At 39.6% G+C, this 72,089-nt stretch overlaps 3 protein-coding genes and 1 non-coding gene across 5 annotated transcripts in view; all 4 read right to left on the bottom strand.

Annotated features, from left to right (window-relative positions):
- The window catches only part of SAXO1 (stabilizer of axonemal microtubules 1), a 19,352-nt gene extending 4,811 nt beyond the window's left edge, over positions 1-14,541 (bottom strand). The window contains exons 1-3 of the mRNA XM_042877316.1: positions 14,354-14,541; positions 4,128-4,307; positions 342-544 (exon numbers count right to left, since the gene is read on the bottom strand). Of these exons, the coding sequence (XP_042733250.1) occupies positions 342-544; positions 4,128-4,307; positions 14,354-14,541 (571 nt within the window). The remainder of the gene's footprint in view (positions 1-341; positions 545-4,127; positions 4,308-14,353) is intronic.
- Positions 14,542-22,635: 8,094 nt separating this feature from the next.
- Positions 22,636-42,054, bottom strand: HAUS6 (HAUS augmin like complex subunit 6). The gene is made up of 17 exons (XM_042877550.1): positions 41,836-42,054; positions 41,511-41,606; positions 40,778-40,856; positions 39,558-39,690; positions 38,863-39,010; positions 36,204-36,269; positions 36,027-36,078; positions 35,608-35,781; positions 34,736-34,920; positions 34,094-34,211; positions 33,428-33,512; positions 32,797-32,878; positions 31,425-31,488; positions 30,571-30,756; positions 29,564-29,726; positions 28,056-29,060; positions 22,636-24,497 (listed from the first exon to the last, which is right to left on the bottom strand). The coding sequence occupies exons 1-16, from the start codon at positions 41,970-41,972 to the stop codon at positions 28,087-28,089; spliced, it is 2,742 nt and encodes a 913-aa protein (XP_042733484.1). The 5' UTR covers positions 41,973-42,054; the 3' UTR covers positions 22,636-24,497; positions 28,056-28,086.
- Positions 31,575-31,704, bottom strand: LOC122183551. Its single transcript, XR_006180280.1, has one exon.
- Positions 42,055-42,463: 409 nt separating the features above from the next.
- On the bottom strand, positions 42,464-55,827 carry PLIN2 (perilipin 2). Of its 2 annotated transcripts, XM_042877455.1 has the most exons (9): positions 55,727-55,827; positions 53,489-53,545; positions 53,198-53,393; positions 52,481-52,563; positions 51,782-52,067; positions 51,301-51,485; positions 50,478-50,612; positions 49,512-49,802; positions 42,464-43,592 (listed from the first exon to the last, which is right to left on the bottom strand). In XM_042877455.1, exons 2-9 carry the CDS (start codon positions 53,516-53,518, stop codon positions 43,458-43,460), a joined length of 1,341 nt encoding a protein of 446 aa, XP_042733389.1. In that variant the 5' UTR covers positions 53,519-53,545; positions 55,727-55,827; the 3' UTR covers positions 42,464-43,457. The 2 variants fall into 2 exon arrangements, with proteins under 2 accessions (XP_042733389.1, XP_042733390.1); XM_042877456.1 differs by lacking the exon at positions 42,464-43,592 and having other exon boundaries at positions 48,897-49,802.
- Positions 55,828-72,089: the final 16,262 nt, after the last annotated feature.

Consider the following 72,089-nt stretch of genomic DNA (forward strand, 5'->3'; position numbering starts at 1 on the left):
ACATCTAAAGTGTTTAATCCACTGGCAAAACAACATTATGTTCAATATATCCTAAAAGCAACACTGATTTATCCACATTCTGGAGTTCAGGGGGCCTGTTTCTACTCAGATGCCTGCAGGCCTGCCAGACATGGAAAAGTGGTGAACTCACACATACCCAATGTTGTCACTAACATGAGGCTGACAGCCCCACCTTGTATCTCTACGTGAAATTTTTGTGAGTCTGCAGCACATCCAATCTGTTGGTGCACCTGCACAGAACTGCACACTGTTTTTCAACCTGCCTTCTTCAAAAATGAAACTGCTTGTGAAGTCCTGAGAGAAGTTGCAAGAATACATACCTTTATAAGTGGATTTTGTGTTCATCTTGGCAGTGGAGATTTCTCTTGTCTCACAGGGGAGGCAAGGAGGTACTTGACAGATAGGGTAGGAGTTATAGTCTTGTTTATAAACAGAGGTCAAATCCATGCTCTCATCACTCTTGACATGCTTTTCAGGTTCTTTAAGTTTCTGTGGCAACACTTCATGAGCTACATAATCTCTCCTGTGAATAATAACATCATTAAGTCTTGGTTTAAGGACAGAATTATGCTCTTCTCCTGGATACATACAGAAATTAATACTTCCCCTTGTCACCACAGACTAATAACATCTGGATAACATACAAGCTGTAAAGAAAAAAAAGCAAGCTCTTCAGTTTTGGAAATCTGGACTGTGAAAAAGGAACTTAAGCAGCTTTGGACAGTCCAAAGCAGGCCAGATCTGTCAGATTCCCTCCTCTCTCCACCCAGTGAGGTTAACAGTCTCATACAAATCTCTCTCTGTTCTACACTGGAGTAATAGAAGAAGACATAAGCTCTTTTAAAAAACCCAGTAATTACTGCAGGCTACCTGGTATGCTTGGCAGAGGGAAAAATAGCCTTCTTAGGCAATGTACTGTACAGCAATTCAGCTGAGGATGGGGAGGTAGTAACAAGTTTAACAGCAAGACAGTTGCCGTTGTTGAGGAGTTGTAGGAGATAAGTATCAACACAGCCAGGCAGTCAGCTTTTTTTCATGTATCATATAAAAGAACTATTCTAAGATGTTGAGGTATTGTGTTCAAGGGTTCTCTAGCAGTGGGAGAAATTTTCCACTCTGAGTATTGCAGTACAACAGAAATTGCAGTGGAGATAACAGAGGACAGATTGACATGCTGATAACTCAGCATTCCTACAACCAAGGCACCATAATGAATGGTACTGGCTGCAACTCCTGCGCTTTAATCAGGGAGGCTTGTTGCTTCTATGTGACACCTATCAGCAAAGGCAAGAGTGAGATAGTTCATGAGTGTGTCCATGAGGACAAAGAAGGTGACCAATAAGATCAGGCAGAAGCTTTTGTTAGGGGAAAGTGAAGCTGTCAGGTTCATGTTAAAGGGTTGGGTTCCTTCTTGATGCGTTTTTTAATTTGGGCCAGATCTTAGCAGATCACCCTATTAGAAGCAAGGAAGGGCCTTGAAAGTTCATTCCTTCAGGGAAATGGGCATAGTGCAAGTGCAGGGATTTCTGCTGAACAATACAGTGCAGCAGTGTAGCTGAGAAGCATAAACAGACCAGCACTCACAGCATCACAGAATCACAGAATGGCCAGGATTGAAAGGGACTTCAAGTATCATGCATCTCCAACCCCCCTGCCACATGCAGGGCCACCAACCTCCCCATTTAATACTAGACCAGGCTGCTGTGGGCCCCATCCAGTCTGGCCTTGAACACCTTAACATGAGCCAGCAATGTGTTCTTGCAGCTCGGAAGGCAAAAGGATGGGGCAGCCTGTTCCAGCACCTCACCACTCTCTCTGTAAAGAATTTCCCCCTGACATCCAACCTAAATCTTCCCTGCCTCAACTTAAAACCATTTCCCCTTGTCCTGCAGTTGTCAACCCTTCCAAAGAGTTGATTCCCCTCTTGTTTGTAGGCTCCCTTTATGTACTGAAAGGCTGCAATGAGGTCACCCTGCAGCCTTCTCTTCTCAAGGCTGAACAAGCCCAGCAACCTCAGCCTGTCTTCATAAGGGAGGTGCTCCAGACCCTTGATCATCTTTGTGGCCCTCCTCTGGACCCTCTCCAGCAGCTCCCTGTCTTTCTTGTACTGGGGGCTCCAGACCTGGACACAGTTCTCCAGATGGGGCCTCACAAGAGCAGAGGACAGGGGGACAATCACCTCCCTGTCCCTCCTGGCCACCCCTCTTCAGATGGAGCCCAGGATACCATTTGCTTTCTGAGCTGCAAGAGCACATTGCTGTCTCATGTTAAGCTTTTCATCCATCAAGACCCCCAGGTCCTTCTCTGCAGGGCTGCTCTCAAGGACCGCTCCTTCCAGTCTGTATGGATGCCTGGGATTCCTCCGGCCCAAGTGCAAAACCTTGCACTTTGCTGTGTTGAACCTCATCAGGTCCACCTGGACCCACCTTTCAAGCCTGCTGAGATCCCTCTGAATGGCATTCCTTTCTTCCACTGTGTCAACCGCACCACTCAGCTTGGTGTCCTCAGCAAACTTGCTGAGGTGCTCTCAATTGCATCATCGATGTCATTGATAGTCCCTCTCTACTCGGCTCTTGTGAGGCCCCATCTGGAGTACTGTGTCCAGGTGTGGAGCCCTCAGTACAAGAAAGACATTGAGATTTTGGAAAGGGTCCAGAGGAGGGCGACTAAGATGATCAGGGGGCTGGAGCACCTCCCCTATGAGGACAGGCTGAGGGAGTTGGGCTTGTTCAGCCTGGAGAAGAGAAGGCTGCGGGGTGACCTCATTGCAGCCTATCAATACCTGAAGGGAACCTACACCCAGGAGGGGAGTAAACTGTTCAGAAGGGCTGATAACAGCAGGACTAGGGGAAATGGTTTTAAGTTGAAGGAGGGAAGATTTAGGTTGGATGTTAGGGGGAAGTTCTTTACTAGGAGAGTGGTTAGGCCCTGGAACGGGCTGCCCAGGGAGGTTGTGGATGCCCCGTCCTTGGACGTGTTTAAGACCAGGTTGGACGGGGTCCTGGGCAACCTGATCTGAATGTGTATGTTTGGTGGCCCTGCTAGGCAGGGGGGTTGGAACTACATGATCCTTGGGGTCCCTTCCAACCCGGGTGATTCTGTGATTCTGTGATTCTGTGTGATAAAGATGTTAAAGAGCACCGGTCCCAGGACAGACTCCTGGGGGATGCTGCTCATTACCAGCCTCTACCTGGACACAGAGCCATTGATGACCACCCTCTGTCTGCAGCCTTTCAACCAGTTTCTTATCCATCGAGTGGTCCACCCATCAAATCCACATCCCTCCAATTTGGAGATAAGGATGTGGTGGGGGGCCATGTCAAAGGCCTTGCTCAAGTCCAGGTAAATGACATCAGTCGCCTTTCCCTTGTCCACTGATGCCGTCATTCCATCATAGAAGGCCATCAGATTGGTCAAGCATGACCTTCCCATGGTGAAGCTGTGCTGGTGGTCTCGGATCACATGCTCATGTGATCAAGCACGTCATCCAGGAGGATCTGTTTTATGATCTTCCCAGGCACAGAGGTGAGACTCACCGGCCTCCTAGTTTCCTCCTTACTAGCCACCAGCCCCTAGATTCCGGGGTCCTCTTTGCTCCCTTTCTTGTAAATGGGAGTGATGTGACCCTTCCTCCAGTCATCCTCCACTCCAGAGAGCCAACCTTGAAGTACACACCATAGCCCCTTTCCAATCATCAGGCTTTACCATGTTCATGCCCTGTTGAAAACTACTCATTCAGGTCACACATGCAAAGTCTCATACATAACACAGAACAAAAGAAAAATGCTCCTCTAGTATGATCCATGGTTTCCAAGGCAATATTCATGTTTGTTTTCCAAAATACAATGTGGACAAACTCCAAGATCATGACTCTACCACTGTGCTCCATGTATTCTCCAGTCAGATCACATCTCAATCTTGGGAAAGTGCAAGAAAAATGACTGCTTGCCTCCACTAGCACAGCTAATTACAGGTGTTTGTACAACACCAGCATGTAAGTCTTCACCTTTTCCTGGAGACAATCATTTTTGTTTTCTCAATTACCCATCTCTCACACACATATGCTCCAATGCACAATCCTTACTCTTATTCACTACTTCTCATACTTTGTCACTGAAGTGCCTTCCATGGGTGTCTTTGCCGTCTTGTATTCTGCTTTTGGTTTGAAAGAGTCTCTGGGAAGAGTGCTGGGATAAAGAGGGTATTTCTCCATGTACTCTGACAGTGCACATGGCTTCTCACTCTTCTCAAAGGGCTTGGTGAGTAGATGTGGACAACGGTGACATCTGCAAGGGAAAAAGTAGAATAGAATTTAGTGTCTTACTTTTTTTTTTTATGACAGCAAAAATAATGGATTGTTTCTGCTTTCTCCTGTAGCCTGCAGCCACGAAAGACAGTGAAGCCAATAAAAACAACCTAAGAAAAACAAGTTCACCTAGATGAAGAAAAAAGAGCACATTAATCTGAGATAAGCAAAGTACCTCATTTTGTGCTGGACTGGAAATTATATTTAACATTTCTTTTGTTCCATTTCTCATTAGTTTATTCTACTTTGCACTCATATTGAGCTTAGTTGAGTAGATAAGTGATAAAAAAGGGTTACATGTTGGGAATATCTATTCACTCACGTTTGGGCACGACTGCTCTGACAGGCACAAGTGCAGAAAAATAGACATATGAATTATAATGATCTGAATATGCTCCCACTATAACGAGGTATATTTGTCCCAGGATCAGCCAGAGTATCATAAAGGTATCTCCTGTGGAATTCTCTCCAAGGTTTGTACTTTGATATGCATGCACTAAGCAGTCTTCTGAACACCTATGGAATTGCTCTGAAGACTAAAATAATGATATGAACAATTCCATCATCTTCTTGCTTTTTACTGTTCTCTCAGTACTTTAGAAAATCTTTTCTTAAAAAAAGCCTGTAGTGAGCAACAGCGAAAGTACTTCCATCAGCTTCAGTAGATCAACATCATAATGCACCAGGACAGTCCTTGCTTCTGGTGAGAGGTCACTTCTAACAGAAGAAGCTGTGGTGCAGCACATATAACACCATAAGGTGTTAGGGTAGGAGAACAAGACTTCTATGTGAATAAGAGAGTCAACAGAAGGGTGAAGAGAAGAATATAATCATTTGCTCTCATGAAATCATTTGCACCTAGAATGCTTCTTTCCATCCTTGTGACCCTTCTGAAAAGCATTTGGTGACAAAAACCTTCCTAACACAATTTGCACTGTCTCTTTCTGGCCATATTTTTGGTCTTTCAGAACTCCTAGGAATTATTCTTCAGCCTCCAAGGGAAAATGATCTGCCTGCACTTTCTTCTTCAGGTCTACTGGTTTCACCCGCTTCCCATAAGTGCATTTTCCTACGCCTACTCTCTTAAAGTCTGTGACACAATATACTAGTCTTAAGCTTGACTTTGCAGAGTGCCCTTATGTCTGCTTTTTATGATGGAATTCACTCAAGCACCTCATTCACCACCTTCCTAGCGCTGTATATGCAGACAGACAGTGTATATGGCCAGTGGTAGCATTTTGCAAATCAAGATTTAATGACACTTCATTAATATCATCAGATAGTATCCAATTATGGCTCACCCACATACACAGGGCTTGGAAGGGCTCTTGCAACACCAGGTTTCCAAATATTTTGGAGCAGAGGCTTTGTGCAGCTCCCTGCCTATGGTAAGCAGGCTGTGCTGTAAGCACTGAATCCTGTGCCCTGAGGGACTGATCCTGCCCCCTGTTGGTACTGGCAAGACAAAGGATCCTGCAGATCAGCATGATGAGGGTAGGTAACCCAGGTGCCCCTTCAGAAGACCTCTCAGCAGTAGAAAGGGAACAGATTTGCTGAACCAGCATTTATCCACTTGCAAACACCGCTGGCAATGCAAATGCTGGGGTTCTCCTGAAAAGCCCTGGATGGAATAAATGCCAGGATCTCCAGCAGACACCACAGCTGCCAATCAATTTGTCTTCAGTGGGGACCAGCATAATCTTGCAATACAAATGGCTTTATACCTCAGTCGTCCATGCACTTTTTAAATATGTTTCTGCTTTCCCTGCTGAACTTCAAGCATGAAACAGCATCAAAATGAGATGTTACAGAGTTATTTATTAGGAAAAGCAATTTTCCCAGAAATGAATCCTTCATAACATGGCAGAAAAGCAAATCTGAATCTTTTGTCTGCCATTATTTTGTATTAAATTGTGACGCATGCCCACAGATATTAGAGTAACACTAACAGAATACAAGCAGAATATGATAATCTTTGATAACTCACTACCACTATATGATATACATAATGAAAGCTTAAATTATACATTCAGAAATATATTCTTGGAAATATTTTACCAGAGATTGATGTAAATAGCAGAGACTCTTAAGAACAATGAGTGGAAGAATTCTAGACCTTGGAGTTTGCTAAGCTTTTCTAATCCTGCTGGCATAATAAGTATATATTAAAGAACTACACAGTTCTCCAGTACTGAAGTCACTGTTATGTGGCTGAATAAAAGGGACATTGTCTTACAGTTGCTGGTGTTTCGCTTTTGTCAAGCTGCACCCTGTCTTTTAAATGCCATTGAGACCGACATTTTAATACTTCTAGTCTTGAGTGTTAAGATTTTTTTTCTTCTTTGGCTTTTCTTCTTCTCTGAAGGATCCTGTTGAAATCATTCTTTATTATGGTCTAACATATTGAACTGCACAATATTTGTAATCAAACATGATAAGGAAAGGCATAGGTTTTGTAGGCTGACTAAGAGTTATGGAAGAAATCTGCTTGTTATGTGTGAGGCCTCAACCATGTGAAAGAGCATGGCTTGAGGAATTGTGTTTTTTTTCCCAAGTCAATGATCAGTGCCCACTTCCCTGTATCTAAGAGAGCTCCATTGCTGCAATACATTTTTAGGTACTGTTTTCCTAAGCAAAAACTAACATCAACGTAAGTTCTGTGTTCTCAAGAAAAAATAGCAAACCAAGACTTGAAAGTACATTAATGTAATGATCACTTATGACCTGTGGTAGGCGTGTTGGTTCTCCTACCAATTCTGAAGATCTATCTCAGATTTATCTAGATTTCAAAGGTATTTAACAAAATATATGCAAGCCTGGAGGAAGGATTAAATAAAGACCAAAAAGACAGAAACTGCACTTTAAAAAGCTTAATAAAGAGAAATAAATTAAACATAATTGGTTACATCACACACTGAGCTGTGCGCTGAGCTGGCTGAAAAAGGTCTGGAAGGCAAAACATTCGGAACTAAGAAGTTATTTCCACAGGACATAGTGTAACTTGTTGCCACAGGCTAGCACATGTTTCTGTCCCACAGACAGGATATTTGTAGCTTTCCGGTGTAGCTGTTTCCTCCACGTTTAAGGATGTTGGATTTGGTGGACAGCAGATCATATGTTGATTAGCAATTCATATTTCTCTACAGATTCTTGCAGTGCATAAAAACAGCATCCACTCTTGGCTCACAAAGCAGAAATCTTCTGCCCATCCTGCTTGTTTCCATTTCATAAAATGCAGCCAAGCAGTTAACAGTGCGTCGTATCTGCATGGCTCAGAGTACCTCTGATAGTCAAAGCAAAATGGAAATCAGATAAAAATACATTTTGAAGCCTTCAAGAGCTACAAAACTTAACTCCCAAATAGGAAAATGAACTTTGTACTCCCATGTTTTCAAAGGAGTTGTGTTCATTTAATCAGAAGCTGAGATTCAATACATAAAGAATTTATCAGCTCATGTTAAAATCTTGTTTGTGCTAAGAATGGTTAATAGTTAACCTGAAGCCCAGGACCAGAACCAAAGTATTTGATTTCAGTTTCACCGGGGTCTCCCCAATCAGCACCGTTCTTTCTCAGCTGTAGGTGAAATACGGCATTCTGCAGAGATGGAGGAGGAAAACTGTGGAATACATGAATTTCTCAAGATTAACTTCTTAGAAACATCTGATTTTTAAATGTCTGTGGTTACCACGGAGGACTGAAAGTACAGGTGGAATGGTGATTTCTATTATTGACATCATAATTTTATCAGTTATGGGGATTACTACTGCCACAGAGGTCATGAATGCCATGGTATTACTAGTTAAGAGGAAAACACAGAACTCATAAATGGCTGAACTGTCGTTCAGGACAATATGATTTTCCTTTGCAATCAAATCTGGTGATCAGATCAGCATGTAAGTAGTACATATTATAGCACTCCCTTGTTCACATAATCTGCTTCTTGCACCTTCTCTGGCTTCCACAAGTGATCAGATTGAATCAATATCATAGAAATCTCCTGTCTGTGGGGAACTGTAATACTGTCCAAAGAAAAACAGGAATATCAAAATACACCAAAGAAATGGGATATGTTCTGTAGCAAGAACTGATGGCCAACAACAAAGAAAATCACTGAACACGAGTCTTTATTTGTGCAGATCTCTTCCAAGCAATGGAGATGAAATCAGAGGCCTGACTGCATTACAGATGGATGGACAGTAAATAGATGTCTATGAAGGGGAGTATCCATTTGCAAAGTATGAAAGCATCACATTTAAGTATTGCATATGGTAGTAGTGTCAGAAAAAAATGAAATCATATTGTGGCCAAGGTATATGGAATACACAAGGTTCTGCTTTTAGACAATGAGCTGTTCCAAAACAAAAAGTAAATGACAGTAAGTACTAGAGATCTTGTGATCATAACAAAACCAAAACTTCATCCTGACACCTTTGGGAGGTTAACTGAATTCCCAAACAGCTCACAAGCTTTTTCCTTTCCGTCATAATAGAATGTTGAACTCTCAATCCCAGACTTCACTTGTTTCTCTGCACATACATTTACCCATCCTATGTTAATCTGTTAGGATAGATGGATCAGTGATAACCTACAAATGAATGTAAGTGGAGGAAGAGAGGTTTGACACATTTGCATGTACATTAGTCTTCGATGTGAGTTCAGGTAAAAACTTTAAAAGAAGAGACACACCCATACGTAGATGTTCAGCACTTAACAGTAGGAAAATAATGAAAGATGAGAACTCAGGGTCCACCAAATTCACCTGCATCAGAATGCCACCACTGGAAACTGTCAGTGATGTCAGTAAGCAGGCCAATATGGTGGAAGAGGTCAAAACTTTACTGTTAGCTATTATATGTTGATGGTTGTGTCCCTTTCAAAATCCACATGCACTAACTGTGGTCATCCTTTTTAATCATAGAATCATAAAATCACTCAAGTTGGAAAAGACCTTAAAGATCATTGTGTCCAACCATGACCTAACGATACTACCCTAACAACCCTTCACTAAATCATGTCCCTGAGCACCACATCCAAATGGATTTTAAGCACATCCAAGGATGGTGACTCAACCACCTCCATGGGGAGCCTATTCCAGTGCTTAACCAGCCTTTTTGTAAAGAAGTGTTTCCTAACCTAAACTTACCCTGGTGCAACCTGAGGCAATTTCTCCTCATCCTGTTACCTGTCATCAGTTAGAAGAGACCGATCCCGCTCTCACTGTAAGCACCTTTCCGATATTGGAAGACAGCAATAAGGTCTCCCCTCAGCCTCCTTTTCCCCAGACTGAACATCCCAGTTCCTTCAGTCTCTCCTCATAGAGCACATTCTCGAAGCCCTTCGCCTGCCTTGTAGCCCTTCTTTGGACCTGCTCCAGCACCTCAATGTCCTTTCTGTACTGAGGTGCCCAAAACTGAACACAGTACTTGAGGTGAGGCCTCACCAATGCCGAGTACAGGGGCAGGATGACTTCCCTAGTCCTGCTGACCACACCATTCCTGATACAAGCCAGGATGCCATTGGCTTTCTTGACCACCTGGGCACATTGCTGGCTCATATTCAGCCGACTCTCCATTGGTACACCAGGTCAGGGAAACCTTCTGTACTGAACTCACTATAATCCTCATGGCGACTCCTGCCCTTATTCACATTGTTATCTTACTTTCTGCATCTGATACCAAGAAAAAAGCTTTGATACAATCTTCCTGACAATCTCATCTCAAATGTCCTTGATGAGCAAATGCTTTACTGTTTCTTTAAAAGTAATCAATATGATTTTAGTAATAATGAATACAATTTAGAGGGCTTTGTTGATTTACTCATACTTTAGTATTTGAACATTCGTAGGAGATAATTTGTTAAATATATTTCTACCTCTTTCATATATGTGTAGCATATATTGTTAAGCATATTGTCATATTTAGAGTAGAAAGGAAGTTTTAAAGATCTTGACTGTCACTATCTGTATGAATCCTTCTTTGTTTTTTGTTGTTTTTTGAGGGTTTTTTTGGCTCAAAACTTGCTCTCTGAGGTATTTTTTGTGATAAGACTCTAGGAGATGAGAGATGGGTGTCATGTGGCAATCAACATCACTGTGTGGACAATTTTACTTTTGCAAGCATTTCTTTAGAGCTGCTTGCCTTTGGAAGAGATTGCTCAGGAATGTTTACTGGCAGAATATCTAGCCTGTGACCAAATAACTCCTGTTTGCTATGGGAGACTGGGGGATACCACTGTATCCTGTGAAGGCAAGATACAAGCTGATGGCCTCGCTGCTCCCTTTTATCTGCTGGCAAGGCCCAGAACAAAGGAGTTTCAGCTCCCAGATCCAGAAGCTGCTACTCCAAGGAGAGCTGACTCGACCACTTTGGACTTATAAATAAGTTGGTATTACCACTGAGAAGTTGCCACCATTGCCATGGTCACCATCATCTTCAATGGAACAACAACAGTTGATGACCCACCACTACTGAAGTCTGAACTATGAACCACGCTGGATCCATGTGGTGACTATCTCCCTCTTGCTTCCCACAAAGACTCCTTGCTTCTTTCCTATCTTTTCTATCACCCTCCTTCCCTTTCCCATTACCCTAATTCATAATAGTGTCCATCCTCCCCTTCCCCATCTCCCTGATTAAGATCTGTGATAAACTTGTCGGACCAACATTTGAACTATTGTTTCTTAATCTCACCCTGGGTATATGGGTATCAAAGAACCTCCTCTCCCTCCTATAAATTGGAGTGAGAAACTATCTCAAACAAAATCTGTGCAAATGCAGGAAATATTGTAGACTACATAATTATTTTTTTGTCAGAATTCATTCATCCTATCTTGGAGGAAAGAACAGAGAAACCGATGCCAAAATTCAGTTACAAGAGTTCCTGGAGCTGTCATTGTGAGAGCACATACTAAACATTTGTGGCTGCATTACTTTTGGCAGCTGACCCAAGGCATTAGCAAAAGAAAGATCCAACCAGACAAATAATTATTATAAATTATTTGTGGAAACAGTATTCTTTAAAACTGGAATACTCTCTTGATAGTAAACAGGTTGATAGCTGTGTCCAGGGGTGCTATATTTGGATGGTAATGGGTTTAACTCTCATAGAACGAATACAATGATCTCAGTGTTCTCCAACTGGGAACTAAGCTTCTTACCCCTCTCAACCAAGACAGCAGACATAGTGTAATTATATCTGTCATAAAGTACTAAAATATCATCCTTACTTCATGCCTGAAAGCTCTCAAATTTCAGGACATTAACACAATCACTGCATATCACACTTTACACAAATTCATCATGACAAGTTTTGTAAGTTTCTACAGTGTGATCTACTGAAGTCCTTCCCTGTGTTTGCACACCCACTGCACCTAATCAGCAGTGATGGAGCACATATCTCATTCACATCTTAGATTGTATAGTACTACCACACATCAAGTAGAGGCATGCACTTGATATTCGTCTGAGACGAGACAGAGAGCAAGAAAGGTATTTCATATAAACTAAAAAATAAGCGATTTACATATTGGCCCTCACAGAATTAATCTGTAGCCACAAAGATGAACTAGGTTGAGTAGGCAATGTTAATGCCCCAGATAAAGCAAGCTGCTTGGATGTTTAAAGTCAATACTATTACCACAGATAGTTGCCAACCAGCTGTGTAGGTGTTTAGGATGCAGACCAGCCGAGTGAACTCTAACTAGGGTGGCAGAGACAGAGACAAAAGAAGGACAACTTACCCACTCAGTACCACACTGCACAACTGCATTTCAGGGCTATCACGGACCACAAAACAGAAGCTTTAAAAGTGTGATAAGCAAGTATCAGATGAAGGCAACTTCCCTTCTAGATTGATGTTAAGAGCCAATTGTACAGATGTAATATTTTATGTTGTCTTCTTGCGTGTTCACACTACAGAGGAACGAAATTCATGCATATAACTATTCTAGCAGTTTGGACTTCATAATTTACAAGGGCTGCTTCAAAAGTAATGTTTCCTATTCTACCACAGTGGCTCATGATGCCAGAGGCAGACACTGGAGATATGGCAGCAGTATTCCCACCAATATTCCATTACATTTTGTTGTTATGTGACAGATGGCAGAAGAGGGGTGGTAGGACAAAATGGTGTCTGACATGGAGGTACATACAAAGCAAAAAGATGTGGGTCACATACACTGGTGCAGATTTTTACACGCACAGCATGCAGGATCTTGTTCATCTTGTTCATCCTAAACCCAGTAACTCCTTTCCAATTTGGTAAACTAACCATAATTCATGACTGCAGTGGTAATAAGCACTGATGTGGCAGACAGAGGGGGAAAAGCAAGAGAGGAGATCACAGAGAAACAGACACTACACATGAATTCATGAATTAATATTACTAACAGAAATGAATTATCCTACTGTGAGGGTTGGAGTTTGATTGCCTTTCAGGTCCCGCCCAACCAAGCCATTTTGTGATTACATGACATTATTGTATCTCTGCTCATAGCTTCTTTGTCAGTAAATCTCACTTCACCTCTCAGCCCCACCCCAAAATGAGTTACCACTGTCTTATTTTTACAAGCAGAGGCAGAAAAAGACCAAGTCACACTGCAAAAGCTGCCAAAGACAACTGTATCCAAACCAATGCCTGCTGAATTCTGGTCCCATCATTCTGTTCCATGCCCTTCGTGTTGCTTTTCTTTCCCAAACACTACACCAAAAGAGTACCTCAACGCTAACTTTTTGACAGTAACAAAATACAGTCAGAACAAGCCTAAGGGAGCCAATTTCAGTACTCTTTGTTCAGTCTGCCCTGGACACTCAGATGTGAAGATCAGCAAGCTGTGTTGTCATAGCCTCTGCAGCCACTCTGCCTAAGAAATGCTGCACTCTCCTGCAAGCCAGGAGTCAGAGTCCAGTCACAAAGGCGGTATGACCATTGCTACGTGGGATGGATGCACAGCTCTAAACCAGAACACATCTAACTACACTTAATGGTAGGGATCTCCCTATGCAAAGCTTCAGAAATACTACTTTTCGAAAAAATAATTCCACTGGTCCATTTCTTTTTTATAAAATGGAGAAATAACTTCTTTTGATCTTGAGAAAATACAGCAATTTTAATGGAGAGGCATCTGGAGAGGTCTTTAAAAACTGTTGTAGACATAGAGGAACTGAAGTTATACCTTTTACAGGTAACTCCCTTTTACATTATTGAAATAAGGAGCTATTCCTCTGCAGTTAGTAGATTTAAACCGGTGTACAAGAGGACTTACTTAAGAGAAAAATAACTTCCTGTGCTCTTTTAACAGGACCTGAGCTTAGTGCCATGGTAAAAATGAATGCTTCTGCAAAACATATTCTAAAAGCATGATTTCACCAACAGATCCAGCACTCAGGAAGCATAAGGAGTGCTGATAAAACCAGATCTCCAACATCTGTTTGCTCTGATCCATGTCATTAGACTAATTCAGTTGGAAGCAACTTACACAGGTCATCTACCCCAACTGCCTAGGCTCTTCAGAGAGAGAGAGTGAAGTTAAAGAAAATTAATTAAGGCATTATTTAAATGCCACTTGCACGCTGATGCATGAGGCATCAACCACCTCTCCAGGAAGTCTGTTCCAGTGTTTGACCATCCCCATGGTTTAAAAAAAAAAAAAAAAAAAAAAAAAAATTCCAAATGTCCAGTCTAAAGCTCCCCTGTGGCAATACTTTGCCAGTCCTGTGCATCATGTCATTCGTAACCAAAAGCCAAGCCCAGCACCTTTTTCTGCTTTCTCTCCTCAGGGGGCTGCAGAGAGATATGAGATTACTTCTCAGCCTCCTCTGGACTGAGCAACTCTAGTGCCCTCAGCTCCCCTCACTGGACAAGCTTTCCTGCCCTGGTGCCTTCCTCTGGATGCTTTCAAGGACACTGACATCATTTTTATACCGCGGAGCACAGAACTACAAATTGTATTCAAGGTGAGGTTGCACCAACTCTAGACAGAGCAGGAGAATCCCCTATTTTGTCTAGCTGTGCTGTACTGCACGCACCCCAAAATTCGACTTGCCTTCTTGGCTGCAAGGGCATGCTGCTGGCTCTTGCTGAGCCTGATGTCACTGACACCCAGATCCTTCTCTGCTGAGCTGTTCTGAAGCCACTCATCTTCCAGTCTGTGCCTGTGTCTGGCACTGCTCCACCCCAGGTGCAGAACCTGATATTTTCCTTCATTGAACTTCATGCTATTTTTCATTGCTCAGTGCTCCAATCTATCGAGACCCCTCTCCAAGGCTTTGTCACACCAGGGAGTTTTCTAATGTCTAAAGGCAAGCCAAGAATGAAAGGGGTAATGAGAGGAGAAGAAGATTTACAACTCACTCACTCCTGCATTAAATTTGTTTCTCACTCTGAGAAGGCAGTTTTCCACCATCTCTACTCTTGCATTAAATTTACAATCTGAAGTAAGGAAAAGCCTGGTTAGTAATACAGCAATAAGTCTGGCAAAACAAATTGTAGAGAATGAAGAAATAGAAGTGCAGGCAAATTTTGGATGTTGAAAGAAACAAACAGTCATCTGCCTTACCAGGACAGAAGCTATAAGATATTTTGATGGAGGCAAAAAAAAAAAAAACAAAAAAAAAAACAAAAAAAAAAAAACCAGAGTAAACTAAGCCTAGGAAATTTTAAGGCTTCTCTCTGAATGAAAAAATTCCAGCCATAAGGAAGCTGTTGGAAATCCTGAAATTCTTAACATGTTTCCATTTCTGGAACTAACAGCCATTTTTTTGCTGTTGGTGGATGAAGAGTTTTCATAGTTTCAAAGAATCAGCCATTTTGGGGAGAGAATAATTTCCTAGTCAATTGTTCCCTTTAATAACATTTATTTGACATTTGCTTTTGCATTCTGATCTGTTTGATTACACCACTGGAGTTTCACTAGTTTCAAATTAAAACTAAGTCCATAATTACTGAGAGCCTTTCTTTGTCAATGTTCTTTTATCCTAAGAAAAGAGACAAACAAGAAAATATCATGTACATGCCACAAAGAGGGTTTTTTTTTTTACTTCAACTCAGAAAAGGCCTACATTTCAGGTGGAAACTCCAAGCAGTCTCACTTTCTGCCAACAGGTACAAGCACTTGACATCAAAGTGGACCTATTCGTTGTGGGTTCATCACAGGGCCCTCTAAGCAACAGTTGAACAGTGGTACCTACCATATCTTGTGTATTTATATACATTTGTTACAAGTACAGGAATGGTAAGTGAAAAAATGAGCGATAATGGACCTCATGTAGGAAAATTTGATTTGGTTTCTGCCATGATGATATCGGGTAACTATATTATTATTGCATGTGGCTATCTGTGCTCTAGTTCTGAAAATACAGATAACAGTTGATAGTCTCTTTATCATGGACGCATATGGACTAACAAGGTTAGGTCCCCGAGAGAGAACTATAGCATCGAAGAGTTCTTGGAGAGTTACAAGTTCTCTTTGCATCTGTGCCATCAGTAGTACTTTCTAACAACTTCTACCAGGCTGCAGCACAACAGAGTATTCAGTCATGAGGCAGTTGTTTGAACATTTAAACAAAGAGCAGTAAGAATTATGGAAGGATTGGAATTTGCATGAAATACTTGCTTGTATACCTTAAATTTTGCTGAAGGATATATGGCTCTCTAAAGACCAGCCTAACTTCTCTGTATACTTGTTAATTATACATCTGAATAATCATTGATTATACAATGGACATCCACACAGTTAAAAGATTATGGCTTTGCCTTTGTCTAGCTCTATCAGGGCATACTAAGAGGGCTAATTTTTGCTAATGTATGTGCTAAAATTTATCACCTTAATTTCCTAAAAGCTTTAGAGAAACATAAGATACTTACAGATCAAACCTGAGATGCTCGTAATAACGGTAAACTTGCACAGCGTGAATTCCACATCCTTTTCAACAGCCTTCTGTAAGAATTTGAGTAGTAGAATCCCTTTACCAGAAAAGCTCTTCTCGGATTGTAAACAGGATTTGTAAGACTGGACAAATTCACCTCTGACAATCTTTAGGCTGGTTTAAAAATATGTTCTTTTTTAATAATAACCAAATCAAATAAGAGTCACTGTTATGATTCAACAGGGGAAAAATACATTCTTTTAACTAAAGCTGCCACAGTATTTTCTGGGTTCCCCCACCTGAAAACTGCAGCTTGTATATTTCATTGAAGATTTTAGCTTTTAAAACCTTTTCCTTATGAAAACGTATACTCTCAAGCACAACATACCTAACACAGAAGCCAAAGTATTCCAGGCTTCCCAAAAATATGGCAAGAAGTGCAGTGCCCAGCACCACATTTGGTTTTTTGGCCAGAACAGAGAACAAACCAAAAACATGAGTACAGGGGAATTACATATGCCTTCAGGCCATGCTCCTGTTCCCTAGGACATACAGCCACCCTTGGGAGCTCAGATCCAGAGCAAAAAAAGAGCAAGGGTGGGCACCACCAGTGCTAGGTCACATCACATTACTTTCCCTTTGGATCAAGGCTTCAGCAGCACCATGGGTCTCTCTGGACTTCTCTCCTGAAAATGTCTCTGAGTGGTGGACCTAGATCATACGATACTTACAATACTGAGGACAGTAAGAACCTCTTAATCTGTGTTTGAACAAGACACGATGGGTCTGAACAGGTTTTGTGTGGCATCAACAGTGCATGGATATGGACTGCAGTTTCCCGATTGGCTGTACAGAGGAAAAGGAAAAACAAAAAGAGACTACCACAAGTCTACCAGAAGCAACAGATGCCCACATACCCTCACCTTACTCAGATAAGGAAATTAAATTAGCAGCATTAGGCAGTGGTACTTTATGCCTGTTAGACCTGCAAACAAAGACTCAGTGTTGATTCAAAGATGCATAGGAGATGCAAGAAGGGAAAATGACCTCTTGTTCTTTTTCTTTTGCTTTGCCAGATCATTGTCAAAGAAAGAATCAGCACTGGAAATATTGCACCTTCCCAGCTCAAAGATCTAGTCAAGCTGCAAAACATTTCAAATCCTGACTGCAAGTTTGCACTGCTTCCTTGTGGTGGTGTGAAATAGGCCTTGAAGCTCTTTGTGACAGGACAGATCATCCCATACAGCAGTTCCTGCCCCACTGACAGGCCTGGACCAGAAAAGGTAGAGGCCAAACACTCTGAGGAGGAAGATAAATATTTTCCCTTCATTCTTCATGTTCAGCCCTGTGCAAGATCTGTAGGACAATCCTGTTGTCTCTTTTTCCTGAATAGTCATTAGAGCAAGTGTCTGAAAGTGAAAGTTTCCCTCTCTTCTATTGAAAGAGATGGAGTGCAGAGTTGGCAGCTGTAAATGTGGAATGAGTTCTATTTGAGTTTGAAGTAAAATAATGGTTAACAGGTTGTTCACATCAAATCCAGGTCACTTTTCTCTTCAAAAATGATTAGCTATTACTAAAAATGGAAGTCTAGAAACCTTAGATCATCACAAGTCATTTCATAGACAATAGGTTCACAGCTGTCACAAGGAAAATTAAGCTCACCCAGAGGCACTCTTTGTAACTCTCTTGACTACATCTAATGGCACTACAGTTAACTAAACAGAGTTGTCACACTAACCTCATACACGTGTTACAAGTAAGAGACAAGAAAGGGACAAGCTGGAACATTTGGCAAATATGCCTTGTTCACTGAAGTTGAAAACATGGTTCTGCAGATTTCCCATCAAAAAGACTTTGCAACAGACAAATAAGAGGAGGGAAAGAAGCTACAAGCTGAAAGCAGATGCTCTCAGATGCACCAAGAGATTGAGAAACATGCTGGGAGCAGAAACAGCAGAGGAGTTATTAAAATCCAGTGGACTTTTATGATGGAGTGACCATGTCAGAGGACAAGAGAAAAAAGGAATTGATATCACCTACCTCAACTTCTGTAAGTTTCTGACATAATTCCACAGAACATCCTTGTCTTTAAATTGGAAATAGATGGGTTTGAAGGTTGGACTATTCAGTAGATTAGGAATTGGCTGGATGGCTTTATCACAGGATTCTTGGTGAATGGCTCAACTTCCAAGTGGAGCAATATCCCTTCAGGATCCACCAGTGCTGTTTAACATCTTTATCAACAATCTAGACAGATCAAAGTTCATCCTCAGCAAATTTGTGGATGACACCAAGCTGAGTACTGCAGTTGAAAGGATAGAAGGAAGGTTGCCATTCAAACGGACCTGGACAGGCTTGAGAAGTGGACCCACATGAACTTCATGAAGTTCAACAAAGCCAAGGGCAAGATGCTGCACCTGGGTCAGGGTAATCTCAATCAGTACCAGTTGGGTGATGAATGGGTTGAAAGCAGCACTGCAGAGAAGTTGAGGTTGTTCAGGCTGAGGAAGAGAAGGCTCTAGAGATACCTTTTTGCAGCCTTTCAACACATCAAGGGGGCTTATAAGAAAACTAGAGAGAGACATTTTACAAGGACATGTAGGGCAAGCAGTAATGGTTTTAAACTGAAAAAAGGGAGATTTATGTTAGATATAAGAAAGAAGTTTTTTACTCAAAGGGTGATGAGACTCTGAAAAAGGTTGCTATGAAAAAGCTGTGGATGCCCTGCCCTTGGATGTGTTCAAGGCCAGGTTGGATGCCCTGTGATCTAGTGAGAGATGTCTACCGATGGCAGCAGGATTGGATTGCATGATTGTTAAAGGTCCTTTCCAACCCAAACTATTATATATCTATGAATATTTACTACAATAACAATTCATTTATTGCTACAAGGGGAAAAATAACAACAACAAAAAACTCACACCTTTGTTTTTCTGGCCACCACAGCTTACTTTCCACAGAATATCTGCCAGGGCTACTGAACTCCGTATTTTTCAGTCAATATTTACTTAGCCTTCTCATTGAAAACAAAAATTCTTTCTGAACCATACAATAGGAGAAGTGGAGAAAGAACTGGAACTGATGCCTATTGCCACGGAAAATGTCACCCATATTTAACTGAAGTATATTGCCAAGTAAATTAATTCTAGGAAAAGAATGAAACATTTTCCTGAACTAAAAGGCAGTATACAATAAATGCAAACTAATTTAAGCATCAGCTCTACCTGCTTTGATTTTTCTTCCAAAATAAATGCTCTTGAAAGGCCACCAAGTGAAACCCTAACACTGAGGTTTAGAAATAAATGCCAACATTTACAGAGGACTGGCAGACCAGGCGCAGCCTGACCTACAAAGCCACAAAACTACTTGACATGCAGAACTTTGAAATGTCGGTTTTCATGCTGCGGCCTATGGTAAACTAGTTGGTTCCAAATATTTAGCAAAGTATCTCTGTATTTATCCAACAGTAAGCAGTCAAAATATTTGTGACTAACATTAACCTGCTGCCATCTTCTGGTGAAAAATTCAGAATAATAAGAAACAAGGGGCAAAAACAATCAGTTCTTGCGAGCTGCTGTTATCTTGGGCTTTTACTTTATGGTAAGCAGATGGGTCACGACTCATGCAGTAGAATTACTTTGAGAGAAGCAAGCTGTTTAGAATAGTCTCCTATGAGATCACAAAAAGGTGATCTCACAGAATAAGGATCCTTTTCACAAATCCCCTTTTCACCGTGCCAGACCTAGAATAATCTGAACAGTCTGTCAGAGAAACAAAGTGTCTTCAGCAGTAAGTGGTAGCTATTATTCTACCTGTAAAAACAAACCAATCCAGCAACAATAAGATAGGCTGCAAAAGACACCTGTTTACATTCTCTGTAAGTTGAAGACAAAAAAAAATAGAAATAAAAAATAAAAAAATCAGGAATTCAATACTAAACAGTCAAAAGAAGGTTATGTTAACCAAGCCAAGAATATAAATGGGTGCACTCTACTCACTTCTCCTAGTCGTGAATCTTGGCAGTTCCTTGCGTTAAATGTATGCAGCACAGAAATGCTCCTGACAGTATGACACATCCTAGGATATGAGAAAGCACTGCGTCGTGACTCCAAGGGGAAGTCTAGGATTCACAGCCCCAAGTCATTTCTTTCCACATACGCAATAAGGAGCAGTAAGCACCTCATCACACTATGTCTAAACTGAGAGAGGGGAGATAGGTGGACAGCTGTATCAGACAGAAAGACATCAACAATTTGCAAATCTTTGGACCATTTAAATCCAACCAATCTATCGTAACTAGATCACAGAGAACACAAGCACATCAAACTATAACTTAGAGAGCCACTATTTCAAATATTTACAACAACACGGTTGCAGAAAATATTACTCGTAAGACACTACTGTCACAATTCAGCTGAGTATCAAATATTGCCAGGGGTACAAAACTCAGGTCTGAAAACTACACTGGCAAACCACGTAACAAAAAGGCAAACACATAATTTGCAGGTGGCTACCAAGTTTCACAAAAAAAATACAGTACTCATATGCAGTGCAGTCATTTTCCTTAAGGGAATACAGACTTCCTGGTGCACTCACAAACATGCTTTGCCATAGCCCTTTCAGGCAAAGAACGAATTCTAGAAAGGAAATTGAAAATTGATTAAAGACCACAAGCTCCTAGCTGACTTAAGAAAGCCAACATACGTACAGTACCTGTCTTCAAAACCCTGCCAAGAGCAGTTATCTGTGCTGTTGTAAACTGAACTTATTTTTAGTTTGTACTGAGTCTTTCTAGACTCAGTCAGTCTGATTGGAGGATTAAGAGGAGAATGACCAACTTCTCTCATTAGAAGGTACAGTTGTTCAATGGTCCATGAATTTATTTTTAAGCAACTTAATGATGCTACTTTTCTTTGATATTTGTTCTATCCTCAAAGTTTCCTTCTTCAGACGCTTAGGGCTTTAATACTTTATTCCATTTTCCAGAACACTATGCTTCTACATTGCCATGTTCTGAAACTATCGGAACGTCTAACACCACAAAAACTCTTCTTGATCCATTTGCTTTACCATTCAGTAAACAGAAATTTTGAAATAACAGATTAATTTTGTTCTCGTATCTACCCACAAAAAGGAAGAAAATTTTGCCAAAATGATAAGCTGTAAATTGATGAAGTGAGGTTTGCTGACAATTAGCAATCCCCATTATTTGAGAAACAATGCTTATAGACATATATTGAGTAAAACTCCTCTTGGTCTTTACTGATAAAACCTTGGTATTTTTAAAAGCCGTGGTCTTTACTGGTAAGACCAGACTTCAGCAGTTCCACTCGCCTGCAAGCAAACAGTGAAAAATTCCTAAGATGCAAGGCAATTTTATTTTTGCTATTTTATATAGAATCACCAAGGTTGGAAAAGACCTCCAAGATCATCCAGTCCAACTGTCCACCTATCACCATTTCCCATTAACCCACATCCCTCAGTACAACATCTAATTGTTTCTTGAACACCTGCAGGAATGGTGACTCCACCACTTTCCAGGCAGGCGTGTTCCAGCATCTGACCACTCTTTCAGACTATTATTTCCTAACATCCAGCCTGAATCTCCCCTGGTGCAACTTGAGGCCATTCCCTTTAATCCTATTGCTAGTTACGTGGGAGAAGAGGCCGACCCTTACCTCATCACAAACTCTCTTCAGGTTGTTCAAGGGAGAGAAAGGTCACCCCTGAGCCTCCTCCAGTCTGAACAATCCCAGTTCCCTCATCTCTTGAGATTTGTGTTCCAGACCACTCACCAGCTTCATTGCCTTTCTCTGGACACACTCCAAGATCTCAATGTCTTTCTTGTACTGAAGGGCCCAAAACTGAACACAGTACTCAAGGTGTGGCCTCATCAGTGCTAAGTACTGAGATACTGGAAATTGTTTAATTTCTGTGATGATCTGATTCTATGCGCCATATTCTTAGCCATTACTACTTAATTCAGAACTGCCAATGTGGCAGCAACCCACATTACGGTTGGATTTCTCGTAAGACAGGCCACATATTATCTACATCCTATTTAGCTGCTCTTGCAAAATATCTATCCTAGCAGCTTGTGTAGCTTCTGAAAGATTAAGTGCCTCAAAAGCAAACATATACGTTATTTGGATAAAGGATCCTTTTCAATCCAGATCCAAAAGCTTTAAGTTTAAGGCCTTCATACCAAAACCAATACCAAAACAGAATAATCAAATCACTGTTGCCTTTCTTCAACACAGGTCTCAAAGTCAAATACAAAAGCTTATCAAATAAAGGAATAATGCATACAGAATGAAGAACGGAAGGAGCAGAAGCACTTGCATCTTACAAATAAGACAAATAAAAATACTTTAAAAATGCAGCTTGGTAACAAAAAATACTTCTCTTTCTGGAGTACATTTATTTATTATTTATTTGTTATTCATCATGTGTAATACATTCCAATCTGACATGAACTCTGTATCAGCATCTTATACATTCCCTCTTTATAATTTTACAGCTTTAAAACAAGTTTTGAGTCAATATTTTTCCCCACTTCATCTTTTTTTTTTTTTTTTTAACTTGCAAACATGAGAAAATGGGTCTTATGTTAGAGGGCATAAAACTAATTATTGCATTGAATGTCTGCATTTGCAGGCATTCAAAAGACACAAGTACTAACAAATCTTGCTGCTTTCAGTAGTCTCATCTATTTGCAGAGTTCTCATCTTTTTCATAATTTGCGCATTTACAGAGGAAGGATAACTTTCACTAATTTAAAGCACTCAAAGTTAGTAGTATGTATTTGAAACCACACTTGTGGCCAAAAAGTTAAATGCTCTCCTCTTAGAGAGGCAATCCATGTAAAAAGAAAAATGGGAAGTCTCCTTGCCATTTGTATACCTCTATGCTATGAAAAACAAAAAAGAAAACCAAGAATTACATCATTCAGTACATCCCATATGGAAAAAAGTATTTATAATTTTCCACTTGTAACTTAAGAGCAGCGAGTAACATCTGTAGCACTGATGAGTAGTGCATCTTGCTAGCAGGGAACTCCCGTTCCAAGTTCCTTTCCCCATATTCTTACATACCCACAGGAGCACAGCTGACAAACGCACGTCTTCAAGGATGGCACCGAGTGCAAAGGCACAGGCGACACTGGATGCATGTTTGGTAAGAAAAAGTTACAGATCAGGTCTTTCCCAGCAGATGCTCTACAGCAGAAAACCTCTTCAGCAGCAATCTCTTGAAACAATTATGTCAAAAAAAATCTGGGAACTTCGAGAAGCAGATCATACTGTCAGAGCACATCTGAACTGATCAGCTCCTTCCCTGGCTTGCGTGACCAAGCTCCTTTGCTAGCATCCTGACCAGTGCACTGTGGTTCCTGCTTTCAAGCATTTTCTGACCAGGGCACAAGTACTCAGTCAGTTTCCTAGGAAGCCTTTGTAAAGTCACCACCACCAAGCTCTAGAACTCAGGTCTGCAAGCAACACAGCTGCGCCTATTTCAGACAGCTGATAGCTGTAGTCTCGGGCTGTTCAACAACTAGATCAACATGGAAATGCACTGTCATAATGTTATTGTCAATTACATTGCAGTGTCATAAACATAAATGTATACATTACACACAGTGTACAGATTTATATAAGTCTACTACGGAATATCTACAATCTGAAAATAAAATAGCATTAACTCTACCAGAAATCATAGTTTGAAACTTCAATTTGAAATTTTAGTACAAAGCCTGAAGGAATTGTACCAAAAATTCCACTTCAATGGGAGAAATTTATTAAAGAAAAAGGTCTTTATCAACACTGAAAACTGATGGTAATGCTTGACCATACGTTTCAAGAGGAGAGAATCCAGCATAGGCAGTGCACCAAAACATTTTCCATTTTAAAGGGGCAGGATAGAGACACCAAATATTTTGTGATTTCTCCTTTGAGACGTTACGTAATTTTAGAATGGAAAAACAACATGCTCAACATCTATTTTCAAAGCTGTGTTTACAAAGGAATATATAATTTTGTACATAAGTTTTGAGTTGTTCACAGAAAATTAGTATGGATGACTTGAGACACAAGGGATCAAAGCAAGCAACTGACACTGACAAGAAGTCTGGCACACAGGCCTGGCAAGAAATAGGAGTGCAACTTATCATCTAGACAGTGCTTGGAGAAATTACGAAGTACTCAAGTACACCATAATTTTAATACTACCATTGTTCGTATGTTTTACAAGTTTTTCAATAATGATGGTGGTTCCTTTGTGCTCAGCTTCTCATTCAGCTTTTCTTTATCTGGAGGAAAAAAAAAAAAATGTATTGGTTAACATTGCGTAATGTTCAATTAACTAACAGAAATACTGTCCCTAAAGTATCTGCATGTATTAAAAAAGTAATAAAATGTTATTTCCAATTTTGATGGCTGTGAAATGTTCAATTAACTGACAGGAAATACTGTTCCAACAACATTTAGCACACAGTAAAAAAATAGGTATAAAAGAGCACTTCAAGTTTAAGTCTGATAAAATCATCTGTTATCAGTACAGTCACAATTTCATGTTACTAAGTTATTTATATAGGAGAATTAAGTGGAAAATATACAGCATGAGCATTTATGCTCAATTTTAAGAGAAAATTTGGAAGCCTAGTTAAGAAAGTTTGGAAGAAGCAAAGCATTAAGGGTTGCTGCCCTGGACTTCAGGAGAGCTGACTTCAGCCTCTTCAAAGAATTACTTGGACGCATCCTTTGGGCTACAGCATTAGAAGGTAAGGGGCCCATTAAAGCTGGTTGACACTTAAACACCACTTTGTCCAATTTTAAGATCAGTGCGTCACCTAGTTTCTTACTGAAGTGCAGAGTAAGAAACTGGGGAAAGGTGGCAAGAGGCCTGTGTGAATGAACAATGAACTCATGGATAAACTAAAAGGAATGAAGGCCCATGAAATATGAAAAAACAGTCTGTCCATCTAGGAAGAACATAAAAATGTTGCCAGTGCCTGTAGGAATGAAACAAGGAGGGCTAATGTCTGCTCGGAATTAAACCTTGCAAAAGAGGTAAAGGATAACAAGAAAGGTTTTTGTTTTTTAAACATATCAACAGTGTTTAAAAAACTAGGGAAAATGTGGGTCCCCTACAAAATGAGGTAGGTGCCTGTTAACAGGGAACACTAAGAAGATGGAGATTTTCAATGCTTTCTTTGCTTCAGCCCTTACAAAGACTGCCCCTCAGGAAATCCCAAACCCCGGAGTTAAGATAGACAGTCCAGGTAAAGAAAGATTCCCTGTTGGTCAAGGATCTGGACAGAGAACATTTAGCCAAAATCAGTGCACACAAATCCATGGGGCACGATGGGATGCACCCATGTGTGCTGAGGGAGCTGGCAGAGGAGGCTGCCGAAGCACTCCCTTATTGATAATCTTTGAAAGCTCTTGGCAAATGGGAGAGGTGCCTGAAGACTGGAGGATAGCCATTGTTGCTCCAGTCTTCAAAAAGGGCAAGAAAGAGAATCCAGGAAACTACAAGCCTCACCTCCAACCCTGGAAAGGTGATGGAACTTGTTCTGGATAGCCTCTCCAAGCAATTGGAAGAGAAGAAAGTTACTGAGATTAGTCAACATGGATTCACTAAGGGGAAATCATGCTTGACGAACCTGGTAGCCTTCTGCGATGTCATCACTGGCTGAGTAGATGTGGAGAGAGCAGTGGATGTAGTCTACCTTGACTTTAGCAAAGTGTTAAACAGCATCTCCCACAACATCCTTCATATGACACCTAGAAAGCGTGAGATAGATGAGTTGACTGTGAGGCAGACTGAGGACTGGCAGAGGTAAGAGGATTGTCATCAATGACACAGAGTCTGGTTGGAGGCCTGTAACTAGCATAAACCCCCATGAATAGGTGCTGGGTCTGGTCTTGTTCAACGTCTTCATCAATGATCAGAATTAAAGGATAGAAACCCATCTCAGCAAGTTTGCTGATGATACAAAGCTGTGAGGAGTGGCTGACACACCAGAAGAAGGTGTTGCCATTCAACAAGACCTGAACAAACTAGAGAGTAGGGAGGGAGGAACCTAATGAGGTTCAATAAGAGTAATAACAGCCTTGCACGTGGGGAGTAATAACTGCAGACATCAGTACACGGACTGGGGCATGACCTGCCAGAGAGAACATCTGCGGAGAAGGACCTGGGTGTTCTTGTGGACAATAGGCTGGCCATGAGCCAGCAGTGTGCCCTTGTGGCAAAGCAGGCCAACAGTACACCAAAGAGCATTAAAGAGCATGGCCAGCAGGTCGAGGGAGGTAATCCTCCTCCTTTACTCTTCCCTGGTGAAGCCACATTTCAAATATTGTACCCAGTTCTGGGCTCCCCAGTATAAAAACGACAGGAATCTTGTAGAGGGCCACAAAGATGATGAAGGACCAGGAACATCTCCCGTAGGAACAAAGACTGAGTAACCTGAGTCTGTTCAACCTGGGGAAAAGATAACTGAGGGGAGATCTAATTCATGTTAATATATACATATATCTGACCAGATGAGACCAGGCTCTTCCTAGTGTTGCGCAGCAATAGGACAAGGAGTAATGGCCTAAAACTTGAACATAGGAAGTTCCATACAATCATGAAGATGTGATGATGGTGATGAAGCTATGGCACAGGTCACCAAGAGAGGCTGTAGAATCTCCTTGTATGGAGACATTCAAGACCTATCTGGATGCCTACCTGTACAACCTATTGTACGATGCCCGCTTAAGCAGGGAGTTGGACTCGATCTCTTGAGGTCCCTTCCAATCCAGGAATTCTGTGATTCTGTATCAAGTTGCCTTTTACACTAGCAGTAGATTAGACCAAAGTATCATCTACTCAATGCTTTGATATGGAAAAAAGCAAATGGCACTGTCACTGTCACACACTTACAAGATCTCTTCATAAAACACTATGTCAAAACAATACCAAAGTACAAGTCATACAGTACAAAGTGGGTATCAAAGGAAAGATTTTGTCTTCAGAAGTTAGACTAAGATATCCTTCTGAAAAATATCTTACAGAGCAGTATCCAGCAGATGCACTGCAGCAGAGTTTTGTTTCTCTTACTAAAAGTGAGGTAAACTAAGCAATATAACCTAAGCCACTGACGTTTACAAACAATGCAAGTCCCTGCATATAGTAAGTTTTCCTTGTCAAGCATTACTTGAAAAAGCATCACTACCTTTTGTCTGGTTATTTAAAGTGGCAATCCTTCACAAAAAGCATAAATCTCACTGCTCCTGAGACTTCTAGTATGTCACTAAAAGCATACGTTTTAGTAGTGTATTGCCATTACTAGCCCATCTTTATTTACATACATAAAAGTTAACTTTGCGTTTCTTAAACCAGTGCACTAGTGGTTAAACAAAAGAGGACACATAGACTACAAACACGTAACCGAGAACTCCACCAGTTTATATTGCCTACTATATATTTCTAAAGAGTTACACATACTCAGGGTAAACGTATTATTTCAAATCAACTTTGTGAATTCTCAAGATATAACTTCAGATGACTCTGCTGCTAATGCACATACAGTGGTTTTTTTGTTTGTTTTTGTTGTTGCTGTTGTTTTTTTTAAATAGCTGTAGGTTTCTTTAGAAAATCAGACAAGTATCTTTTTTCATCCTTGAAAGACATACATAAAACAAGAAAAATAGAACACATATGCTTTGCTTTTGTCCCATCATCTATAAGAAATAAGCATGCAAATAATCTTTTGTCTGACACTTTTACAGGAGGGTTCAGCTATCAGATGACACCTGTGGTAGTATAACTGGTGGCAAAATGGACAAAAATCTGGTTGCTAAAGTACATTGACACTTACCCTTCAATTTATTTATCAGCTCTAATGGGATTTAATTAATATTTGATGCCATTTCTTCTAGGTGTTTAGAGAAGACCAGCAAAGATGGCAGGGAAGGATTGTTGTCAGGAACTGGTGATTTTATCTTGGCAAATTCTTCATCCAAGCTGAAGCGTTCTACAGACATTTGCAAATCACCTCTTTCTCCTTCATCTGGAGAAAGACTTTTGTCTGAGAAATTACTTAAAGATTCATCTCCAATAAACACCTCATGCAGTTCCTGTTCTTCTCCAGATACACTTTTTTTCAGCATTTTGTATCTGCTGAGCAGGGAATCTAGATTTGGCTTTAAATTAAGACTATTCCCTTGATCTACTCTACTATGTGGTATAAATACACTGCCTAAAAAACCTAATCCAGATTCAGACATCACAAATTTCTTAGAACTTCTGCTACTAAGCTCTTCTGGAGTAGTCTCATGCAGCATCCCAAAATCATCAACTTCACAGCTCTTAGAACTTAACACTGGAGACGCATTCCACAGCAGATCTTTATCCATTAAACCCAAAAGGTGATCTGAGGGTAGAGTATTCACTTTACTACTGTCTTCTGAAGAAATACATGGAGTATTCAAGCTCTTCTCTACGTACATGCACGGTGATTGTTTTGTTTTTCCTATAAAACTTTCTCCAGAAACAGCGTCCTCTAATTCTTCTTCACTGTCCAAATCCTCTAGTATCTCAGATGTTTCTTCCCAAATCATAGGTACATTGATTTGACTTATCATTTGCTTTAGAACTGCAAATTGTGCAGAACTACTTTTGGACTTTTGTTCTGACAATGGATAATCAACGTTAGGTAGAGCAGATGAAGAGGAACCCCCATCTAAACTAACGGCTGCCTTATCCTGGATTGCAGGACTAGCATCCACTGGAGCATCTATTATTTCTTCGGTTGAAACCAGCTCTGCATCTGACAAGTCTTCAGACTGAATAGCTTTTCTCCATGAGTTTCTAATTTCAGAAACTAATGAAATAAAAACAAATAAAATTTTTAAATTTTTTTCACACTCCCAACCAAACTTTTTTACTGTCCAGTTAGTAACATAAGGAAATTAGAAAAAAAAATATATATATATATTATATAAATATAAAATATTTATATATGTATATAATTATATATATATATATATATATATATATATATATATATACACACATACATACATATGTATATACAAATACATATATATATATATATGTAATAACGCCTTTATACTTGTTTATGCTTAGTTTTCCCAAAACACTTGCCTCACAACAGAAGGGGATTCTACACAGGAAACATCTATGCTAGTGGAAACATTTATGCAAATTTACACTACTTGCTGATCCTGAGCTACACAAGTGAGACTTTAGGGTTACATGCAGCTTCAGTGAATTATTCTTCATGTGTGAGACGTACAATGCCAATGAGCTAGCTACATTTCTCATTAGTGATAGCATATAATATAAACAGCATTTTAGACTCACGCAGATTTTCTGGAGTTCGGTGAATTTGTTTCCTTGTCAAAAACGGGTTAAAATCCAGAAAGTCAATGAGATCATCTGATGCTGTTCCTCTTCCTGCATCACTCTGAGGTGACTCTGATGTTATTATTTTTGCAATCTGTAGAATATTACAGAAGAGCAAATTCTGAGAAAGCATAATTATAACTTAACTTCCGTTAGCTATGACTCCAAGCAAATCACGTTCTCTTAAGTGACTGGATTAGTTTGGAACCTCCTGATTATTCTGCAATTTACTACTCAGGCTTAAAACACGACCAGTACTCTACACATACAAAATTAAGTTATGGTAGCAAAATCAGAATTTGATTAGAAGCTCCCACATGAATCTACCTTTAAAATGAAAACACACACTCAAAAGATATTTGAGATACTGGTCAAGAATGGTGTAAGTATAAAGGTTAGAGTTCCAAAAATAGAACAGACGACAACTAATTGCCCTCTTTCACTGAAAGATAATTTAATTTTCAAATCAAGATGTGGTGAACGTAATAATCAATCTTCTGGAGGAATTCCTTTCCTTTTTTAACTCTTAAAGTGGAAAAAAAAAATAAAAAATAAAAAGAATAGTTAAATATTTGCTAAAATTCCCAAAATCTGTTAAATGTTTGAGCCACAGAATTCAAAAACAAAAAGGACTTTCAAATTCTAAATACATGCAGTGGTTCAGAAACTAAAGTATGAAAGGTGTTAAAAATCACATTATGATTCTTTTGGAAGTGCTATTCACGTTGCAGTGGCTTAGAAATATTCTGTGCTTTGTTCTATGCTTTCAGATTGTAGTTCATTGGGCCATCATCACTCCTAGAACTCAGTGGCAACTGTCTAGCATGGAAAAAAAAAAACCTTTTACACACACACATGAAAAGAACTACTTTACAAAAACATTTGCAATTTCTTTTCTGAACAGATATTTATTAAAAAAAACAAACAAACAACAAAAAAAACAACCAACAATAACTTCTCCTAACCTCTTCTGCCAATTCTTCTCTAGCTTTCTCAAGAACATCCTTCCTTTCAAGAGGAGCATCTCCCTGAGTAACATGACCTTCTGAGTTTTCCCGTGATTCTGATAAGGTGAGCTCATCTTTTCCATCCTCCGAGATCCTTGGAGGCATGGGCTTTTCTTTCCCACTGTCTGGTTCAATATGCAAGTCCTAGAGGAATATACAGTAGTTATGAAAAGTTTTATATTCAAGTCTCAGAAAACTAGCATAAAGGAGATGCCGCACAAATTCTGAGAGCAATGAACTTGGCATTTATATCAGCAAGAATATTTCAAGGTTTTAAATTCTACCTAGATACAAGTTATTGTGACACTCATTTTATTAAAAAAAAAAAAAAAGTAGGACATAAGCAGAGGCTACAGTGAGGTGTCACTACTGAACACAGACAATATCATCTGCAACTACCTTCAAAAAGCTGCAATGAACAACAGCACAATGGACAACTGTACATGCAATTTCCCCCTAGGACACATTGTATCTCTTGTTTTTAGGCACAACATAAAGGAACTTCCTAGTTTGACAATTGCTCACAACAAAATAAAGTCAGTTCTGTTTTCACAGGCAGGAAATCTGTGATACACTGGATGTTGTACTAGAAGTGATAATCAAGTTCCCGTATTTCCTACTGCTTGCCTATTTCTTAAGGAAGTTCATGGCAATTAGTTTTCACAGTTTAGGACTGACTCAGAGGAACAGTTGTATTGCTTTAAAAAAAAATTCACAGAAAAACATACTAAGTCTAGGCTTCAAGTAACATCAAAAGTAAATATCAAAGACATTTAACTTATTGGACAGGCGATAAATCACTTAAGAATAACCTTTTCAGTTAAGAGGTCTTTGTTTTCAGATGTTTCTGACAACTCTGAAGATTTTGAAGAGATCCTTCAACAAAAAAAACAAACAAAAAAAGCCATTTTAGAGAAAAACAAAACAAGTAGCATACAAGACTTAGTGCACAGCCACTACACACCTGTGTGCCCCGTATCTGTCCGTTACGATTTCCCTCAATTCGTCCCGGTCATCAGAAGGCAATTTTACTATAGGGAGAACAGGTGACAACTAGAGCAGATTCAGCTCTATTTGTGTATCAGCCTCCCAAACTTGGTAATTATGTAACTTTTTCCCTTAATTAGCAAAGTGAAAGAGAAGGGGTGTTGCAGTATATTTTATAAACAAGCCTTCCATATTCTTCTAACAAAGGCAACTGGAAAACCTTCTGCAGATTTGATGTTCTTTCCCCTAAATATTCATACACACATCACCTGACTACCACATACACAAGTCTAATCATTTCTGATTATTGCAGTATTAATGGCAAAGCTCTAAAATGTAACATACAGATCTCATTTCTTAGGAAGACAGCCTAAAATTTCAATACTTACTGCTGAATGTCTTTACAATCATAAATAGAAAATAATCCACGCTGTAACAAGTCACTGAGAGAAATTCCATTAAGCAATTGGACAATTTTTGAGATTCATATGCAAATAAGCTGCTGATGTCAAAGTATATGATATCAGCATTGTTTTTCTTTGCCAACTCCCTCTCTTCTAGTAGGCAACATTCAAATATTTGTAGGATTTCAATCTTGTGATACCGTTATTCAAGTTTATTAAACTTTCTGGCACTAATGAAATATTGTGTCAAAACCCATTGGAAGACTTCTGAAATTTTGTCTTGTTTTAACCTTTTTTTTTTTTTTTTTTTTTTTAAATTATAAGAGACAGAAAAAAGTTATTTTAGAAGACACAAATCTGGGGTTTCTCTTAGATTTGTTTGTTTAGGCTGCTTTATTTGTTTTTAAACACAGAAACAAGGCTCCCAGGAATATCTGTTTTCTTATTCTCAGACTATGATGAAAATACATCTACATCAACCTAGTCTGAGAAGAAGAATTCTCCAGTCTCCCCTTTGCCTCTTAAAACTTAATTGAATGTAGTTAAAAAGTTGCAGCTAAAATCCTGCCGTTCAGCTGCTGCACACCATCAGCCAGCAGTTGCTTACCAGTCTCCAGGTGCAGAAAGCCATAGTTACTTTACTTTTTACTTACCCTATCAGGTGGGCATAACAAGCAAGGAGAGCATTACTGAAATATTCCACTTATGCTCACAAAATAAGTTTCCATCATTTCCACTGATGTTGTCTGTTAGTTTGTTTTTTTTTTAAATCAATTTCTTGTTAAAGTCATACCATCTAGTTGGTGTTAACGATGATGAGACACTGGTGGTTGATTCACTGTTCTCATAACTTATCTCCCAAAGGTCTAGAATATCTAGAAAAGCAAGTAAGCGTTTTAGTATTGCTTCTTCTTTTGTTGTTGCTGAGCCTTTGTGGGCAATACAGGTAACTCACACCACAGATGTAGAATATTCACAGGACAGGCTCCTCCAATACTTAAAGAGAAATAAATCAATATAGCCACTGCAGGTGAATCTTAACCCATTTGCTCATTAAGCTCCTGCAGGCACAGATGCCACTAGCAGCCAGCACCCATTTGTGCTGCTCCTGAATGCCTGTTCGAGAGGGAAGATTCCACATGCTCCCCTGAATGAACTATGTTGACAAAATGAAAGGCAATTATTCTACGTATTCATTCACAACTAAATTACCAAAGTCTAACAAGGAAATCTGCAAACAAAAAGCAGGGGGTCTTAATATTGGTGGTAGTCTGATGTAGTAGATGGTTGGGTTGCGTTGGATGATCTTGGAAGTCTTTTGCAACACTTGTGATTCTACAATTCAGTGATTCCGGGTTCCATGAAAACTCATAAAAGTTGAGGTGGGGGTGGGGAAGAAGGAAAAGCTTCTCTAGTTCACACACCTGAATCTGATCCTGGATTTTGAGAAAAGATATAATCTTCACAATCTTTTTCTGCTTCTGATACAGCCTGTACCACACCCAGATCCTTTCAAAAGAAAAATTACACAAACAATGAGAAAAAAACTGTGTAACATCAGCAATTAACAGGCAGTTATTTATAGTAGCTTTTCTGCAAATGAGAAGCCAGGCTCAACATGCAGCTTTTGATCACTACTGGGGCAAGGATATAACCTTAGATTTCTGTACAGATGCGAGCATCAGAATGGAATTTCTATTGTTCATCAAGGAGATCCCTTTAAAGGGGAAAATACAATTCAGTAGATGTCCAGTAATAGCACATGAAAGCTCAATTTCTACAGCAGAGGGAAAAAGAAGTATGTATTGTTGATATATAAATTAATCAACTCTTATTTGTGCTGTCAAGGCAGTTCCACCCACTACATTAAATAAAGTCACACCAGCTGTCACTAAGTTGAGCATATTTTCTTTGCAAAGAAAAACTACTTCAGAAAGCAATCTCTGCTATACTGTGCTATACTCTGCTATACTTCACTAACCATGAAGTTCAACAAAGATGTACAGCATCATACGACAACGGAAAACACCAGCACAGATGCACTTCATCCCTTCTCTTCCCCAGCATCAGATCAACTGAGCACTACTTACTAAATCCTGATTGCAGAGTGAAGACCAGCCAGGAGAGCTTTCCCACTTCATTATCCACTCTTTCTGTCTTCTAGAATTTGATTTATCCAAAATAAAGCACTTATTTTCTATGCTTTGTCTGCAAAGGAAGAAAGATCATTATGTTGGAGTAAAAATTATACTTAAAAACACATCATAATAACAATCAAATGTTCCCCTTATCCTACAAAACCTCTGATATGCAACAACACATTTGTGCTTGCACTAAAATCTAACAGAAATTCACAACCTAAAAAACAGCTGCTGCATTGTCTTTATGTTTCCTTACAGTGGAAGAACTACATTCAAATACATGCTTAAACTTTCCCTGACTCAGTTTCAGATAAAATTTTGCAATCTCAGAACTTATTGATGCCTGGTAAGGTAACCCCAGAAACAAACGCCTAAAGTATCTATGGAGCAAGGGAAAAAAAAAAAACTAAAGTTACTTAACAACAAATTCCAGTTTAAAAATTATACGATGGATCAAGACAAATATGAATTTGTCAAACCAAATCTACACGTTCCCACTATAAGCAATTCTTTTAGGAAAGACTCAAGGATAAGATGACACGATTTACATAATAAACAACAGAGAACCAGACAAAAATTCCAGATAATTACCTCACTGCTTCCAGACGCAATAGCATTTTACTTTGTAACGTAGCCATATTCACAATGGGCTGTAAGTGGTTTTTTGAGTCATACCGATATGATTCATCTCTTAAAATTCTTAGGGCTTCATTTAATAGTTGAATGACTGTTAAAAAGTTCAGCTTTTCACCTTCATATAAATTTCCCGTACACACCTTGAAATATTGCAAGCAAAAGGAAAACGTGTTACTGAACAGTAACAACACATCAGTAACAGGAAGTTTTGTCTTCTGTATTCACAGCAAGGATAATGTTTGCACTGTGATTCACAGTCTGTACTTTGATTCGGTTCCAACTGTTTCATTTAAAAAAAAATTTGAAAAAAGGAAAAAACTCCACACCCCTGATTTAAGCCTCAGATTGGTTTTCTCAAGCATAATCTGCTTGAAGGCAGCCTAAAAAGCAGTGTCAACTAAAAATGCATAAACTAATGGAACTATTCCATTTAATCACTGCCTCAAAAGATAGAGCAGGCCTAAATACCACCCTGTACTCCATGCTGGAAACAAAATCAATTTGGTACTGTAGTTTAAATGACAAACTTATTTTATAGTCTCAGTTGGGCAAAAATTCAAGTACTGACTAGACAAACCTAGCAATGCAGTTACTGCATGTCAAACTTCAAAAGAAAACAATTCAAAAACTGCCAATACAGAACAGCAGCATAATCATACAAGCTTTTACAATCATTTTACATGTTTTGTTTATCCTTGCAACCATCTTTATAATCTGTGAAAGGTATTTAATTCTAAAGTACCTAACTGCACACTGGGGACAAAAAAAAAAAAAAAAAAAAAAAAAAAAAAAAGCAAAACAGTTTAGCATGGACAAAAATTACTTACTTCTTGTGTTCCGTTTTCAACTTTGTCAACCAACAGACGTGGGATACTGACAACAACATTACTTCCATCGAAAACGATCTGATCAACATGACCTCCACATACAGACTCTACAATTTCCATTTCCTTTTTCAGAGATGAAAAGGTTTCCGTTATCAATGTCCACATACTACGAACCTTAATGATAAAGAAGGACAAAAATTCTATGTTAAAACACCTATTACAATAACATAATACAATAACAAAATAGCATACAGGCAGAAGAGACAGCTAGGTAGCATAACCACAGGTAGACAAGCAGAAATACCAGTATGGCGATAAATATTACACAAATGTTATAAATATGGTGATCATCTGCCACAAAGGGGGGGAAAAGGGGTGGGACAGGGCAGTGGAAGGGGCAGGAAAGGTCGAAAGCTCACCTTTTGAATTCTCTCAGCTCTGTCTTTTTTGTTTTGTTCCTTTGATTCCATCCTACACGCAAATGAAAGAGAAAAGTTCAAGTGGATTACAGTAAAATTGAAGTCAATAATACTTCATATAAAATAATTTTAAAATTGTTTTATTTATCTAGTGTAGTTCCAAGGAGAAATACTTACTTCTGCAACTGTTGCTGGAGGTGTGCATATTCACATTTCATCTGTTTTATTTCTTTAATTAAACACCTAAAGAAAAAAAATTACAGTCACCCCAGATTCTCAAAACTCCAGGCTTTTGTTTTGCTGCTTCCAGAATTTTACTCACTAAATGATTATATTCCTTCCAGATCTGAACAATTAAGTTATTTTGGAACAACATAAAAATTGATATGAAAGATCCTTACCACAACCCTGAGAAGAAAGCCAGAAAAACCACTAAAAATTTGTAAATTAAGCTATCATATTCCACTGCAGTAGCTTAAATTTTATTAGACCCAAAACGTATTTTTTCTAAAAATTTCTTAGTTGTTTATCAGTATAAACTTTTAAACATATTCATCAACTGTACATGGCCCTGTTAAGACCAGTCTTGGAAATTGTGTAGGAAATTCTACCACCTCTTCAGTGTTTTTAACTGTTTTCACATGAGAAACTTTTTTTCTTTGTAAATCCAGAGTTTCCCCCCTGAAGCACCTTGTGCCTCTTGTTCTGTCACTGTAAATTAATGTGAAGTACCTCCATCTCTTCTTTAGCTACCCTTTAGATATGGGAAAAGTGTGATTACACCCCAAAACATAGTGATCTACGTGTGATTAAATAGTGATAGTGATTAAATAAACCCAACTACAACTTTTCCTCATGTGTCAAGTTTTCAAAAGTTCTAAGCATGGAGTTTCTGTTCAAGAATCTCCCTAGTTTCCAATGTCTCTCTTCAATTGGAGGTACCAAAACTGAACACAGTATTCCAGGTGCAGTATAAGTAGTGCAAACCAGAGTGAAATAAATCCATCCTATGTTCTGCTGCCTGTACTCCTTTTCCATACAGAATGCTATTGGTCACCTCTGCTGCCAGAGCACACTGCAGGCTCACGCTCAGGTTGCAGACCAACGAAATCCTCACTGCTGGCTGCTTTTGGTAGAGTTGCTTCCCCATCAGTAATTCACCAGATCAAATGGCTGCTTTGTTCAATCCCAAATTTCACATTCATCTTCATTAAACCTCATACAGTTCTTGTGAATCAAATCCAGCGTGACCTGTTTTTGTTCTAGCATGAGTAACTGTTTTCATAAGGCATCATCTGCAAATCTGACTGCACTCATCCCACTCATCCAGACTCTTTATAAAAGTGAAGAATAAGTCAAGATCAACTCCACAGGAACTCCAATCATGATGAGCTGCCAGTTAGCCTTTGAGGTATTACTACCCTTTGGGCGATTCAACTGTATTGCTGCACACCGGAAAGATACTTCTATATCCTTATCTGGAACACAGTCACCTTTTATGCTACTTATTAACTTCTGAATTTTAAAAGTTGTTCACCATTTCAAAAGGTTGGTTTCCTGTAGTGTATGCTTTTTTTACTTCCATTTAACAGGATGGACCATTTCTGAGCTTCAACGATGGTTTCTCTGAGAATATCCTGGAACCTCTCAGCTCCCCTTCCTTCCAAAAAATACCTCATAACAGCTGCCAAGTAGAAACCTGCTCTTAACCTCAGTGTCTTTTCAATTCTAGTTGTCTTCCTCTCATTCCCTTGGATCTTAAGTTCTGTGATCTTGGCTGAGCTGATGATAAAGCTCCTGTTCACAGTTATGCCTCCAGACAAGTCTCCCTTAAGTCAGTCAATCCAAAATAATTCCTACTCAGCACACCCAGTGACTGTATTAAAGTCATCCTCAGTGCAGTACAGAAGTTGCCTAGATTGCTTATGCACCACTACATGGCCTTTCCAGCATAAACTGAAGTCATCAGTATGAATTGGGGTCTGGAGGCCTGAAATGTGTTTGATTTGTCTAAGAAGGCTTTATCAACTTTCCCTAATCAAGGAATGTTATACACCACCTTTCATGATGACATCTCAGATTTTGATCCAAAGGCATGAAACGGACTGATCTTCTTTTATATAATTAAGCTCCATGCACTGAAACTTCTTTTTACCTACACTACAATCCCTCCACCTTTTATGCTCTTTCCTAAAAAGCTTGCAACTGCCCACTACACCTCTTCAATCATGTGAAGTATCTCACCTAAATTATGTAAATTCCAATGAAAATCTACTCTATGCCTGTATACAGAGTTAATTATTATTTCTAACCAAACTGGAAGCAATTCTCACGAGAAAGAATAAATCACTGAATATCCCAAGTTAAAAAGGATCCCCAAGGATCACTGAGTCCAACTCTTGGCTCCACGCAGCCCCACACAAAATTGAAAAAAATATTTCTGACAGTGTTAGACAAAGAAAGAACAGCAAATTTTGGTGAATTAACTAAGAGTTACACAAATAAAATCCTACACCATAAAGCAAAGACTTCACATTATATTCTGAAACTGTTATCTTCTCATGTAAGATCCTTCAAATAGCGCCACACATGCAGAATTCTATATTCTCAGTGACCAGGTAGTTGCATCTTCCAATATACAGCATCTCCTAACTGAAGAAGTAATTTCCTACAAATAGTATGTTAAAATTAATTAAAGGAGGCAAATGTGGAGCAAAGTAATGAATTCAGCACAACTCACAAAGGAAGTGAGATACATCCTGCTCAGATCCTTTCAAAAGTACACACAAAAAGTAAGCTTTTATGAAAATACTGTTTCTTTAAAGGCATTACTCACTGGGATGTTTTCTTATATTTTCGGATGATATAATCCTTCCTCAGTAAAATCTGCAGAAGTTTGTTACGTGCCACTCTGCATCTTTCATCTGCCTTATGCAAATCCTCAGGACTGAAGCATGCAGCTTCAACAAAAGGTATTTTGCTGTCTAAAAGAAAATTAATATTTGAATTGCATGATTCACTTTTAGGAAACAGATAACTTCCCAGTCTCCGTAATTTTAATTAAGAGAACTATATGTAAGGTTGCCCATTTTACCTGGACTGAAGCAGGTTATGCAGTATACTATCTTTTCTGACAGCTTTCTCCATTCCCTCCTTCCCTCTCACACCTTTTTCCTGTTCTTTATGCCAAGAAAACACAAAATGTCTACAACAGGTAGTCTACATCCTTCAGAATCCTCGCATTGTGAAAAAGAGCACATAATAAAAAAAAACACTTTTGGAGTAAATCATCATGTGGATGCACAGTCAACATTACGTACATGAACCTAGGACCAAGATCTGCAAAGTAACAGTAAGCCACGCAGTCTGCATTGTTCTATGAGTTCTATGCAAGCACACAGCAACTTTGTGAGAGATTTTGAGCTAAGCAACCGACACAGACCTACTTTCAGCTTTTGGCATACATTCAGAACTTCAGACATTAATTGTCAGTGATAAATGAAATAACGTTACTGTTCCATAACAGCTTACCTGCAGAGCTCTTTTCCAGATCTTTAACTACTACATATCTTGCAAACTGGTACATTAAGTGAATAAATTTATGACCAGTAGAATAAAGAAAAAAAGAAGCTGCAGCTTGAGGAATACCACTTCCCTCTTCATTCTAGATGTGAAATTGATTTTTAATACACAATTAGTCAAAAAAATAATAGCTATAAACAGCCACCAAACATTCTTGTGCAAAGAACACAGAAGCACTGCATCCTATTTGCTTGCAAGTCCAATGAAAACCTAATCTGCTTTGTCACTATATCTGATGGTTATTCTACTCCAAGAAAGAAACTAATATTTTCTGAACATTCTTCTATGACCCATAGTTCCATACAAAAAAAATTAGTTTCAAGATAAAGTCTAGTGTAAAGTAAACTTCAGAAATTTCTACCCTCCTCCTTCCTACTAGCAATCTCTACCTTACAATAACATTCAGGCTTTCCTTCTCACTTTCTGCTGAGATAACTTTACTGTGTAATTTGTTCTTCTTTGACCTTACTAAGGTTTTTTTTGTAGGCAGGTTTCATCTTGTCCACTATTACTCAAAATGCCCGAGTACATAAAGATTTCTAGATCTCCTATTTAAACAAATGCAGCACCAGAAGGCTTAAGAAGTCAATGATACCTAAAACAAGAAATTTTGTTTTGTCTCTTTAGAACAATGCCCTTAAAATTTATAGTCAAATTTCCCTATATGTAAAGAGCAATCTTAAGTTTTTAAAGTATTTGAAATCACTTTTAAATAATAAATACCTTTTCATTTAACTTTACCAAGTATCTTCCAAGCTAGAGCAAATTCAAGGCTGCTCTGAAATTATTAGCTCCTTTTATCTGTTCTATTTCCAAGGAAATAAGCAGGAGGCAGTACTTTCAGAGCAACCTCTGTAGTTCCATCCATACAAGCATCATACAGGCTTTTGGATCTCTTCTTACACAGGATATTCTGTGATTCCATAACCACCAAATATGATCAACCAGAAGAAATACATAGCAGCTTTTGCAGCCAAGATTCAACCTCTGTCGTAACACAGCTTTTACTGAGGAAGGATATGATACACTACACAAAATAAGGCATTAACTAAAACCTATTCCTTTGATTTAAAACTCAGTTATGTTCTTTCAGAGCAAACAACAACAAAGAAAGAATGACGTCAGAGAAACCAACAGACAATCAGTTTCCACTCCTTTTTAACACTTACTGAAATTTCTTTCAGCCATGAGCTGCACAGTTTCGTGAATTCAAGATCTGAAGGTTTTACATCTGGAAACATACAGTTTCTTTCCATTTTAAAGAGGCAACAGGAGAGAGGAAAAAATATATTTTAATATATCTTCAAGTATTCAGTTACATTGTTCATACGTTGTAAACAAAGTTTTATCTGTGATGCCATCTGAGAATGATGCATGATGCCCAGACTAAAAACAGCAAGAAGCATATTAAAACAAGATTTCTCTTGATGTGAGAATTATGGACTTATTCAGAGAGAGATTTGTCTGTACTTGTTTTAGACTCAGAAAAAGCAGCCTGAATGCTTACAGCTTTTGTATCCTTCCCCCCACAGTTTATTTAATTGGTAAGCTACTAAAGCAATTCTGTCATACCAGAAAACATGAAGACGGGATTCTTATCACATTGAAAATTTTCAGCAGCAATCTCTAAACTGGGAGAAATTATTCAGTGTTTGGTGCGGAAAACAAAAGGCAGAGACAGATTACTTTGCTTCTGCAGAAACACTAAGTTTATCAAAGTACAGCCGCTGCGTCTAAAATAAGTTTACAAACTACAGATAAAGGGGAAACAAATCCACTGAAAGAATACCATTTTCCCACAGTACTCTTCAAGAGACCGCTTTTTCCCTTCACTAATTGCTACAACATATTCTTCACGACGTGCACAGCACTGAACAAAACAATACTGAACAAATCACTCACCTGAAAGTGCTTACTGCCCGCTGCTTGTCCAGCTTAGTGAACAAAAACAGGGCAATAACGTGGAAAGTGCTGTAGCTCGGCATGTCAAAGGCAGACCTAAAATATATATATACATACAGCCACATGACAAGGAGCAAAGCAGGCAAGCTTACAGAGCGTTTAACCCATCACTTAAGAGTAACACAGAACGTTACTTTATATTGAAGTATTACGAACTGTAACTTAAATTCTGAAGCAATCCTGATGCCTCCACGCCACACACCATCCACGCCCTCCTTGGAGGCCCCCCGCGCCCTCCTCCGCCCCGGCGCTCCCTCGGCCTTACGGTCCCAGCAGCAGGTTGGTGCCCGAAGCCCCTTCGGCAGCCTTCGGATCGAAGCCCAGAGCCAAAAGGTAGAGCCAGAGATGCTCCCTCTCCCAATTCAACTCCGCGCCCACGGCGCCTGGACACCACCGGAACATCTTTCTCTTAAGGAGCAAGCAGAACTGGAAGCTGGGCCACGGCCGCCTACCCCAACGGCAGCCACGCCGCCATCTCCCGCTTCCCGCCCGAACTCGCCGCGCCGCGGAGCCGCGAGACCACGCGCGGGCGCTGATTGGACAGGATCGAGCCGCGTCCTGCTGGTGGTGACGCCGCGCTCCGAGTCCGTTAGGCGCGCTGCATGCTGGGAACTGGAGTCCGGGCACAGCCGGGACGGACGGCGCATGCCTAGAAGAACCGAGCTGCCGCCGTCCTGCGGGCCCACCAAGGGCCTACTGCGGAGGTAGCAGCGCCAGGCCTGCAGGGCCGGGCTGGCCTGTCGGGGCCTCCCTGGCTCAGGTGATCGTATAACCTCACCGCGAAAAGCAAGTAAAACTCGCACTGACAGCAGGCTGTGCAGTTCAGTCTTTTATTTCAAGGCATTCCTGTGGCCGGACGCGGCCGGGGAGGCGGTGCCGGGCCCATCCCCAGGCGCGCTGCCCCTGCCGACGCGCGGCCCCGCGCCCAAGCGCGGTTGTGATCCCCAGAGAAACGCAGCGAGCGGCGTCCGCCCGGCACCGCCCACTCAGAAAGCGCTGTGTGCTCTCTAGCGCGGCTTCGGCATTTCCTAGCAAGCAGTTAACCCAGTGTTTGTTTAATTGTGAGAAGGTTACTGCTGACAACAGAAACACCCCTACCTTCAATTCGCTTCTTGACTTTTTAAACCTTTTTCTTATCATAAATCTGCTTCTACCTTACCCTTCTCTATTCCCTCTCATTTCCTAGTATCTTCCCCCTCCATTTCCAGCTGCCATCCTTCTGCTCCACTTCCTTTTCGAGCATTTAGCCTCTCCTGCTGAGGCCTCACAACAGTCAGCATCGGGATGGCCAGCAATTTTGCATGCAGGAGGTAAAGCGGAAAGAAGGAACATCCTGTTGTACACAAAGCACCCATGCCAAAGGGACCCATCTCTATGCTGTTAGGGCATAGAGCCCAGAAAAATCAACCTGAGAGAATCTGAGATGGCCCAAGTCTCCTGCCCCTCCCAGCAGCAAAGAGGTAGATGCAGAAGAGCTTTTTTGGGAAGACTGGAAGGAGAAGTTGTGGGGCAAATCCTCATAAACTCCTTTTGTTGGCAGCCCTTTATGCAAAGCACTGGGGTGTTCTCTTGGCTGTTGCCAACTGGAAAACAAACAGCTATACAAATAATTAGCAAATACTAGAACATTGGATATGCTCGTTAGGCTATACCTGGCTTGTAGAACAGGAGCTTGACACAAAAGCTAATAAATTAATTTAGCATGTAGTCCTTGGAAAGAATAGTCAGTTTTGATGCAGCTAGAAGAAACAGCTCTGATTTAAAAAAAAAAAAAAAAAAAAAAAAAAAAAAAGTCCAAAGGTAGGTAGATTCGACTTTTAAAAGGAGAAATATAAGTTAAACGTGGCAAGAATACAATGTATCAAAAATACATTTTCCTCTTTCTCTTCATTCAGCTCTTTGCCCTGTAGTATATGGGCCATTTGTGCGTGAAAAGTCTTGCTGATCTTCTTCGTCCAAATCCAAGATGTCTGGGATATCATCTGACTCTGAAGACAGGTCTGTAATAGTGAAATCTGGAACCTGTAGGAACAAAATTTAAAAAAATTCAAAAGTAGAACTAAAAAAATGTTGTACTCCTGACTGAAATCAAGAGATGAACATGCTCAGCATTTCTTGAAATCAGACTCAAAATACTAAATACAGAGTTAAATATGTTCAGTCACAAACGTGGTATCAAGGCCAAATATTATGTAAGCTATAAATCAGTTGCTTAGAAGAAAGGATTTTATAGTAGGCAATGGAATAGAGCTAAACAGGCTGGATGGGGCCTTGGGCAGTCTGATTCTAGTAGGAAATGTTCTGCCCACAGCAAGGGTTCAAACTGGATGTCCCTCCCATCCAAACTACTCCACAATTCTGTATTTGGAATGAGTAGGGCACGTCACCATGCTCAGTAACTGTCTGATCAGTGATAATTTTCTCTGTAAGTTAGGAACAGGATATTTCTATTATTTCTGACCATGTTGATCCTGTTGATCATAGGGTGATCAACCTCTGACTGAAGTTGGTGTTTTCTTAATTTCCTTAGCACATATGCTGTAAGTTAATGTAGTTAACCCCATTAATGTAAGATGTTCACATCCACAAAGCAATTTTAAACTGGAATGTATTGGTGCAGCTGAGCAAAACAGGGTTTGTCTCAGTATTATTCATCTAAGTTTTGAACATGCTACATTCTTTTAAAAGAGAACACATTACTATCTGCATCAGTGTAGCCAAAGCGGTGCAAATTCCTGATGTTTTAGGCTTGCTTAGGTAAAAGACCTTCACTTTTATATCACTTTTGTGTTTAGTTATACTCTCATTTCATAGTTGATAAGAAGTTGGAACAAACTAGTAAGTCAATGTATGCAACAGAGAATGAGATCAGATAGGACCCTTCTTCATACCACTCCTCCATAAGATTGTTAGATCTTCTTATATGGACTAGCACAAAGCTTACAGAAAACTTGTATGAAATTATGCAAAACATACATCAGCAGTTTTGCTCTCTTACAAACCAAAAGTTAATGTCAACATTAACTTAATTTTGAACTCATATCTTCTTTTTCTTGCTATTTTTTTTTTTTTTTTAGAGCTGAGTCACTAGCAATTTGAGAGGTAATTCTTACTTTGTTTGCTTTCAAAACAAGAACTTGTCTTTAGTCATCAGAGATTGTAGTATCCAAAAGAGATCTATTTTCAGTCCAAGTAACTTAACAAAACTTGAACAAAGCACTGCACACCACCACCAACAAGCCATACGTTGAATATTTGCTGATTATGCAAATAAAGAACATATCATGCTCAAAAACTAACAAAATTAAGTTCAACTTTCTGTTTTTATGTCTCTTTTTAAAAATCAGCTGCCTTAGAGGAACGTTATTTTGGATGGTTTGAGATTTTTTTTTCTTTTGACTAAAGAGCTCTTTATTTTTAAAATGCAGAAATGATCTATCAGTTGTTCCTAAATTCTTTCACTATTTCACTAGCTCCACAGTATTACTGTAAGCTTCAGTTTAGAAAATACTAGTCATATCTACAGAATTAAAGAGATTTCAAGAGCTTTCCACTTTTTTTTTTTTTTTTTTTTTTTTTTCCCTGCAGTTTCAGGCAAACTAGCTGGGGCCCAGCAGCAAGTCTTTTGCTTACACAAATCTTTTAATGTGGATTTTGCCAATATGTGTGCTGCTATGGACATGCTTGTGAAGCTTTCATACTATGGGGAGTTTTTTTTATGAATGTTTGTATTTAATATTTTTTAGCCAATGATGATAAGCAACAATGGCAAGTGAAAAGGGAAGTTTCAACTAGCATGAATGGAACAAGATTCCAAGGTCTCTTCCAACTCAAGCAATTCCATGGTTCTGTAAAATGTCAGAGCTCTGTAGCCCAAACAAAACCCTCGTGTTTTTTGAACTAAAAGTATACTAAGTTGATGATTCTAAGTTTCTGTGTAGTGTATCTGAACTGTTTGATATATGCAATAATTAAGAAACTAGTAAAATTACAGGGAGAATTTACGAGCAGGCTCTTGTTAATATTTTAGACTTTTCTCCTTCCATTTGAGTTTTCAGCAGTTATTAGAATGTTAATCATTTTCAGTCCATAGGTTTTCATATACTGCTGCAAAAAACCTATGACTTTGGAAGATATCTAAGTCATCCTTAACTCTAGTGGGCATTTTAGCAGACATTCTTTCAGGCTGTGCTAGAAAAAGGCAGAAAATTTTATTCTGAGTATTGTAATTAATATAGTCCAAGGATAAACCATCTAAGATTACCAGCAAGAACATATCCACACAAGTTAGTGTTGCAGTTCAGTTCAAGCATCCAGTGCATTCCTCATTAGGAAAAATCTAATTTAAATCCAAGGACTTGCATTTGATATAATAAATCAGGATCATATTAATTCACCATTACTTAGCCTTCTCTTCCACCAACCAAGGTTCCTAATTCCTTAATATTCTGTACACTTGCTTTGTAAGCAGGTTAAAAAAGAAACCACAGTAGAATGATACAAAGTTTTTGTACAGTGTTTTGGCACAACATACTGTCAGCTCAGCCATTATATAAATATTTAACCAGTCATTCCTCTGTTTGTGGACACTAGCTGTAGAAATTCAAAATAACTTACACAGAAGCCACACAATAATACACAGTGAGATGAACGTTTCTCAGGACTTGACAGGGAAATTATTTCTTTGCTTTCTATTTTTGTCTTCTTGCTGGTCATTAGTAAGGCTAGATAACCCTCTAAAAGAGTGCGATCCTGAGTGCAACTTAAGGCAGAACAGAAAGCTCTTACTGTTGCAGTAATATCAATTACTGCTGTTTATTTCTCACTCTTCAGACAGTGAGCCATTTATATATCTTATTTGATTCCTCTTTTCAGTTTGAAGGTCCGTAGCCATACCTGAGCTTTAAAAAATATGCATAAAAATGGAGATTCCCTTCATTGAATGAACAGCTGCTTGCAAACCCGATTAGCCCTGCTCTCCTTCAAAGCATTGCTACAAAGGGTGCATCCTATAACTCTTATTACAGAGATTAAAAAGAACTTGGTCAGTACTTAAAACAGAATTAATTGCTGAAAGAATTACAAGAGGCTTAACTCAGGTTCTAGATGGAAAGATATCTTGCTGCCTCATATTAACTTACACTTAAAAACCCCTTATGCAAAAAACAAGTATTTAAGGCTGAAAATTCTAGAATCCTGATCTATAGTCCTCTGTCATTACAATTTTATTATATTTTTTTAAAATTCCAAAAGTTTTAATCCACTCCCATAAGAAGGCCAGAGTGTATATAACTTGTTTTAGTTGCTCACAACCATACCAGGAAGGAGGCATTGGTCCATGTATAAACATGCCAACTAACTGCACCTTTGACTAGGGGACAGGCTTCCCTTTGACAGGGAACTCCAGCTTTGCATCACTCTACTTGATGACCTCTTTGAAACCAAGACCATTGCTGCTACATTAAATGATTGCAATGCACAGAGCGCTAGATTTATCTGGAGAGCTCTAAACCATGGCATCTTATTTCTGAGTTACAGTAACTCCCTTGCAGAGCAAGGAATCACAAGACTTACTGGTGAACAACTCCAAAGTCTTGAGTGCTAAATTCATATCAGTCAAGTTCAAAAGAGCATACGTAAAGTTAAAGAAATAATTTATACTGGCTATAGGGAGCCAGCAGCCAAAGCAGGTAGCTGGGAGTTTCATACTCAGAGAACACTTAAAGGGAAGAGAATGTTGACTTTTGCCTATATCCTTTTTAGTCACTGTAAGACCATCTGCAAGTTCACAGCTGAGATCATTAACAGTAAACACCAAAAAAAAGCAACAGTAAAGCGAAGACTGAATGGAAGGGTACACAAGAACTCAAAAGGAGGAAGGAAGACGTTACTTATCTATACACACAGACACACACAAACACATTTTTAATGTCTACTTTTGCATTGCAAGCTTGCTTTCTCTCAGACCCAGCTTGAAAGAGTCACAGAACAGCAAGTTACAAGTTTTGCACACCATTCAAATGGAGACAGACTTTGGCTGCTGAAGCATTTATTACTAAAGTACAAAATGAATTACAAAAAGTTGGCTACAAAAAAAACATACAACAGCAGGCAGCTGGGTACAAACAGCATGAATCTTGTCTTTATACTATGTTATGAAAAATACACTTTGATAATGATTTAGTCAAGTTGCTGTGTAATACAATTGTACTGTTAGTAAGAACACTGGCACAGCATTTAAGTAACTCAAGCTGACTCAGTCAGAAACCCCACTTCCTGCTATGGATTTCTGCATGTATTTTCATGAATTAGGTAGCAGTTCCTTTAAGACAGCCAGATACAAAATAATAATCAAACGCATAATCTGCAGCAAATACAGAATTTAAGTACACTTAGCTAAAATGCAAAGCTTTTAAATGCATTTCATAGCACATAAGGCTATTATATGCTGGGTTTCTTTCTTTCCCAGCACATCCTTATCTCTAAATTTTGGAGGATGGACTATTTGGTAGATAAGGACTCGGATGGAAGGCCACAGCTAGAAGGTTATGGTCAATGGCTCTGTGTCCAGGTGGAGGCCAGCAATGAGTGGCATTCCCCAGGGGTCTGTCTTGGGACAAGTACCTATTAAAGTCTTTATCAGTGACACAGATGACTGGATGCAGTGCACCCTCAGCAAGTTTGCAGATGGAACCATGCTGAGTCGTGCAGTTGATATGGTAGAATGAAGGGATGCCATCCAGAGGGACCTTGATAAACTTGAAAGGCAAGCCCCCATGAACTTAAAGTATAATAAAGCAATCCCAGATATGAGTACAGTCTGGGAGAACTTCTTGAGAGTAGCCCTGCCAAGAAAGATTGAGGGGTCCTGGTAGATGAGGAATTTGATGTGAGCCAACAGCAAGCGCTTGAAGGCCAACAGTACCCTGGGCTACATCAGAAGAGAAGCCAGCTGGGTGAGGGAGGTGAGCATCCCTCTCTACTCCACCTTTACGAGGTCCCATCTGGAATACTGCATCGAGGACCGGGGCCACCAGCACAGAGAAGATACTGAGCTTTTGGAGAGGGTCTGGAGGAGAGCCACAAGGATTATCAGAAGGTGGGAGTACCTCTAATATGGAGACAGGCTGAAGGAGCTGGGCCTGCAGCTGTGGGGAGACTTTGTTATACTTAAAGGGGAATTATAAACAGAAGAGATATTTTAACTCTTTTTTTTAAAAAAAATAAAACATTGGCAGATAGTGATAGGAGAAGGGGGAATGGTTTCAAACTAAAGGAAGGAAGACTTAGATTAGATGTCAGGGGAAGTTTTTCTGCTTAGAGGGTAGGTGAGGCCCTGGAACAGGCTGTCCAGAGGTTGTGGATGGCCCGTCCCTGCAGGCATTCAAGGCCAGGCTGGATAGGACCCTGCAACCTCGCCTAGTGCTTGACCTAACTGTTGGCAACCCTTCCAGCACAAGGGGCTTGCAACCTGATGATCTTTGAAGACCTTTCCAACCCAAGCCATTCTGAGGTTATTCTGATAAGAAATTAAACAATAAATGAAATGCTTTTAATTGCAATTTATCTAATTTAGAATAAAACTATTAGTACCATTAATAAGCAAGGTGAGGTTTCTTGACTTTACAGACAAACAAGGCATCCTGACAACTGTAAGCTGCCAATTTTTAGGCACTTAATCACATGTCTGTTTTAGAATAGCTTTACAACTCATTTGTGGGAGAGTCTCTTCTCACCACTCCATGTTTTTTCTCCAAGACTTTTTGACAGCTACAGTTGTTAAACATCACTTGTTTGGCCAGTCTGCAGGGTACACACATGCTGTGCAATTTACTCAATATTGTGTTCAAGCTGTTTGTCTTTCTGGCTGGAATTTTTCTCCCCTTCACCTTCGTTCTCAGCATGCTGAGGGCCAGGCAGTTGTGGGTAAAAGGGACCTACCAGCCAGTTGAGCGGTGTGTTGTTAACAAGATAATCCATCACATCATCCAGAGACTCCTTCATTTTCTTCAGCTGTCCTTTGCTAGTAGTAAGAAAGCTGTCTGATAGTTCCTGGAAGGAGGATGCCGATCGGAAGATTTCGTAGACATCACCAGCCATTGAGCGAACACTGTAAACCTGATCCTGCACACTCTGTGGCAGCCCCTGTATGCTCGTAACCAGTGTGAGGCAGGTGGTCTGAAGCTGCTGAGTGAGACTCTGCGCAATAGCTAGAGTTCTTGACTCAATGTGCTAGAAATAAAAGCATGACAGCCCATCAGTATATTTTTAACAACTATAACTAGCTTCATGTTGCTCAAGAGACAAGGGAGAACAAAAAGGGCAAAAGATGTAGAAGATAATGTAATAATGTTTAAGAACAAAGAGTCAGAGATAACTTGAAAGTACTTGATTTTTTAATGTTCAAGTACTTTGTGGAACAGAAACACTGACAGCTTCTTCCTAGCAAAGATAAGCAATCTCTTGTTTCATCTCTAGATAAGAAATGATAGCAAGTAAATATATTCTAGTCAATGAGCCACTGTTCAAAGCTACATATGACTATTCCTCAAACTGCTTTATACTTACAAACTGCTATTTCTGGTCTGGCCATATAAGGGAATCCCAGCTATCTAGGTACAGATATCTAAACAAGCTCATATGTCGAGCAGGATGACTACTCTTTTGAAAAGACAATGAATCCAGTAGCGCTTGCAGAAAAGTAGGCTTGTTTATGAATCAGGATGTCTCCTACATTTCATAGTAATCACTAGCAGTTGTCCTGGGCTTCAGCATTCAGAGTCCACATTTGCTCATAAGTATTCTGTGCTGTTAAGATGTTATGCACTATACAGACTGTTAGCTTGCCAGTATCACCTTGACAATATGCAATGCATTTATTTCTAGTTTAGATTTACATCTATTTACCTCAGCACTATGCGATTCATCACCATCATTTTGACCTGTATTTTTCTTCCATTCTACCCAGGATTGATAAAGCTTTTCCTGAGCACCAAGAAGTTTCTGATTGGCACTATTCATGTTCTTTCTGGCATACTCGATCTGAAATACAGCCAAACAAGGAAGTAAAGAAAGAGTCCAAAACAGTTTCATTAGGGCTTTGTAACCCTTTAAGCATCTGAAGTTTAGGATAAGTGACTCTGGGGAATGTAGCACATTGCTTATCATCAAAGAGAAAACTAGAAAACTAGAAGCAGTTTACTTCTCTATCTACCTGAACTATTTTACACTCCCCCAACTAGCTTCCTACACAAAGGAATTGGAAGTACATAGAAGGCCATAACTTTATGTACAATTCCTGTTGTACATAAGGTATGTATATCAGATTACTGAAGTACCCAGAAATGCTTAAGCACCCACAGCAAGAAAAGCAAGTGAAGCATCCTACTTTTTTTTTTAGCATAGAAGAATTAGTTAAAGCACACTAAAGTGTTTCCAAATTGCAAGACATTATCTTCGCTAAGTTGTATCAGAACAGTAATACCTTTTTTAACATGTTATTTCTATTTCTGCAGTGTTCAAAATTAAAAGGAACTGGTAGTTTGTTTGCAGATCACTTTGACATAGGATCTCTCCTATCTGGTTGTGAAAAGCACCAAGTATGACATTTTTAATATTTTGAAAATGCATTTAATCAGGGAGCAATCCTATTTTCCCATGTCACTTTTTCTCAGTACTCTAACCCTATACCAACATTTGCAGCATTTTACACCTAAAAGCTTAAACTTACCAGACTAACAGTGTTGTGCAGCTGAGAAATTGTCTCCTGGCCTTTTTGTTTAGCATCTCTCACTTTGTTTAAGGCTTGTTGGTAGGCACGTGCACGGAACTTTGAAGACAGAGATCCTAGTCGAACATAATAACTTGGCTTTTGGACTCCAACTTCAAAACCTTCAACTTTCGCAGCTTCTCTTTCTGGTAATTGGAAAGGAAGCAGATTGATCAATGGAAGAAAGCTTTAGATTAGCAAGATAAAGTGTTTGCTTAGTAACAACTGATTACTGGACTTGCTCACAGTCTTAACTAGAGGTTTAGTTGACAGAATTCTAAAGTATAGGGACCTAACATCCATTCTACTTGATTATCTATCAACAAGGCAGTTTGGGAAGCATATGCCCCCTCCCCATTACAAACAACTAGTAAGCAGATGATTGCTTATTTTTTCTCCAGTATAAGTATACCAACAAAATTAAATCTTGAAATGGTCTTACCTAGTTCTGCTTCTGTTAGTGGGAGATACTGGTCTACAAGGGTCTCTGATTTAGTGAGAGCACTGTCCATTCCACTGCTCATCATTTGCACCACACGACTTCCCAAGACAGTGTTGATGCCACCATTGACAACAGACTTAGTCATTTCTACACTGTCTTGCACTGCTTCTTTAGTCTTGCCCACAACTCCAGTGATTTTGTGAGCAACAGTTTCCTTGGCACCAGTCATGGTGGTTGTTACAGCTTCTCTGGCTCCAACAACTACACCCTTAGCATTGGCAACAACCTGCCAAAGAAAATATGTTAGTTCACAGAAATAAATAAAATTTGCTAGGGAGAGCTACATAACCCTAGAAACAATTATACTAAAACTAACAGTAACATAAATCACACATCCTCTTCATACTGCACAGGAAAAAGATACTTAAAAAAATAGATGTCCACCAGTGAAGAGTAGCTACACCTATGTTAAATAGTGGGCTAACTTCTTTTAAGGAAAAGAAAAAAATAAAAACAGGGCTCAGTGACCTTCAAAAAGCAAGAAGGTGTTCTATAGAAACACCCTTTATCTCCTCATGGTTTCTAATCTGTGAAGCAAGTGTGGTTTATAGAAACTCTCCTCGCATTTTTAGAGATAGCAGAAACTACAATCAGTACACATGCTCTTCTGCTTAATATATGTACATGGAAAGGACTTACCTTATCAGTGGGTTGATTCAGTATAGGAAGTCTCTCTTCAATTTTATCAAGACCTATACAAGCATAGTTGTTGGCAACCACAACTATAGAAAAAAAAAAATGATTGTTTTAAGATGTCAGTTTGTCTTAATTCCAGCTGATATTTCTTCTCAGAATGACGCTCACACAACAGCACACACAAAAAAGCTTCTCCCCCCTTCTCATTGAGATTTGAGGCAACTAAGCCTCAAAAAGAAGACAGCTTTTATCACGCCCTAAGCAAGCTCACTAGCTGACACAGTCTTTTCTTAGACCTTACAAGCAGCTGTTGTAACAAGCTGAGGCTTCTGCCAGAATTAGGAAACTGGTTGCAAAAGTCTTGTGTTTAAATTTGGCAACTGTGTCACAAGTTGTTCTCTTGAGAGAAAGTACAAAGTAGAACTTGAAAACAGGTGAAAGGTGAGGAAGGTGTTGAGCAAGAGACTACTTAACCACCCTGCAACTCAAGAGGAGCCAGTCAGTTCAGTGTTACAAAAGCTTGAATTTGCTTAGTATTTGGAATTCCCCCTCCCGAAATCATACCCATCACGTAATCAGTTACATCAGTTACTCAACAAGCAATGCAACAGGTTCAGTCAGCACCAAACCAGCACTACCATGTTTAATTGTAAGCACATCTGGATATAAAAAAAACAATCAGCTGAATTAAAGTTATCAGCAACCCCATATTAGCCTTACTCTGTGGTTCCAGTTTCTGGATGATAGGCATAGCACTAGTCATGGCTACTGAAGTAATTGTCTTCACTCCTTTCTCTGCTATCTCACATACTGACTTCAAATAGGGATGGTTATCCTTTGTGGTTATGTAGGCTGTAGACACCATATCATAAGTGGAGCTCACCAAAGGAAGGTTTGCTACCCTTGATACAATGTTCTGTTTAAAAAGAAAGAAGCTAGTTTACTCATTTTTCTAAGCTTGACAGTTAAAAACAAACAAACAAACAAACTACTGGGCTAACTTGAACTTACCTGTTGTGGATCAATTGCTGCTAATGCCATTTTTTCAGGTCTTGAATCTTACTGAGCCTACGACAGGAGCATATCAGAGTTAGCATATCCTTATAAGCAACTTTATCTAAACACCAGGCTTTCAAACTGACAAAATTCCTTTGTAATCAACCCCAAAGATAAAGAGGATTAAAGATGTGAACTTTCTTGCAAGCAAGAGCTATGTTTTACTGTATTAATTTGAAGTTCAAAAACTTTGTTTCTTAAGTGCTTTCTTCGGGTTAGGCAATACAAGTAAGACACAGGCTTGGTGCAGAGTCACTGGAAGACTGTACGGAAGAAATGGACCCACAGTGTTGGTGGACACATGGCAAAACATGAGCCAGTGTGAGACACCACACAAAAAGCTTTTGTCTCAAAGATTACTGTGGAATGCAAGGACAACTGGAGGTGTCTCTGCCTATATCTGGGTGTCAGGAACAAGGAAGATAAAGGGAATGTCTTCAAACCAGTCACATTCCAGACTACTCCCAAGATGTGGCTACAGCCTTGTGTGGAGCCCTTGGCTTATCTGATGTTGATAAGCCTGCACCAGACTATACAGTATATATAAGGATTCCACAAAAACAAAAACTTCTTTTTCCTGTATTGTATGTTCCCAGAATCACGGAACATCACAACACTGGCGGGAGTGATTGCTGCATTCATATAATGAGCCCTTGCTTTTATCTGTGACCTTTTTACTATCACTTTCTTCATCCTTCTTCCCATCCCCAGGCTTAAATAACCAAGAATTTAATAACAAACTGGTTGGGCAAATATTTGACTTCATTTTGAGTCTTAATTTCATGTTGGATATACATATCATGAATCTTCTTGTTTCTGATAGTTGAAACAAGACAGCCAGTAGTGTGCCCAGATAGCCAAAAAGGCCAATGGCACCCTGGCGTGTATCAGAAACAGTGCTGCCAGCAGAAGCAGTGAAGTGATCATTCCCCTGTCAGCTCTCATGAGACTGTACCTCAAGTACCATGCTGTTTGGGACCCCTCACTACACAAAAGATATTGCAGCCATGAAGCACACCCACAGAAAGGTAATAAAGCTGGGGAAGGGTCTGGAGAACAAGTCTTATGGGGAACAGCTGAGAGAACTGGGAATGTTTAGTCTGGAGAAGAGGTGGCTCAGGGAAGATCTTGTAGCTCTCTACATAATACATGAAAGAAAGTTGTGGCAAGGAGGGAGTCAGCCTCTTCTCCTGTGTAACTAGCAGTAGGACTAGAAAGAATGGGCACAAGTTGCACCACAGGGGTTCAGGTTGGACATTAGTAGCATTTCTTCTCAAGAAGAGTAGCCAGACCCTGGAATGGGCTTCCCAGGGATGTGGTCAAGTCACGGTCCCTAGAGGCATTCAAGAACTTAGATGTTCTACTAAGGGGCATAGCAGAGCAGGGAAGTATAGGTCATAGGTGGATGGTTGGACTGGATGATCTCTGAGGCCTTTTCCAGCCCTGACAAATCTGTGATTCTATGACATACAAAAAAAAGGAACTTAAGTACAGCAGTTCATCGGAGAATTACAAAAAAAATATGACATATGGATTCATTTATTTTTCTAGAGAAATGTATATACTGTAGAACCAGTTAGGAAGAAAAGCCACACTGTTGTTCTTAAGCTAACAGTTCACTAAACCTGTAATTTAGGATGCCTGAAGGAGGGATGAAGAACCTGCCATGAGTAGTTTTACTCATTACTCACTCCAGTTAGCGTAATTCAGTCAAGTTTGAAACGTGAGCCATCACTGTGGCCCAGATCTTGAGAACACTTGGACGACTGCAGAAAGCACCAATAACGTCAGTACAGTTCTCACTCAAGTTACACCAATAGAGGCTCACACTGTTCACAAGCTGCCTCGCTATAACGTGCAGAATGAATGTAGAGAGGTTGAACTAAATCTACAGAGACACACCCGGGCAAGCCCGGCACCGGCACATCTCCACAGCAGCAGGTCCGGATCGCCCTCATCGAGTAGGCAGGACGCAGCCAGCAGCGGACGGGCACCCGCCGCCCGCGGGGGCAGCAGAGCGGCCGATGCGATGACGGAGGCAGCGGGGGCGGCCCCGCGGAGCGGGAAGCCGCAGCCCCCGGCGAGGCCGGCAGGCAGGCGGCCACCGAGCTCAGCCATGTTGCGGAGCCGGCCTCGAGGTCGCCGAGGGCTCCCGCAGCCCCGGACGGCCGACGAGAACCAGGCAGTACTCACCCGGGGAAGAAACGCGCTGTCACAGCCGCCGCCGCCTCGAAGCTCGAGCGCCGCCGCACGGTACGGAGGCTGGGCCGCGTCCCTCTTTTTATGGGGAGCGGCCGCCGCTGGCCGCGCGCCGCCGAGCTCTCGCGAGAGCAACGCCTCCCCGAGCCGCGCGTCACCGCCGCCTTGCGCCCCGCCCCGCGAACGCGCGGTGCCGCGGCGCCAGCCCGCCGCCCCTGTCGGCCCTGCAGCGCCCACAGCGAGGCCGGTCGGTTGTTTGACTGCTGGAAGTCACCAGCAGGCGTGGGGAGCGCAATTACCAGTGTTGCGATCGAGCATCTCAGCAGGAGGGTAGATTCTAAACCAGAACGTAAATAAGTACGTTTTATTAAAGGAAACTCTTGTTCAGCCGATCTTTCAGAAAAATCAGATCTTTGTACCTTAATGCACAAAAGGAACGGAAGAAGCAGCCCTTCAGACCCTTGGCCAGGCACAAGGTCCACAGAGAGCAGAGCCAGGAGAGGACGAGTCACGCATGAAATGCTCACTCTCTTGTCACGTGAAATCTTTCAGTTTGTACATTTGGGCAAGGAATACAGCAAAAGATTGGGCTGCACTAGTCTGAAATCAGGAACTAATGTCCACCCAGCGCCTCTAGCCCAGGACCACCCTTCCTGGAAGCGGGAACAACGGCAGGCCAGCCAGATTGCAGGAAATGGCTGCAAACTCAACCACATTCTTGGTGTGCTGAAACTTCTAGCAGTGCTTCACTTTTAACCGATAAACAAATCTCCAGGCCACAGCACAGCTGTGGGACACCAAGCAGGCACAGAAAAGCATTCCAGGCAGCGATCCAAAAGCGTATGTACCGTTAAAGTTGCATTGGGCTGGTTGTTGTGATAGCAACAGGGAGTCGGATCTGCATGACACAATAGATTCGGGTCTCCACTGCCTAACAATGCTACATGTGATACAAATATGTATCACATATATGAACAATATCAAATCAAATATGTATCACATATGAACAATAACACATGTCACTCTTGCACTGATATTTTTCCTACATTAAATTTTAGCTTCCTTGCTGGAAAGCCTTAATTTTTAAGGTGAAACTTTTTAATTTTTAAAGGTAAAAAATGATGAAAACTGTTTTATCTCTAAGACATAAATACCAGCTTTCCATTATGCTCTTTCTGATCCCTTTTGCTGCATCCTAAACATAACTCAGCCAAACAAATCCTGATTTAACAGCTACTGCTCGAAACAAGTAGACCTCTCCTTCTTCTCGCCAATGTTGGGGCAGCAAGTCCTTCCAACACAGAGCATTACAGTAAGAAGTGACATTATCTGCCCAGAATGGAGAAAGGTGGCACCTTTGCTCATTGGACTGACTAGCAAGATCCAAGCTCTCTACATAAGGAAAAGAACATCTCTTGCAAAACCTTGCAGCAAAATATGTGGATCATCTCTCCCTCTTATTTGCCTATTACTCATGTTAGAATATTATAAAATATTCATTGTCCCAGCTAACAATACAACTACTCACCAACTCATGCCCCACTAGCCAACCTGCTACCTGCTCACACCTGCCAACCAAAGGCCAGCAATCCCCAAGCAGCAGTTGCACCCTAGCTAACTCCCTACAGCTTGATAGGCCTCCACATGAGAGATATGAGATCCACATAAGATCATTACCTCTTACCTCTTCAGATGTGACTCAGTTAACCTGACAGCTGATTCAAAAGAGAAGAACTGGGTGAAAGGTAACCCTGCTATGACAGGCTTTTATTATCTTACTTGAGGTTAGACAAAGGAAAGCAAAAGTGTAGCAGGCATACAGTAAGTACAATACCACCTCCACAGCACATCTGGGATGCTTAAGATGGAAGAGAAGAGGAACTCATTCTAGATTGGTGTTGACAGGAGGTAAAGTACACATTACATATACCTACATATTGGATAGTAATTTTTTGCATTTAACTTCACACTCCATTTTTTTGCAATTTGTACCTCTGACCAGTGTCCTTGAGCAATATGTTGTTACTGTTATATGTAGCACTTTCAGAAAGATCACAGCAGGCCTTCACATCTCATGTGACTTACATGTTATAACTCCCATCAGTTCACAAACAGCCCTGTAGTTTCCAGGCTTTATTGTTCTAATACACTGCGTGAGGCCATGACAAAAGTTGTGGCACTTAGCATTAAAAGGAAAATTATTTCATAATGACATGCCAGCACAGAGAAGAACTAATATTATACTTATTGGGCAATTATCCAAGTATCATCAGCTAAAAAAAATACAACAAATGTTGTGCTGATGCTTACATAATCCCTTTATTGTTTGATTTTATTGTACTAACAACTATAAGATGGACGAATGGCAAAAATGCCCAGCCTGTATTTTAAAACTAAGGATGTGGTCAGTTTTCAGGATGCTTTGCACTTTTCTAAAGAAATCATCATTCCAAAAGTGTTTCTATGTATTTAGATAAAATTATCATGGCTCATTCCTCTTTCAGATTGTCATGTTGTTTCACTGATGCTAACTAAGAAGTCAGTACTTCAGCAGTTCGTATTCATCACCAGTGACAACAACGACGTTCAAGACTTCTCAACACAATGTGCAGAAAAAGTCTCCTGAACATAACCGGGTAAATTTCCTACAATTTCATTTTAAGGAATTTAGTCCTGGTTTTGGATTTACAGGTAATAGGACTAAACCACAGATTTCTTCCTAGGTAATAAAATTGTTACTAAATTGCACAGAATAGTATTTACCATATGCATTTGACAGATGCAAAAAGAGAGTTGACTACACAGCACGTTATGGACTATGCTGTGAAGGCATTATTCAGTCAGTTTAGTTGCTTTAATACTTTTACTCATTTCACCAGCATGCCTCTGTTTTACATTGTATGCTATGCCTGTGAATAACATCTTTACTTAGATGTGACGTGCTCTTCTCGAATTTATAGCATAATCAAAGAACGCTGTTGGGTATATTTTCAAGGAATTCTGATATGGAAGTAATTTTTAAGAGTGGCACTGTCATTTCAGTATGTATTAGGAAAGGATAGGGAGTTGATTAATAATTTAATACTGATAATTGCCCTGCTAAGGATGTATTATCATCTCAAAAATTGGTACATTCTAGACAATAGACAGGTAAGAAATATCTGTTTCTGTTTGATGCTTTTACTTGACAACTCATGGTCTGGCAACAACAGAAAGGGGATAGTAAAAAAATATAAGTAACATTCAATGATCATCATGTTCACTCAAGAAGTTTCATAAAACCCTTCATGATGACGAAGCCTGCATTAGTCAGAAGTCAGACAGCAACACTTAGAAATTTTGATACATCAGAACAGTAGCATATTACTGGTAGTTGCTGGTCTGTCAGGATTTCATTTGAGAAATTATTTTGGTGCAGAACTGGGATATTTCTGCTGGTTATGACTTTCAATGCCATGAAACAACATGTGCCAGGTTACTTTTGAGGATAGAGAGCTGTGAATCAAGCATGATCCCAGAACAATCAGTGCTCTCAGTGGCAGCATAAAGTCCCACTGGGTCTAAACAGGGTCCCTGGGCAGGGAGAGTTTGGTGATGCTGGCAGATCCCATCAGAAGTCCAATAGTCATCAGATAAGGCAAAGTAAATAATCGTGTATTAGGTGAAGGCAGGAAATGGAAGCAATTCAAGAGCAGTAGAAAACAAGAATGAAGAAAGGCACATCAACAGCACATCTCAAGCCTGAATTTAAATGGGATGCCTGGCCATGGTGATGGCTTCCAGTGCATAGATATTTTGACATCAGGAAACATTTTGCACTCAGCTTCAGTAAAATTCACTCTTTTAATTTAGATAATATTTCCAATAACTCTAATAAGCCAAGTCCATTTAAAAAGCTGATATTTCATATTTTGGTTTATATATCGAGGAACATATTTTTCTATATCAAGAGGATGAATGTCAGGGTAACATAATAGTTCCAATAGCCAGAGTAACATATTTCAGACAGCCAGAGTAACATTCAAATGCCCTTCATAAATGCGCAGTGAGTTACTGGGGTTTTCCACAAGATCTGTTACCATTCCTTAGATAACTCCTGACCTTTGCAATATGATAAGGTGTGGCTGAGGTTACTCATTACATATCTTACTCTATTTCCTTAAAGAAAATTAAGTATTTTTTTTCACTTACCGCTGCAATAATTTAACTATATTCCAGGCCCACACAGCAAAACTTAGTGCAAGCCAAAATAATACAACAAAGGTCTCTACTAGCTAGAGGATTAAATCCTAAATAAAAAATTAACTTGACAAAGATGTTTTTAAGATAAGGCTTAAAAAATCTCTGGAATATTCTAGGAGAAAGCTGTTCAACTGAAGCTTAATCTGCTACCCTTCTTCAAAGGAAGATAAAGAAAGAACAGTCCTGCTCAGAGGAGAAGCCTTTCCCCCCTTCTTGTCTTCTACACTCTCAAATGAAGACTTCCCTACTGCAAAAGCTAAGATATCTTCTATAATTCTCCACCTACCACAATTATTATTATTTTTTTTTCATAAAATAGCTAAGTATTAGCTAAAGCATACTAGTGGAGCAGACTGGATACTGTCCTTTTGATAAAACGTTGTCTTTAAATATGAGTTACTGATGTGTAGCTTACGCATACAAACATTAACTTACTCTGGTTGAACTCCATTTGGCTGCTTTGATACAATCTATAAATAATGACTCACCTGTAGCAAAGAGTTCAGAGTTCACCAATCTGCTAAATCAAACACTTTTACTAAAGCTTGCTGAACTGTATTGCACAGAGCTGGCATGAACTCTCAGAATTATTCCACGTGTACAAAATATGATGTATTCTGGCCTGTGATGCAGCAGAGTGAGAATCATCAGACCAGAGTTCAAAATCCACTGGTAATGAAGAGGGCCTATTCCAAGCTTTTTACTGGCTAAATTCAAAACTGATTTAGAATTTTTATCACAATATTTGCATGGTGTTCCTCTCAAATTCCTTAGCTCCTCTGAGAGGCATGGAATATAAGCTTGGGCATCCCAATTTCATTAACACATTTACATGACTTCCAAGCTGCAGATATTTGTCTCTCAGTGAGAAAGGAGCATAAGGCTGTTGAACTGCAATCCATCTGTGTTGACCTAACCTAATTCAATAGAATTTGGGACTTGCTAATTTGCTTCTCTTTATCGTATCTAGAAATTCTTTACAGGAAGGTTGTGAAATTTGTTCACTTCCAAATGCTATTCTGATGTTCAGAAACACAGCCCCTCACTAACCATGCTCAAAAATGGCAGCAAAGCATCCCATAATGCTGATGTAACTGTTTTAGATTTAGGTCCTACTGTGTTTTGTAATATAGTGTTGCCTTTTATCAAATGGGAAACCCCGGACCAGGAGATAATACGACCTTTTCTCAGTGCTCAGTTGGAGTTTCTGGTTATTCAGCATTTCTGAAAAGCATCCCAAATTAGACATTTAGTATCTGAGGCTATCTCAATAGCTGATTTCTAGCTTTCAGTGTCTCAATCTTAGAAACTATAAGAGAAAAATGTTCAGTTCAATTTCTTATCAATATATCAATATGAAATGTTCTCAATGAGAATCAATCTCTGGGAAAGTTTTGATCATTTGTTCATTGCAGTGGATGTCCCTTCCAATTAATATGATTCTATGACTCTTTGTCCAACAAAATTCATAAGAGGCTCAGGAGTATCAAGAAGCCAAGGAAGACCTAAAAAAACAGATCCTGGACTCTGATAGCACCTCAGATGAAAAAGGAGTGACTGGAAAGAGGAGTAAGGGAACAATGGACAGCCTCAGGCTTACCAACCATAGACAACTAGACAATGACTTCTGACTAGAGAAACAGGATTCAATCAAGAGTGACTCATATCTAATGAAAGCTGATCTGTATAAATATTGTGAGCCTTGCTTCCTGGCTATGCGCATATGGGCAACAGATTTTATTAAAGAACAGAGAAGGCAGGCCTGCCAGGAGACAATAACAGTGCAGCTGGAATACAAGCTCAGGACTGCCTGAAGTATTTGTCAGAGGAATACCACACTTCCTGTAATCTGTTTGTTGAGAAAAAAAAATGTTTTTCCCAACAAATCTGGTTTATTAAGGGACAGTAAATAACAGATGTCTTGGCAATGATCTTAAATTCTTTTTAAATATTTTAATCTAGTTTTTAATAGTCCCCAGGTCCTAAATTTCTCCTTGACTGAAGTGTTCACTAGAGAAAATAATCCAAACATCTGTTCTGTGCTCTTCTGTGGTTGAAATGGGCTAGAGAGCTGCAGAAGAGATGCTTTGTAGCAGGTGTTTTATCTCTGGACTTCAGTAGTGTACAATTCCACTTTTAATTGCCACAGAAGTCATGTTGGTCATTCTACAAGTGCAAGACACCATGGATGTCCCTCTAGCAATCTTGACAGTGCAAGTGCTGCTCTGAAATGTTGTTTTCCTGGGCATTAGCTCTATACTGACTCCGTTGTAAAGGACTCCTATGTAGGTAGGTGGTGAATTACAGAGCTTCACATTCACATTAAATTGATTTCTGATTCATTAGTGATTTCTGTCTTTGCATTTTTTGTTTCTTAACATTGCACAAGGGATCTTATTTCATCAAGAGCAAACCGCTGGATAACTCCTTGCTTAGGAGTTGCATCATCTGAAATAAATGGGAAAGCTCCTGTTAGTTTAAGAGACTCCTGTATCTAAACTACTACTCTTGTAGCTTTGTCTTTTTCATTGTAGCAGGGAAAGTTTTCTTAATCTGAGCAGCAAAACATTCTTCATATGGACTAACTAAATAAAAATGAATCATAATGATGAAAAGGTTTTTAGATTTTCAGCAGTGAGAGACTGAAAAACCTTGTTCATAATTGGTTGGTTTGTGTGAATCCTGCACCTTCAGTGATTTTACAAATTGTTTTTAGATTTTTTTTTTTTTTTTTTTTTTTGCTTGTTGGTTTATGGGTTTCTTTGTTGTTGTTTTGTTTTGTTTGTTTTAAGTGAAGGCTAAGAGACTTCAGCCAGCATCCTTCTCTTTGAAGTGGAAGAAGATATTTTCCTTTGCTTGCCTTCCTCTGGCTTTTGTCCTTAGATTTATTGGCAAAGTACTCCCTGGGAGTATTTCTTAATTCACTTCTGGTAAAATCAGTTAAGCTAGCTTACACAGGTTCAAGGCAGACAACAAGAAACTCAGGCTGTGAGAAGGTGCTTCTCAATGTTCTCTGTCCTGAAGTTCAAGGAAAGCTAGCAAGACGGATGGACACTGAAGGCTGTTTCTTGCTAACTCTTGCTTCTACTTAAAGCAAAAGGAATACAGAAACAGGAATTCCATGACAGTCCAAGACTGTAAGAGAAAACATAATGAAGCACTGAAGAAGAAACAAACAGAATTTTAAAAATGATATTTCCATAAGGTTAGTTGAATTTATGAAAGTGAAAGCAGTTCTGCCCTTATGCAGATTTTGTGAAGTTCATTCTAATAGTTTAAGGTATGCAGTATTCTCTCCTGCATGCCTTACTATTATTCTATCATCTAGCAGTCCACAACACCAGTGTGAAAATCATCCTTTATTATTTTTTGTTCATAGCTCAGTAATTATCTAACTTGATGCATCCGTTTGTATTAATTTCACACATAATTAATGGATAAACTGTATTAATAGCCTATTTGTTATGGAGGGGAGCAGCCACACATTTGTTTTAGAGTGTTACGACCCAGCATTCTGAAACGTGTAAAAATTCACTGGAACTGAAAGGCATTTTAGCTGATGAAACTATCAAGGTCGTATTTCTCTGATGCATACAAAGTAAGAGAAAAACTGCTTCTTCATAGCAGCTGTTCACTGTTCCTTGCCACATCAGTCAGTACCCCCTCAGGTCTGCCCAACGAGCCAATTGTGTAATACCTCCCAATCCATTTCCACCAAAGTAAAGCAGGCTATTTCTGATAGCTTAATAACTTCGTTAACTTATCTCATCCAAATCCTACGAGTTAATGAATGAATATTCACACAACTCAACTGCTGGATCTGAAACGGCTGCAACCTTTAATAACGATGACAATCTCTTGCCCACGCACTGGTGAAATGAAAATAGATTGTGTCTTTCTCATCCAAAACAGTAATCACCATGGAACAAAACCTGATAGAACAACTTTGTCACCAAAGTAAAACTTCAGATGTGGTTAGTTTTTTCCCAGGTTTTCAGTTTAAAACAGATATTTCAAATCAAAACTTTGAATGAAAGCTTTACATAGCACCTGACATTCTACTTCTAAAGCTCTGTTGTATAATCAGATGAACAATAGATGCTGGCTTGTACCTGTCAGTAAGCCTGTGTAACAGCTCTCATGCAAGATTTCAGGTCAAGGGTAAAAGCAGCTTGAATTACAAGAACAAGAACAAAGCACAGTTGTTGGAATTGCATATTTCAGTCATATATCATGTAAATAATAGCAGTTTGAGAACAAAAAAGACAGATGTAATGGAATGCTCAGTCTCTGCTGGACAGTAAAGGCATCACAGTCAGCTGATGCTGGCGTGGACTTTTGTGTGCAGATGAACTCCTGATGGTATATTTGAAAATACAGTGTATCTGTAAAAGCCAGGCACAGCACCCCCTTTTAGGTCAGCAGTTTGCTATAAGTAGATTTACTTTTGCCTTCCAGTATCCTGAATCCTTGGGTTCGGGTAGTCACTGTTTATTGTTCTATCAGTCATACTTACAGCCACAGTTCTCTGCCAGGATACCTAGCAGTCTGACTGCTTTAAATATCAAAATAAGTGCCCAAATGTCCACACGTGCATGTATACTAATGCAAACAAAACTGGCAAGAACTACTTTTAATCCAGTAGTCCATGAAGGAAGAAGTCATAGCCGTTAGAAAATGTAAGCACTGTGTGAGAATCCCTGCACCTGGAGGTCTGGCTGTCCAGGCTCAGGACTGCAGCTATCTACAGCTGTGCAGCATGGGACATGTGCTCTGTAAGGGAGAGAGCTGAGTGCTGAGGGAAATCCCAAAAGCTTGCCAGCCAAAAAGCTGTCTCACAGCCCCTGAATAAGGTGAGTTCACAGGAGTGGCAGTGACAACCTCGAGCCCCAGCCACTGAGCAATATCAGGTGGTGAGATGGGGCCAACATCAGGACAGGAATGCAAATCGGCAAATCAGGGTCATGATCAGGCTCTGTAAAGGTTTCCACTGATCATCAAGCAAGTCCACAGCAATGAGAAAAGTCCAACACAAGGCTAGGGTGTCATGTGTCAGCATCTGAGCCTAGATTATTAGGTCCACAGCCAGGCATAGGCAGGGCTGCAAGGTAATGGCAGCTGTAGTTCAGGTTGGAGCCATGCTCTGAACATTGCAAACCAGCCTCCACGGGAAGTTTGAGCTTCCCAGCAGTGTTCTCCAGGCAACAGCTGCACCATCTCCAAGTTGACCCTGAGCCCTTCTGCTTCTGCCAGATACTTGAGGTTTCTACAGCTAAAAAACTTAGCTTAAAACCAGAAGGATGTCACAAAAAGAAACAGGACTAAATTATGACATGCTAGCTAAAAAGAGGTAACAGGATATCTCCTTTTTTTTTCCATTAGAAAAGTTGGGCCAATAGATTGAGAAATCCATCTCAGTTTAGCTGCTTGGTAAGTAAATAGCATTAAGGTCATGACTGTTCTGTTGGTTTTTTTTCCAAATAAGAATTAAGGCTGATGTCCAATAACGATGTACTTGTTCAAAGTAGTGATAAAATCTAACAAGAATAAACAAACCGAATCCTCTGAGAGTGTTTGTTCTTTTTTTCATACAAAGCTCAGCAAACATTCACTGAGCCCAAGGTCCATACAGATTCATTTGAATATCTCTGTCCTTCCCAAGCCAGCAAAGGGGAGGATTCCAGCAGGCTCACTTTCTGCAAATATTTTCTAAATATCTGCTAAGTATTCTGCGGCAGCATTTTCCCTTGTTATTTTAGCAGGTCAAACCCCCATTAGTCATTCTTTACCAAGATATTATTCGTATTTCTTCTGTCACCTAACAAAATCCCAGGCTTCCCCACCTTTTTTATTTTTGGTAGTTTTCTTGTTGTTGTTTTTGCCATCACTGATGTAACTCTTCTAACTAAACTAACATTAAAATAGACAAAAACTGCATGACATGTACAGTTAAAACCCATACTCTTCCTATAGCTTACAACTACAAATAAATCTGCTTTTTCCATGACATTTTTCAGCTATTCAGCAATTTCTAGAGTTCTCTTTTCCTAAGGAGCCACTTTTTCTGTGTGTGAAAGAACAGTGAGTCAGAGAGTCAGCAGTCAGCAGGCTTCCTGAGTGAGTCAGCAGACCCTATCCCTTCCTACTCTGTGGCATTATTTTCCAGTAACACGATTGGATGTGTCAGACCAGCACTGCAAGGCTGCTAATATATTTACCAGGAGTGCCTTGGGCTTCATCCTTGACCTTTCCCCGAGTTTCTTTTTCTTTCTTTTTTTTTTTTTTTTTTTTTTTTTGGAACTTCCCAGTCTTTTGTATAACAACCAATCCCTCTAGGCTGTAAAAAAAAAAAAAAATAATAATAATAATAATAAAAAAAAGAAATCGGATTCACAAATTAGGGTGATCTTCCTAACAGTGCTGCATTACTTAATCAGCCCTCTGATCAGTAACTACATTTAGGCAAATATTAAATGTAGAACTATGAACATAGCAGAAATACAGTAATTTCTTCCACTAGATAATTATTGCCTGTACCACATTTTTGCTAAATCCCTTCAGACACTTTAAAGATGTCTTTTTGATAAACTGGAAGATCACAGAACTTCTAGCAGAAACAAATGCTTTCTTTACAGGCATGCAATGCTTCTTCAGAACGGGTGTAACTAAGAACAGCAAAACAAAACAGCACACCACGTATTTCTTCCACATTTCTGTTTCATAAGTACTTACATATTTTGGAACCACAGACAGTGATATTTGTAAATGTCATTTTGAATAAAAAACAAACTTCTCAATAATAAAAGGACGACCAAGTGATCTGCTTAACATATCTCAAGAAGAAAATAGAGATTCCAAAAGGCATTGCACAAATCTGTCAGAATTTGAAGGCCATTCTGTTTCTATGACAGTTATTCTGTGTTTTCTTAGATTACTGGAGATAATGATTGCTTTAGATCTGAATAAAAACATAAAAATATTGTGCTGTAAGATGGCTGGTATTCATGAGCTGAGAGACTGAACTGTAGTATGATAGCATATTTTTGATGTAAAAGGTGTGTTAACCCAGGTGAAACAGCCCCACTTGTTTTGATTTGTTTTTTAGAATGACTTTCATGCTCACATTTCAAATAACTTTTTCAAAATATCACCAGAGTGAGGTTGGTCTGTTCTCACTGGGGACAGGCGACAGGATGAAGGGAAATGGCCTCAAGTTGCTTCAGGGTAAGTTTAGGTTCTATATAAGGAAACACTTATTTAAAGAAAGGGCTGTTAGGCACTGGAATAGGCTCCTCAGAGAGGTGGTTGAGTCACCATCCCTGGATGTGTTTAAAAACCGTGGGACATGATTTAGCAAGGGGTAGTTAGAGTTAGGGTAGTATGGTTAGGTTTTGGTTGGATTTGATGATCTTTAAGGTCTTTTCCAACCTGAGTGATTCTATGATTCTGTAGTTCTATGATTATATGATTATGAATTTCTTAAGTCTGCTGTCTTTCAGGCATACACTAGTGCAGATGGTATTTGAATAAAAAACTGAGCAGAGCCATCCTATTGTGTTTTTGGCTGGGACATAATTAATTTTCTTCATAGAGGCTCATACGATGATAGGTTTAGAGTTTTTGATGAAAGTAATGATGATAACATGGTTGAATTATTACAGAGCAGTGTTTACACAAAACCAAAGACTCTTTTGCTCCTCATGCAGCTCTGCCAGTGATGGGCTGGGGGTTTATAAGGATTTAGGAACGGACACAGCCAGGACAGCTGACCCAGACTGGCCAAAGGGATATTCCATACCATATGGTATCATGCTGAACATTAAAATCTGGGGGAAAGAAGAAAAGAAAAGGTGGATATTTGGTTTGAAGGCATTTGTCTTCCCAAGAAACCATTATCATAGAATGGCCTGGGTTGAAAAGGACCACAATGATCATTTAGTTTCAACCCCAAAAAGCAGCTCAGAGATGCTTGGAAGTTGAGCAAATTATGTGTGAGGACTGCTTTCCTCAAAGGGGATGAATATCTGCCTGCTGGCGGGAAGTATCAAGTGAAGTGCTTGTTTTGTTTTGCTAGTGCACGTTGCTTTTGCTTAACCCAGTAAACTGTCCGTTTCAACCCTCTCTCCCTGGGAGATTCTCTCCTTGTAGGAGATGAGTAACTGGCTTTATGGTGCTGAGCTTCCTGCCAGGGTTTAACCACAACATATGCGGGTTGCTGCAATAGGTGAGTACAGAATGCATAAGCCCACTACCCTTTTTCATTGTTAGCAACTATGACTTTAGCAGCTTTTCAGCATTTTTTACAGATACTTCTAATCCAGCATTCACCTGTCTAGGTTTTTTTCACAAAGCTTCAATCAATACATACAAATAACCAAGAATAAGTACATTTTTTTCCACTATCTTTGATGTGGATTACTGTGTGGGAATTATATTATTTGTTTCATAATAGCGTTATTTGCAGATGCACATAATACTTACCAGTATCAGTGAAGTACGGAAAGCACGGAAAGTACACAGCTGTATCATGACTAAAACACATTTAATGCTCCAGTTAAATGAATTAAAGTAACTATTCAACAGATTCTGAAATGTATTACAAAGTTAATGTTTGTTTTTATGTAGAAGGAGAGATACAATAAAGAGAATGGTAAACAGTTTTTTCACCTTCTTCTGAGAACGATAGATATTTCATGGTGATGGTGACACACTGGAGCAGGTTGCCCAAGGAGGTTGTGGATGCCCCATCCTTGGAGGTATTCAAGGCCAGGCTGGATGTGGCTCTGGGCAGCCTGGTCTGTTGGTTGGCAGCCCTGCACATGGCAGGGTGGTCCTTTTCAACCCAGGCCATTCTATGATTCTATAAGATTCTATGATTCATACAAGATCTCTTCCATGCTCTGCTTGCTCCTTAAAGCTCCTATAAGCCCTTACATTAGCATACTATTGCTCTGAACCCTTGTGTAAAAATATTCTTTATAGCTGTATGGCTTTAAGAAAAATTTCAATAATAAATTTAAGAAAGATTCATGTTCCATTTCTCTTTACTGACATCTTATACACAAGTAGTATGAAACTAGCCTCTTGGTAGTTTCTAGATATCTAGATACCATTTTAATATCCTGCAACACTTATGTGGTTTTGTAATAGCACGAAATATAATGTATTTTGATCATATGAACTTACTGATATTTTCTCTCTGTATCAAGCACCTATGGAAATTACAAAAAAAAAAAAAAAAAATCTAGGTTTTTTTTTTTCTTCATTACAGGTCCAACAAATGCTAACAAAATGTTTACTGTAGATATCAACTGGAAAGAGCCTTTAAGGAAAAAAGTGACTGAAAACAAGACAATGAAAAGACATCTCACTTTACATTTGCATGTTAGTTACTGAATGAAAGCTCAGTTATGAATACCCCATTTGTTTTCTCTTTTTTTTTTTTTGTTAAGTCGTATGGCAAGTTAACCATGCTTCAAAAGAGTATGCCACATAGAATCATAGAATCATAGAATCACAAGGTTGGAAACAACCTATAAGATCATCTAGTCCAAGGACCACATTCTGGTCATGTGTATTCTACAAGACATACGTAAGTAACAGTTAAGAATACAACAGGCAATATGACTTTTGCAACATTACTAAATACTGTGTACCTAAATACTACCTAAATCCATGATGCTTTCCAGAACTGCTAAGGATCAAATCATTGTGAGAGTCTCTGTTCCAACTCCATGCTTGGAATAGCCACAACAACTTGCCAAGGACTGCATAGTTAATATATCTGAAGATGCACAGTTTTTCTGGGCAATCTGTTCCAGGGTTTGACCACCATCACAATGAAGAAGTACTTTCTTATGTTAAAGTGGAATTTCCAAAGTATCAGATCGTCTCATTATCTCCTAACACTGAGAAGTTGGACTTCATTTTCTCTACTCACATCCCTCATTAAGTATTTATAGCTGCTGGTGATACACCTCCAACAGTTCTCCATGCTAAAAAGTCCATCCTTCCGTTTAGGGTATCTTAGCCTTTCCCAAATAGCAAAGAGGCTGCAATCTCTTAAGCATTGTTGTGAGCACCTTGGTGGAATCTGCCCAGTAGCTACTTGTTTTTCTTGTACTGGGGAGACCAGACTTAGACAAAAAAATCCAGATATCTCACCAGCACTGAGTGAAATGATCACCGCTTTCAACCAATTGACAATACCTAGTACATCTTAGGATACTACTGGCCTTTCCTGGGGCAATTACACACTGATGGCTGGCTCATGGACAACTTGGTGTCTATCTGGATCCCAACCTCTGTTTCTGCTGATCAGCTCCTCAGCGTATAGTGCCTAGGTTAATTCAAGTGCAGACACAGATCTCGGAAATTCACTTCGTTGAATTTCATGAAGTTCTTGTCAACACATTTCTCCAGGCAGTTGAGATTTCTACAAAAGCACAGCACTGACGTGTACATTTAAAAGCATGATCTCTGAAGTTCTAAAAGAGCTTGGAAATGAACTGAGTCGGCACAACTACTAAAACATATGATCTTCTCCTCCTCCTGAAATTGACTTTTTGTTTCTGTCTCTACCTCTGCACTTGCCTGCAAAACAATCTGGGTAGCTGATTATTTATTTAGTTTAAAGAATTAATTCTTGTGATTTTAAATCAAATATTAATTACTGTGAAGTTACAATCACCACAAACCAATATGAACACTGTACTCACAGTACAGGTCAAGACAGCTGGAACAGAATGAAGCAGTAGGGAATATAATATTATCCACCTTTTACTACGGCAGCACTAGCCTGACTCAGATTAGAGCACTCATGAAATTTCAGCAATAATTCTTGCATTTAAAATTTTAAGTGAACAAATTAAACAAGCTTGATTCGGCTTGTAGACTAAGTTCAGCAAAGCTCTCAGAGAGTTAAGAGTATAACTCACGGATTAGGTGAAGTGCACTATAAAAAGAATGCATTACATAAAAAGAGAACATCAGCATTTTACATAGAACTATGAATGAATTACATAGAATTACACAGAACTATGGAATGGGGCAATGATTCCATTATGCTGCAGTAATTCCTTGATAGGTGGCAGGAATGCTACATATGCACACGAAATATACATGAGTTTCCTAACTGACTCTAGCTGCACTGACTAGCCCTGAAAAAGTTTTCTCCTCAGTTTTCTTCTGTTGCACTGAACAGGAGGTTTAGTTTTCTTTATTCAAGATCTGCTCTATTCAACGTGACTGCACAGCCTTGGAAGAGACAATTGTGAAATGCTGAGAGAAAGAGCTGTGAGGAATACAATCAAAGAGCCTGCACACGTTCACCATCTATGCATTAGCTCAGGAACTAGATTTAAACTCAACCTCTTGCTTTTGATCCTTATCTAATCCAGTCATGATATACTTATGTTCTGCATGGAAATGTACCTCGCTGATTCTGAACCTGCCGTGCAAAATAAAAGTCATTTAAGCTATTATTGGAAAGAGTATTCAAGACTAATGAAACAAATTAAAACAGAAGACTCAATTTTGCCTTCAAAATTCAAGAAAGGATGTTTCAGACAGCTTTTCTTAGAATTTCTTTTGTAGACTGGGAAAACAGTGCAGAGTCAACGTGACTGCAGTAGCATTCTTTATATTTCTCTAAGAACAGGGGTAAAATAGAGTAGTTTCATTTGGAAGAGACCTTCAAGAATCATTGAGTTCAACCATCAGCCTGCTTTGTAGCTGCCTCAAAGTTAAATTACAGAGTTTAAAGCATTATCCAAACATTTTTACCACAGACAGGAACAAGGCATCAACCCCCTCTCTAGCAAGTCTGTTGCTATGAAGTCTGTTGCTATGTCTAACTACCATCACAGTAAATAGGTCTAAAAATAGTATAAAAATGTCTAATGTGAACCTCTCCTGATGTAGCTTGGAGCCACTGCCACCATCCCATCACTAGACAGCAAGTAGAAAAGATGAACACTTCCTTTTACCCTCCTCAGAAAGTTGTAGAGGGCAGTGAGGTCACCCTTCACACTCTTTTCTCCCATCAGGGTCCTCAGCCTCCTCTTACTAGACATGCCTTCCATCCCTTTAACCAGATTTATTGCCCTCCTCTGAA

This window comes from Lagopus leucura, unplaced genomic scaffold, assembly GCF_019238085.1.
Source record: "Lagopus leucura isolate 7727_CA_CO unplaced genomic scaffold, USGS_WTPT01 Super-Scaffold_100018, whole genome shotgun sequence".
NCBI classification, from domain to species: Eukaryota; Metazoa; Chordata; class Aves; order Galliformes; family Phasianidae; genus Lagopus; species Lagopus leucura.

What these genes read in the sequence shown, in the direction of transcription:
- PLIN2 (XM_042877455.1), bottom strand. Translation starts at nt 53,518, where the DNA reads ATGGCATTAGCAGCAATTGATCCACAACAG. An exon ending in ACTAACAGAAGCAGAACTAG is followed by an intron (nt 51,486 to 51,781) that starts GTAAGACCATTT and finishes TCCAATTACCAG; the next exon opens with AAAGAGAAGCTGCGAAAGTT. An exon ending in ATGAATCGCATAGTGCTGAG is followed by an intron (nt 49,803 to 50,477) that starts GTAAATAGATGT and finishes TTTTATTTCTAG; the next exon opens with CACATTGAGTCAAGAACTCT.
- HAUS6 (XM_042877550.1), bottom strand. Translation starts at nt 41,972, where the DNA reads ATGTTCCGGTGGTGTCCAGGCGCCGTGGGCGCGGAGTTGAATTGGGAG. An exon ending in CGGGCAGTAAGCACTTTCAG is followed by an intron (nt 40,857 to 41,510) that starts GTGAGTGATTTG and finishes TAAAATGGAAAG; the next exon opens with AAACTGTATGTTTCCAGATG. An exon ending in CATGGCTGAAAGAAATTTCA is followed by an intron (nt 39,691 to 40,777) that starts GTAAGTGTTAAA and finishes TTTCACATCTAG; the next exon opens with AATGAAGAGGGAAGTGGTAT.